The 72,089-nt window shown below is 36.8% G+C and overlaps 4 protein-coding genes across 5 annotated transcripts; 1 reads left to right on the plus strand and 3 right to left on the minus strand.

Annotated features, from left to right (window-relative positions):
• Positions 1–13,900: 13,900 nt before the first annotated feature.
• Positions 13,901–39,300, minus strand: LOC140152323 (uncharacterized). The gene is given in 6 exon segments (XM_072174626.1): positions 13,901–15,958; positions 16,386–17,120; positions 18,181–18,401; positions 21,645–21,868; positions 21,970–24,391; positions 37,448–39,300. Coding segments are annotated over 6 exon segments (5,940 nt in total). The 5' UTR covers positions 38,857–39,300; the 3' UTR covers positions 13,901–15,029.
• LOC140153509 (uncharacterized) lies at positions 26,818–31,135 on the minus strand. Its single transcript, XM_072176278.1, has 2 exons — positions 31,015–31,135; positions 26,818–29,328 (listed from the first exon to the last, which is right to left on the minus strand). Exon 2 carries the CDS (start codon positions 29,325–29,327, stop codon positions 28,083–28,085), a length of 1,245 nt encoding a protein of 414 aa, XP_072032379.1. The 5' UTR covers position 29,328; positions 31,015–31,135; the 3' UTR covers positions 26,818–28,082.
• LOC140153510 (uncharacterized) lies at positions 31,064–36,202 on the minus strand. 2 transcript variants are annotated; one of them, XM_072176279.1, is made up of 2 exons: positions 35,240–36,202; positions 31,064–32,438 (listed from the first exon to the last, which is right to left on the minus strand). In XM_072176279.1, the coding sequence occupies exon 2, from the start codon at positions 32,248–32,250 to the stop codon at positions 31,183–31,185; it is 1,068 nt and encodes a 355-aa protein (XP_072032380.1). In that variant the 5' UTR covers positions 32,251–32,438; positions 35,240–36,202; the 3' UTR covers positions 31,064–31,182. The 2 variants fall into 2 exon arrangements, with proteins under 2 accessions (XP_072032380.1, XP_072032381.1); XM_072176280.1 differs by lacking the exon at positions 35,240–36,202 and adding an exon at positions 33,684–33,694.
• Positions 39,301–59,727: 20,427 nt separating the features above from the next.
• Positions 59,728–68,929, plus strand: LOC140153512 (uncharacterized). The gene is made up of 2 exons (XM_072176282.1): positions 59,728–60,043; positions 65,927–68,929. The coding sequence occupies exons 1-2, from the start codon at positions 59,837–59,839 to the stop codon at positions 66,287–66,289; spliced, it is 570 nt and encodes a 189-aa protein (XP_072032383.1). The 5' UTR covers positions 59,728–59,836; the 3' UTR covers positions 66,290–68,929.
• The last annotated feature ends 3,160 nt before the right edge of the window (positions 68,930–72,089 follow it).

Below are 72,089 nucleotides of genomic sequence, written 5' to 3' on the forward strand. Positions count from 1 at the left end.
ATAGGCCTACATCAAATTAAACTGACACGGTTCAATTTTAACATGGATAATCTAGTTCATAGTTAAGCTATGATAGGGCTAGCGCGTACCCGCACCCCTTTCTTAGATGGTTCTGGTGACATCTTGTTCAATTCATCAAGAAGTTCCTTTTCTGTACAACTACAACTATCGGGTAAGTCCGCATCCCTTTCTCGCTCCCCTTTCTATTACCATGAAGGGACATGAATACGACACTTAGCACCGGAAAAGTTGTAATGGTTGTATAGGTCTGGAGCAAATGAAAGCCTGTGGTATCGGATTTAACGGGGAATTGTAGTTCGGTCATGATGTTCATAAATACGATAGCTCGCACCCCTTTCTCGCACCACTTTCTGTTAACTGCAGTTTCTTCTGTACATTAATTTTCACTAAAGCTACAAAGACACAAATTTAAAGTCGCATCCCTTTTTCGCTCCCCTTTGTATATGAAGTTCGTATCCTTTTTATTATTATATTAACATACAGGAAAATGAAAGACTTTAAGGCCTACATCAAATTAAACTTACAAGGTTAAAATTTTAACATAAAAATTATAGTTCATAGTTAGATGCTTTAGCTATGATAGGGCTAGACGATCCCGCTCCCCTTTCTCGTATTGTTGTAATAGGGCCTAATAACTTTTTCAATTCATTTGTGCCCTTTCTGCACAGCTACAACTATCGCATCGCTCCCCTTTTACAATGAAGGCACCGGAAAAGTTGCCATGGTTGCATACGCCGGGAGCAAATGAAAGGGTGTGGTCTCGAATTTTACCGAATTCTAGTTCGGTCATGATGTTCATAAATACGATAGCTCGCACCCCTTTCTCGCACCACTTTCTGTGAACTGCAGTTTCTTCCGTACATTAATTTTCACTACAGCTACAAAGACACACATTTAAAGTCGCATCCCGTTTTCGCTCCCCTTTGTGTTATTAAGTCCATATCCTTTCTATTAATGGTATTAACATGCTGCAGGGAAATGTAAGGCATATAGGCCTGCATCAAATTAAACTGACACGGTTAAATTTTAACATGGAAAATCTAGTTCATAGTTAAGCTATGGTAGGTCTAGCACGAACCCGCTCCCCTTTCTAATATGGTTCTGGTGACATCTTGTTCAATTCATTGGCCCTTTTTCTGTAGAACTACAGCTATCGGGTAAGTCCGCATCCCTTTCTCGCTCCCCTTTCTATTACAATGAAGGGACATGAATACGACACTTAGCACCGGCAAAATTGCAGTGGTTGCATAGGTCTGGACCAAATGAACGGGTGTGGTTGCGGATTTTCTCGCGGAATTCTAGTTCGGTTATGATCATGATGATGTATATAAATACGATAGCTCGCACCCCTTTCTCGCACCCCTTTCTGTTAACTGTAGTTTCTTCTGTACCTTAAATTTTCAATACACCTACAAAGACACAAATTTAAAGTCGCATTCCTTTCTCGCTCCCTTTGTATGTTATGTCCATATCCTTTCTAAATTTATTATGGTATTAACATACAGGGAAATGTAAGGCACATAGGCCTGCATCAAATTAAACTGACATGGTTAAATTTTAAAATGGAAAATCTAGTTCATAGTTAAGCTATAATAGGTCTAGTACGAACCCGCTCCCCTTTATAATATCGTTCTGGTGACATATTGTTCAATTCATCAAGTTGAGTTCCTTTTCTGTACAGGTATAACTATCGGGTAAGTCCGCATCCCTTTCTCGCTCCCCTTTCTATTACCATGAAGGGACATGAATACGACACTTAGCTTCGACACTTAGTTCGGTCATGATGTTCATAAATACGATAGCTCGCACGCGTTTCTCGCACCACTTTCTGTTAACTGCAGTTTCTTCTGTACATTAATTTTCACTACAGCTACAAAGACACAAATTAAAAGTCGCATCCCTTTCACGCTTCCCTTTGTACATTAAGTCCATGTCCTTTCTATTATGATATTAACATACAGGGAAATGAAAGGTATTTAGGCCTGCATCAAATTAAATTGACACAGTTAAATTTTAACACGGAAAATCTAGTTCATAGTTAAGCTATGATAGGGCTAGCGAACCCGCTCCCCTTTCTTAAATGGTTCTGGTGACATCTTGTTCAATTCATCAAGGAGTCCCTTTTCTGTACAGCTACAACTATCGGGTAAGTCCGCATCCCTTTCCCCCCCCTTTCTATTACCATGGAGGGACATGAATTAATCGACACTTAGCAATCAAAAAAGTTGCCATGGTTGCATAGGGCTGGAGCAAATGAAAGGGTGGAGCAAATGAAAGGGTGTGATTTCGGATTTTACCACCAATTCTAGTTCGATCATGATACGATAGCTCGCACCTTTTCTCGCACCACTTTCTGTTAACTGCAGTTTCTTCTGTACATCAATTTTCACTACAGCTACAAAGACACAAATTTAAATTTAAAGAGTCGCACCCCTTTCTCGCTTCCATCCATTTGTATATATTTATTAAGACAAATCCTTTAACATAGAAATTCTTGTTCATAGTCAGATGCTCTAGCTATGATAGGGCTAGCACGATCCCGCTCCCCTTTCTCGTATTGTTGTAATAATAACTTGTTCAATTCATTGGTACCCATTCTGTTCAGCTACAACTATCGGCTAAGTCCGCATCCCTTTCTCGCTCCCCTTTCTATTACTATGAATACGACACTTAGCAGCGGATAAGTTGCATAGGCCTGCAACAATAAAAGGGTGCGGTCTCGGATTTTTATGCCGAATTTTTAGATCGGTCATGATGTTCATAGACGTGATAGATACGATACTGTTAAGCTCGCACCCCTTTCTCGCACCACTTTCTGTTACTAAGCTGCAGTTTATTCAGTACAAATTATGGATGACTTTTCTTTATAGCTACAAAGACACAAATTTAAAGTCGCATCCCTTTCTCGCTCCCCTTTGTATATTAAGTCTATATCCTTTCTAACATATATGGAAATGAAAGGCGTTATAGGCCTACATAAAATTAAACTGACACGGTTCAATTTTAACATGGATAATCATAGTTAAGCTATGATAGGGCTAGCGCGTACCCGCACCCCTTTCTTAAATGGTTCTGGTGACATCTTGTTCAATTCATCAAGGAGTCCCTTTTCTGTACAGCTACAACTATCGGGTAAGTCCGCATCCCTTTCTCGCTCCCCTTTCTATTACCATGAAGGGACATGAATACGACACTTAGCACCGGAAAAGTTGTAATGGTTGTATAGGTCTGGAGCAAATGAAAGGCTGTGGTCTCGGATTTTACCGCGGAATTCTAGTTCGGTCATGATGTTCATAAATACGATAGCTCGCACCCCTTTCTCGCACCACTTTCTGTTAACTGCAGTTTCTTCTGTACATTAATTTTCACTATACAGCTACAAAGACACAAATTTTAAGTCGCATCCCTTTTTCGCTCCCCTTTGTATATGAAGTTCGTATCCTTTTTATTATTATATTAACATACAGGACTACATCAAATTAAGGCCTACATCAAATTAAACTTACAAGGTTAAAATTTTAACATAGAAATTATAGTTCATAGTTAGATGCTTTAGCTATGATAGGGCTAGCACGATCCCGCTCCCCTTCTCTTATTGTTGTAATAACTTGTTCAATTCATTTGTGCCCTTTCTGCACAGCTATACAACTATCGATCGCTCCCTTTTACAATGAAGGCACCGGAAAAGTTGCCATGGTTGCATAAGCGGAAGCAAATGAAAGGGTGTGGTCTCGAATTTTACCGCATGAATTCTAGTTCGGTCATGATGTTCATAAATACGATAGCTCGCACCCTTTCTCGCACCACTTTCTGTGAACTGCAGTTTCTTCTGTACATTAATTTTCACTACAGCTACAAAGACACAAATTTAAAGTCGCATCCATTTCTCGCTCCCCTTTGTATATTAAGTCCACATGATAGGGCTAGCGCGAACCCGCTCCCCTTTCTTAAATGGTTCTGGTGACATCTTGTTCAATTCATCAAGGAGTCCCTTTTCTGTACAGCTACAACTATCGGGTAAGTCCGCATCCCTTTCTCGCTCCCCTTTCTATTACCATGAAGGGACATGAATACGACACTTAGCACCGGATAGGTCTGGAGCAAATGAAAGGCTGTGGTCTCGGATTTTACCGCGGAATTCTAGTTCGGTCATGATGTTCATAGCTCGCACCCCTTTCTCGCACCACTTTCTGTTAACTGCAGTTTCTTCTGTACATTAATTTTCACTACAGCTATAAAGACACAAATTTAAAGTCGCATCCCTTTTTCGCTCCCCCTTTGCATATGAAGTTTGTATCCTTTTTATTATTATATTAACATACAGGAAAATGAAAGACTTTAAGGCCTACATCAAATTAAACTGACAAGGTTAAAATTTTAACATAGAAATTCAAATTATAGTTCATAGTTAGATGCTTTAGCTATGATAGGGCTAGCACGATCCCGCCCCTTTCTCGTATTGTTGTAATAATAACTTGTTCAATTCATTTCTGCCCTTTCTGCGCAGCTACAACTATCGCATCGCTCCCCGTTTACAATGAAGGCACCGGAAAAGTTGCCATGGTTGCATAAGCCGGGAGCAAATGAAAGGGTGTGGTCTCGAATTTTACCGCTGAATTTTAATTCGGTCATGATGTTCATAAATACGATAGCTTGCACCCCTTCTCGCACCACGAGACTAACCGCCTGAATACATAGTGGACAACGGAGAAGGTCACGGGCACTCTATTTGGTATACACATACACAATGCATACACTGTTGATAACCCGGTGAGATTTCACTTGGTTTTGCCCGCTAGAACAAAATCTTAAGGCCCTTCACAAATAATTGGTTTTGAGTTTACTATTTCCCCCCTCCCAAAATTGAGAATTGCAAAATATTTAATTAGGCCTATTTGATATTTATTTGACATTTTCTCTATTAAATGACATTTTAATTACATTAATTTGCTACTCATATAAATGTGATCATCCTAAATTAACTAAGAAAAAAAAAAAACAAAGAAAACCTCTGCATTATTATCAATGTATAAAATCAACCATAATTGCAATATAATAATAACTTTGATTCGCTTCAAAAAAAAAAAAAAAAGTAATTAATAATTATTTTAAGTTACCTCGTGCCTTTTTTAAAATAGAAAAAATAGAAAAAAACACTATTATTAAAGGTTCATACGCATTTGATATAGGCCTACTGCAGGGCCTATATAGAATAATGAAGTTTCAAGATTCAAGTTCACGGAATTTTATTCACAGTGGATGTATCACGTGTATAGGTACATCTCTGTGGGTAAACAAATCATGCACTGTAGGAATATTCCATCACAGGAAATTTGGGGTCATCTGTTGTGCATGCATAAAACCTTGGACCTAGCTTGCCTGGTTTGATCACAGATATCATATTGCACATACACACACAGTGTATGCATGGTGGTGCACACTGCAGTTTGATCGGTGACACCACATGTTGAAACTTAATCTGTGCGCCCACGTGTTTCATGTCACGTGCAGGGTCCCGGGCAGGGTCCAGGGTCTAGAATTGATTGTTTATACTCTGCATGCTTTACCTGTCAGCAGTCAATTACAGGCATCCATCAAAGTTTCTCAAGAGAGCATTGGCCAAAGCTAACATTAATCACGGCGCCTTCACCTAATGACTTTAAGCCTCAATAACTTGAACCAGAGGCTGCCGGTACGCAGGGCTGGATTTACCTTTTGGGTGGCCCTGGGCTAGGCCATAATTTGGAGGCCCCAACCTCAAATCAATAGCCTTGATTTGGTTTATGTATAAGATTTGGTTTATGTATAAGATTTGGTTTATGTATAATATCGATAGTGGTGTAGGATGCATTAAAATTTAGAGGGGGACATGCTTATTTTATTCTGATTTTACTTAAAACATGCAAAAACAACAACTAATTTAGCCCAAAATGAAGGTGAATTTTATACGCTTTGTGCACACTGGCCCTGAAAGTTGCAAGTAATTGCAACTTTACCCTATTTTGGCCCAAAACATGGTGTTTTTTGGGCTAAAAAAGGGAGATGCACATGGCAATTTTGGGGGCCCCAAATTCGGGCTCAATGGTTAATCTGGCCATGCCGGTATGGGGGACAATCTCTGTAAACAAGATTAAATCCTTCTTTTGTGTTTAAATGGTGGACAATTGAAAGAAATTAGAAAATAATATAGAATATTTGGGGATGCGCATTAATTTACTAATCCTTGCTGGAGCTTTGAGACCAAATTTTAATTAAGTGTGTCCTTTTTCTTTTTTTATTTAGTAGTGATCAAATTTCGACATTCACAGATAATATTTGGCCAAATTAAAAATTCATCTTGCCTTCTTACCAAATGAAATAATTGTATCATGTGACAACTAAGTTTAAGCAAATATTGAATTTCTGATGTCAAGTATTAATATATTTTTATCATATACAGTGTATATTGTTGTAGTGTAATGTTATCATATAATATCAATGATGTTCTACAGCTTACTGTTTGAAACTAATGGCTGCGAATATCTCTCTATATTGTACTACATAAAACAATGCACAAAAGTGTATTTTTACACTATCTGTAATTAACATTTAACAACAGGGAGAATAGTCATAGTTGAGCATGGCTTTTAGGGTTCAAGGCTCTGAGATTTGAAGTCATTTTTTTCAGGCCCCCCTTAGGAGGGTCAAAAATTTTAAGGGCCCCCCTTTTTGCATCAGGTCCCCCCTTACAAATGTTTGTGAACAGTCCCTTAAAAGCCATATTGTAACATTTCTATAAAAATAGATTTCAAATAAAATGTTAGCTTTTACTGTCAGATATATCCCCTTTTAATTTCGAGCCGAACAACTGAGGTAATAAGCAAAGAAATTGGAATTTATTACCAGCTCCAATGTGTGTTACTCTGTTGGTCATGCTATGGTACGGTCCTTTGATGTGTGTATAGTGTACCACAAGCCATTTACGTATTGTGTTATATGAACATCGCAAACGCATTCAACTAATTTTCCATCATAATAATAAACCGTCTTGTTCAGGCAGTTTATTCACTTTTCAGGCAGTTTATTCATTTTGACAAAACTACAGCAGTCTAAAGTCTCGATTTTTGCAGGGTATCTTAGTTTACTAACGTACATTATACATTTATGTAAAAAAACAGAATTAAAAAAAATCCTCTTCAGCAAATGTTACAATATGGCTTTAACTTGAAAAATAGCAAAAAGTAAGGGGATGTGAAATATATATATCAGATTAAAATTCAACTTTGAAATAAGTGACTCTTCTGAAATTTCAAGTCTAGCAAATGAAGATGTGTATATTAATGAACTAATATGGTGCAATGAAATTTTTGTATGAAATTGATAATAATGAACTTACTAAATTATATTATGTATTGTATTATATAATTGTGAATTTATGCAGTATTTTCTCTATTATCATATGTGTATCGTATGTATATTATCTATTGCAGCAGTACGAATTGATCTATTTGGATGCAAGTTTATTCACATTAAATTCATTGTAAATAATTTGAAGATGATTTATATATTTTTGTAAGTTATGAAATGAATGAATGATCGAATGAATACTCTATTGTGATGTATAAGTGGCCTGTCATCTATATCTTTTTATGAATTTATTTTTATCAGATATTATTTTGATTTCGAGATTATAATCAAGATTTTAATGTGTAAATGAATTTGTGACTCCTGTGAAGAAAATCTGAAAGATATGTGTAACCTATATGTGCAAAATGCTTCAAGTTAAAACTAAGGGGGCTATCATTTTCTTTAGAAGGGGGTCCCAAATATACTGGGGGTCATAAATTTTTGGAAAGAATAGGGCAGGGGGTCATAAAATTTTGATGACCAAAATGTAGAGTCACAAGATGACCACAGATAGTGTGTTTATATTTTTTATTCAAAAAGACTGATTTCAATACAATTTTAGCCTGGGGGTAAGGTGTATCAGTGGTGGGGGGTGGTTGCCGAAATGGGGAGGGTCGCAATTTTATTGATGCCAACTTTATGTAAATTTGGGATCCCTCTTCCAAAAAAATGATAGCCCTCTAATTAGAGAATAAACGATAGAATTTTTATTTTGCCTATCCTCTACCGTGTGCTAGACGACAGGCAGGTCCAATATTTTGAGTAGTGGATGCGGCGCAGGCGTATCCACTACGATAAAAAATATTGGACCTGCCTGTCGCCTATCATAGGTAGAGGATAGGCAAAATAAAAATTCCTATCGCTTATTCTCATTCTTAGTCAGTTAAATATTATTTTAATAACTGTAAACAATTTTTTTTAAAGCAAAAACTAAGTTACCGTCATAAAACTCCCCTGATTATAAAATGAACGAAACTTGTTTACAACTTCACGTATTCTGTTATGCGTGCTGCTAAGCGCGTTCGCGTATTCCGCACTAGTCTCACGCATCCAGCGCGATACAAACGCCGCTCTCTACACGCGTGTTCCGCATTATCAAGGCGCATGATGGCGTGGGGTCGTCTACGGCCTGATAGACGGCACCAGAAATCATGCGATTGTCCAATCAGAAATGTGTCTACGAACTAGACCACTCCCACTGACTAAGAATATTCATTAAAATATCTTCATGAAATATTTGTAATAGAGCAACAGCACAATAACTGGGTAGCATAAAATAATGAGACCTGCATGGTATGAGTGTCTATGGGTGTTAACAGGGCAAACTTATACAGAGGTGGCACTGGGGTAAGTTGGCAAGGGTTGGGAGATTAATCTGGGGTACAGGGAGGGAAACCCCCTTTGGAGTCAGGGGCAGAGCAATTGACATTTTAATATGATATTTATTGTACAGGGAAGTTCTTAAATAACATAAAATAGGGTTAATGTTTGCCAGAAAACTAATTTTTAACAACGAAAATGAACAATACTGTCAAAATACTTGATTTTCGCCCTTGCTCAAAAGCATAGGGAGGGTGAATGCCCTGTGGTGTCCCATGAGGTTAAAGATTCGTTAGGATAAGTCATTGAGGTTAAAGGTCATTTAGGGTCATTGATCCAGTTTCCTTACAAGTGACTGCTCTGCAAAGTTCAGAGCACTGTCTGTACGTATCTTGCTCATAATGCTATGTACTGGCTTTATGATAATACATATATTTTGTGAGAAATTTGTCACAATTTATAGAGATTCAGGGAGATGGGCAGTATTAGTATCATGAAACCTGTAAAATCATAAAAACAACTGGCTTGTGAAATTGTTTATCTTCAATTTGATACTTTTAATCAAATAATTTGGAGTGATCATTTCTCTTTTTACAATTGAATAAAATCAATACATTAAAAAAAATACAAATTAAAACATTATGCTATGAAACTTCTCCTATATATTGGATCAGCTTGAAATCCACACCCCCTGTGTCGAAAATTAAGGTCATGTCTTCCATAGAGGGTGTATGGATTTCAACTGGAAGCTTTAGAGCCCAATCTGTATACCTGCAACCTGATTTTATTGCAGCTAGCATATAGTTCTTCATTCATCTAATACCAGCTGCATATAGTTTTAATGAATTGTGAAAACCTGTTATTCAAGTTGTAGGTTTTTCATGATATTTTATATATTTCAAAATAAGAAACATACAGGGTGTCCCCCAAAAAGGAGGCCCCTCATTGCGCTTTCTTTTTCTCATATTTCTGAAAAGTTGATCGAATACATTTTGGTATGTAAAGAAACCTTGAGTCGTTATCTTTAATAAACCAAAACAATTATATCAATCGGCTCACAACTTTTTTTTGGGACACCCTGTACTTTGATTTTTACATATACCTGAACTAAAATAAGAAATTGAATAGAATTTGTTAAATTTCATCTATTGTGTAAATTTCTTCGGAAATAATGTCTTTACAATGTATAATTTTAGCTGATCCATTTGTCCACATATTGCATTGGGATATTCGCTTGATATCCAGACATGACTTCAATTTCACATGCACACAGGGAGTGTGAATTTCAAATGGGGTTACCTGAATGTGCGATAGACTCCATTTGAAATTCACACCCCCTGTGTGGGATATTAAGGTCATGTCTTCCGTAGGGGGTGTATGTAGCTGCAGGGCCGTAGCAAGGTTGAAAAATGTGGGGCGGCCATCACAAATGTGGGGCGGCCAAATTACAAATATATGCCTAAATTTAAATAGAGATATAAAAGAAAACATAACAAATTTCTCAAAAAGTGGGGCGGCCATGGCAACCCCGGCCGCCCTGCTTGCTACGGCCCTGTGTAGCTGTATGTATATCAACTGGAATAGCCCAATTTTTGGTTGTTCTATAAGTGCCTACTCAAACCAGGGAAGTGCAATTGCACTTCCCTGCTCAAACTTAGGTTCAGATTTTCCATTTGAAAATTAAACCCTTAATGGGTTTAACAAATTTAACATAATTATTAACTAGAAATAAAAATTCTAGTAGAATTACAATAGCAATGCCATTCCAGAGGGCAGTGGATTTCAGATAGAATAGCCTATATTTCCACTGAAACTGATGACATAATTTAAAGGCCCATTCAGTGATCCCAGCGCAGTGTAAAAAATTGAAATTGTTTATAAATTGCTTAAAGGAGGATTTTGTGATCCTTTCATGACATTTTTCAGCATATATCCACGAAAAAAGCTTACTCCCAAAATTTTAGTTGATTCCGATTTTGTGTTTGTGAGATATGCATGATTATGTTTATTTACTGCTCCATAGGCCACTGTTGTACTGTTGTAATTTGAAATTCAAATTTGACGATATTTTTGCTAAAAGAATTAATCTGCAAAAATTTTTTGGTACATAAAACATATGTAGCCAGAGGTTTTCAGTGGTATAAAAATATCAACTTTTTTGTTGAGAAAAGTAGGGGGGGTGATGCAGTGGATAACAAAATGCCCTTTTAAAAGTGAACGATAAGTCATTCAAATTGTCATTTAGTATTTTTGAAATGAAAATTGGGCAAAAAAACAAAGAAAACAATTTATATACTGTCGGTACAGTGGAAACTCATTAACACAAAGTTGTGCGGAATTCAAATTTTACTTCTTGTTATCAGGAGTTAGAACACCAGTTCTAATAACATGTGAAATATATGTTTGGGAATGTAAAACATACTTGTTATCAGGAACTTAATGTTAAGAGGGTTTGTGTTGCCACTGTATATACATGTATATTACAGATTCATGTAACAGTAAACGCCTTATTTTGTCTTAAATACTAAAAGTAAAGAGCTTTCAGCTGAACCACTCACATCTATGACAATGACAAAGGTACCAAAATCTGAATTTGGATGATTGTTAAGATCGTCCGGATGAGCTAATCACTGAATGGGCACAGGGTAACATGGGGCTCCCGACCCCGGCAACCTCATTGCTTGAAAGTCGGACTAATCAACTTCATAATTCATGGTTGCGACACCAATTGTCTTAAATTGTTCATTTTTGATCATGTGGTTTTTTTACAGCAATCAAGTCTTTCAAATCTATGCACTATACACTTACACATTTATATTACGTATGTTTAAAAATTTAGTTTAATCATGATCCTTTTCTAATTTCTATGATGATTATTTACATCTTGATATTTTTAATAAAAACACACAAAAAAAACCCACAAAAATCCATCTCCCACAAACTTAAAAAGATGTTACCTGATTGTTTATTTGCTGTGCAATAATTATGAGCCGGGGGAGAGAGTAAAATTGGGAAGGGCAAAGATTTTTGGCAGCTCGGGGGTGAGCAATTTTTAGGCGTAAATAACACGCTGTAAAAGGCTTTAGGAAAACATTACAGAAATGTTTAAATATGCAAAATTTCCTGCTCGATATACTCACATCATACGCTTGCATCAACCATTTAAAATTTGTAAATTGTGAACCAAAATATTTGGCATGTGCAAGGGGGGGATATTTTTTTGGCAGGCTGAGAAGGGGGCGCAAGCAATTTTTAGCAGACCTAGAGGGGGGGTTATTTTTTGAAAATTTTACCCCCGAAGCTCATAATTATTGTACAGCCCCTAAGATTATTGATTAGTCAGCTTTTTTGTACCTTTAGTTTTAGCCCATTTCAGGCTTTTAGGGTTTCATATCTTGAAACCTTTTCTCCCACCCATCACAAATCCAAAATAAAATCTGCACTGTCCCTTTGGTTTACAACTTATTGCTAGCCACCCATCTGGCCGTCATTTTAAAATTAATGCCTTTGACAGATGCTATATGATAAATTGTATGTTTTGAGAAGCTAATTGCCCTTTTTAGTAGACCCAATTTGTAGGACAAGGCCATTTCAGCACATATTTGAACTACAACTGTCTGGTAAATGTTTTAAAGGTCAGATTAGAACAGGCAATTTTATTCAAATGACGGGCAACCCTCACTTTAGCTAAGACCCTGCTTATTGCACCTTGAATTTGTATCTAAACGCATCCTAAATACTTATCCTAAACACCATGTTTTTTAGCTTATATTTATATCATGTTTAGATATCAAACATCAACCTGTATATAATCTAAACACAAGCTAAACAGTGGTGTTTAGATCATATACAGGTTGATGTTTCATATATATACACATGTCGTCTAGCTAAACAGTAGAGCTGTAACACTTTTTAAACACGTTAGTCATTTAAGATGCGTTAAGATACAAATTGAAAGTGTGGTAACTTGTAAACCAAAGAGAGGGTGTTGATTGTATTTTAGATTTGTGATGTGTGGAGAATATGTTTCAAAATATGAAGCCTTTTATTGACAAAGATATGAAGAGCTCTGTTGCAAAAGCCCTTACGTCCACCTCTTGAGTTCTTGGCATGACATTATAGTGTGGGTAAAAATGCACATTTTGGTGGTGGTTTGACATTTATACCACCTTCCCCTCCGGAGATATTGCATATTTCCCGTTTGGGAAATCTTAGGGAATTTCCGGAAATCTGAACTTAAAATGAATATAAAATTGTAGGAAAATAATATTTTGATGTATAATAGTAGCCTTGAATGTTCTTTAACTATTAAAACCAAAAGAAACTGTTTTAGGGTCATGTTTGTAAAAAATTATTTTAATTAACAAAAGCTGTAGCTTTGGAAATTCTCAAAAATGTCATTTTGCCGGATTTAATTAAAAATTCATAATTAAAATATATAGTAAATGAAATATTTAAATTTTTCTTTTTGATTTTGAAAGCATTGGTCAAGTTACATAAAGTATAGTGCAAACAAATGGGCTCAAATTTGATTGCAAAGGTGGTTTCTAGAAAAGGGGTAAATTTATTTTGTTGCAAATTAAGCCCTTGCATCCACAAAAGGCAAGATATAAAACAGATAAATAAATAGGAGGGCTTGAAAATTGTACCAAACCTATTCTTTTAGTTTCTAGAAGTTCATTGACACTTTATCCAAACCCAAATTGAATCAAATCAAACAAGTAATACTTGCACAATTAAAAAAGCTGATTTTCTCAAAATGTCAAAAAGTGGATGTAAGGGCTTTTGCAACAAAGCTCTTTATATATGTGACCATCCATCTCAAACTGCTCGTAAAGTCGGCAAATTGTATTTCGAGTTACAGTCCAAAATGTGCATAAAGCTTGTATTCAAAATGTACCTAATAATTGTCCTACAAGTTTCTCATTTCAGTCCAGTCAAATACCAATCTTTAATCCTATTGTTGAAGAGGATAATAAGCTTTAGTGTTTGTTTGCTTTGGCTAAATCCTGTTCAAGTGGTGGGTTAACCAACAATTAACAATGAGAGGACATTCCTGAACCTTGTTTGACTTGGGGATGATTTGAAGTGACGGCCAATTATGACCATTTGATATTTAATACCACCTTATAGAAAAAGAGATATATTGAAGTACCAAAATAATGTACCTTTTTACTGAAGGAGCAAAGTTTAACAAGCCATAACTCCGCTTCTGGATATCGTTTGAAGTCAAATGATATATCATTGTAAAGCATATGATATATATTTTCTAAACACGGAAGAAAACAAAATTGACCAGGGGCCGACTTTACGAGTGTTTCGACGTGGATGGTCACATATGTATAGATAATGAAAACAATTTGGCTAAATGCTGAATGTGTAAAAAGTGTTACAGATAGGGATTTACAGTGTGCTGTCCTTGTTTGACAACCCCACCCCATGCACACACTAATTAACAATGTGGAAATAGATCTATAATTACATCCTGGTACTTTTTCATCTCTAATTAATACATAATTGTCAGTTCTATTTTTTTAACATGGTGTATTATAAAAGGGGCAGTGCAATAATTATGAGCCCTAGAGGAAAGTAAAATGGGGGGAGCAATTTAAAATGCTTTAAAAAGGTGTGGGGAGACGGCACGGAACGTTTAAATATTTTTGGCACACAGTTTGGAAATTTTACTAGGGGAGGGGAGCTTATAATTATTGCACGTCAGTCCCTGAATGTGTAGTATTGTATATACATTCGTATTTTCATTTGTGCCACTCTTGTCAGCAAAGAAATCATGATATTAACTTGATAATATATTATAACCAATTTAAGTTCAATGAACCATGTATATGTAATTCCAAATGTATCAATACATACCTCAATATGTACATGTGTATCATGAGAATTGAATAAACATACCATGATATTAGTTGCATTATATTTGTGGTTATTCCTTGTGGTTTCTTGTGAAGTATGTTTCCTGGGTATGTTCCATAATGGTCAAGAGTTTAGCAGATTGCCAAAGAGTGAACACATCAGAGATGAAAATGTTGTAATTAAAAATTAATTCAAAATTGCTTGGTCGTCCTATCCACACAAACATTGGCTGTGACATGTGTAAACAATTACAGACATGCCGAAAGTCGGGTTTGAAAAATTGTTAAAATATCGTACATTGACAAAGTCATAAAATTTGGCAAAAAAAGAACACAAAGATGTCCCTTTTGTATGAATCCTTTCATGTTTGTAAGGTTTTTCTTTGGTATGAATCCTTTCATGCCTAGTCTTACTACTTGAGTCGGAGGAACTCATGTTGCAATGTTTACATTGGTACGGTTTCTCTTTGGTATGAATGCTTTCATGTATGGTCTTCTGACCTGGTATTGTGAAACTGTTGTTGCCTCTTTGGTATGAATCCTTTCATGTATGGTCTTCTGACCTGGTGTTGTGAAACTCTTGTTGCAATGTTTACATTGGTAAGGTTTCTCTTTGGTATGAATCCTTTCATGTTTGGTCTTGTCACTTGATGTTCTGAAATTCTTGTTACAACATTTACATTGATAAGGTTTCTCTTTGGTATGAATCCTTTCATGTTTGGTCTTGTCACCTGACGTTCTGAAATTCTTGTTACAACATTTACATTGATAAGGTTTCTCTTTGGTATGAATCCTTTCATGTGTAGTCTTACTACTTAGCTGGGAGAAACTCTTGTTGCAATATTTACATTGGTAAGGTTTCTCTTTGGTATGAATCCTTTCATGTTTGGTCTTGTCACCTGACGTTCTGAAATTCTTGTTACAACATTTACATTGATAAGGTTTCTCTTTGGTATGAATCCTTTCATGTGTAGTCTTATGACTTAGCCGGGAGAAACTCTTGTTGCAATATTTACATTGGTAAGGTTTCTCTTTGGTATGAATCCTTTCATGTGTGGTCTTATTACCTAGCTGGGAGAAACTCTTGTTGCAATGTTTACATTGGTATGGTTTCTTTTTGGTATGTATCCATTCATGTCTGGTCTTGTCACTTGATGTTCTGAAATTCTTATTACAATATTTACATTGGTAAGGTTTCTCTTTGGTATGAATCCTTTCATGTGTAGTCTTATTACCTAGCCGGGAGAAACTCTTGTTGCAATATTTACATTGGTAAGGTTCCTCTTTGGTATGAGTCCTTTCATGTCTGGTCTTACTACTTGAGTCAGAGAAACTCTTGTTACAATGTTTACATTGGAATGTTTACTCTTGTTGCAATGTTTATATTGGTCAGATTTATATTTTGTATGTATCCTTTCATGTGTTCATGTCTTATTACATAGCTAGAGGAAACTCTTATTGCAAAGTTTACATTGGTAAGATTTCTCTTTGGTGTGAATCCATTCATGCCTAGACATATTACCCGAGTCAGAGAAACTCTTATGGACATTGATAAGGTTTCTCTTCGGTGTGAAACCTTTCATGGCTAGTCTTGTTCCCTAGCTGTAAGAAACTCTTGTTGCAATGTTTACATTAATAAGACTTTTCTTTCGTGTGAATCCGTTCATGTTTAGTCTTATTACTTGGGTCAGAGAAACTCTTGTTGCAATGTTCACATTGGTAAGGTTTCTCTTTGGTATGAATCCTTTCATGTCTAGTCTTGTCACTTGATGCTGAGAAACCCTTGTTACAATGTTAACATTGGAATGGTTTTTTCTTTGGAATGAATCCGTTCATGTGTAGTCCTATTACTTGAGTCAGAGAAACTCTTGTTGCAATGTTTACATTGGTATGGTTTCTCTTTGGTATGAATCCTTTCATGTCTGATCTTGTCACTTGATGCTGAGAAACCCTTGTTACAATGTTTACATTGGAATGGTTTTTCTTTGGAATGAATCCGTTCATGTGTAGTCTTCTGACTTAAGTAAGAGAAACTCTTGTTGCAATGTTTACATTGGTATGGTTTCTCTTTGGTGTGTAACCTTTCATGTACAGTCTTTGCACCTGTCTCAGAGAAATTCTTGCTGCAATATTTACATTGGTAAGGTTTCTCTTTGGTATGAGTCCTTTCATGTATAGTCTTATTACCTATCCGGGAGAAACTCTTGTTGCAATGTTTACATTGGTAAGGCTTCTCTTTGGTATGAATCCTCTCATGTATGGTCTTGTCACTTGATGTTCTGAAATTCTTATTACAATATTTACATTGGTAAGGTTTCTCTTTGGTATGAATCCTTTCATGTCTGGTCTTGTTACTTAGCTGGGAGAACCTCTTGTTGCAGTGCATACATTGGTAAGGTTTCTCTTTGGTATGAGTCCTTTCATGTGTGGTCTTGTTACATAGCTGGGAGAAACTCTTGTTGCAATGTTTACATTGGCAAGGGATCTCTTTGGTATGATTCATTTCATGTATGGTCTTCTGACCTGATGTTGTGAAATTTTTGTTGCAATGTTTACATTGGTAAGGTTTCTCTTTGGTATGAATCCTTTCATGTATGTTCTTAGTGACCTGTTGTTGTAGAAACTCTTGTTGCAATGTTTACATTGGTAAGATTTCTCTTTGGTATGAATCCTTTTGAGTGTGGTCTTGTCATCTGATGTTGCAAAACTCTTGCAGCAATATGAACATTGGTAAAGCTTCTCTTTATTATGAATCCTTTCATGTCTAATCTTGTCACTTGATGCTGAGAAACCCTTGTTACAATGTTTACATTGGAATGGTTTTTCTTTGGAATGAATCCGTTCATGTGTGGTCTTATTACCTAGCTGGGAGAAACTCTTGTTGCAATGTTTACATTGGTATGGTTTCTTTTTGGTATGTATCCATTCATGTCTGGTCTTGTCACTTGATGTTCTGAAATTCTTATTACAATATTTACATTGGTAAGGTTTCTCTTTGGTATGAATCTTTCATGTGTAGTCTTATTACCTAGCCGGGAGAAACTCTTGTTGCAATATTTACATTGGTAAGGTTCCTCTTTGGTATGAGTCCTTTCATGTCTGGTCTTACTACTTGAGTCAGAGAAACTCTTGTTACAATGTTTACATTGGAATGGTTTTTCTTTGGTATGTATCCATTCATGTCTGGTCTTGTCACTTGATGTTCTGAAATTCTTATTACAATTTTTACATTGGTAAGGTTTCTCTTTGGTATGAGTCATTTCATGTCTGGTCTTGTTACATAGCTGGGAGAAACTCTTGTTGCAATATTTACATTGGTAAGGTTCCTCTTTGGTATGAGTCCTTTCATGTCTGGTCTTGTTACATAGCTGGGAGAAACTCTTGTTACAATGCATACATTGGTAAGGTTTCTCTTTGGTATGAGTCCTTTCATGTACGGTCTTGCTACATAGCTGGGAGAAACTCTTGTTGCAATGTTTACATTGGTAGGGTTTCTCTTTGGTATGAACTCTGTCATGTTGAGTCTTTTGACTTCCATATCTCTTTGGATAATATTGACCTTGCAAAGACATCTTGTTCTTACTTTCTTTCCACATAATGTATTTGCAATAAGCTTTCTGATATTTTAGAATGTTTGCTGTTGCTTGTTTAAAGGACCCATTCCTGTATGGATGAATCCAGTTTTCATGGTGCCTTAGATGTTGCAAATATCGACTGGCATCATAATAGAATCTTTGTGTGCAATACTTGCATATATGAAATGGTAGACGGTCGACTAGCTTGGCTGATATATTCCTCATCATTCTGTAATAACAAAAGTAGTGAAAGAGATATACTGTTATAGGCAGCAATGTATCTTAATAGTATACCAGCCCATCAAGGAAAAACAAGTTTATCCCTACTGCTCAACCCCGGGGGGACCACTCAAATATGACAGTGTATGCATGCGTGACCAAATTTTTTCAAACACCCCTAAACGAGGTTTTACCCTACCAGCAAATTTAGCCCCTTAAGATAATTGAATATATAATTTACCCCCTAGTGAGTTTCTGGCTAGTAAAAAATGCCCTTTTTGGACTAGTAATTTACCAAAAATTTGAAAAGGTACCCTAAACAAGTTGTTCAGATTCAGAAAACTACCCTTATTCTTGAAAATCAGTGTTTTTTAGACCCTTAATGCGTCCCGCGCGTAACTTGCCTTGCCTTAAAAAAACACCCCCTTTTACTTGTTTTTTTGGTCACTCATGCGTACAGACCATTTATGTGAGTGCACAGAAGATAATAATTTTTAAAAATTTTCGGCACCCTACCTCCTCTGATTATTATTATCTCCAGGGACCGAGAAATTTCAGGCCTGTTCTTGAACGACTATTTATTTGAACATGTGCAATTTCAACCGTATGAGGGCAGTAATCCAGGTCTGGAATTTCTCGGTCCCTGGAGAGCAATAATCAGAGGAGGTAGGGTGCTGAAAACACTGCCGAAATTTTTTTAAAATTATTATCTTCTTCTGTGCCAAAGATGAAAACAATCCATAGATCTTTAATTTGCATTTAAAACAGGGCTGTCAACTTTTTGGAATTGCTTGGCGTGAGACAGAGGCGTGCCGGATTTTGCCGACTCAATGTTCATTTTGTACCATGATTACTTGAGCCACGGTGCTCGAGAATGTGGAAAGCGGGGGGTAGGAGCAACAAATTATTCATGACGATGCGTGAGATTTTACTAATTTTCCAGCTTTTTATGAGATTTACTACCTAGGCGTGAGATTATACTACCTTAGCGTGAGACCGTGAGAAAGTGACCCAATGCGTGAGACTCACGGCCAATGCGTGAGAGTTGACAGCCCTGTTTAAAACCACCTTAAAGGAGGATTTCGTGATCCTAGCATCCTCTTTTTATGACATTTTTCAGTAGATATCCACGAAAAAAGCTTATTTCCAAAATTTCAGTTGATTCCGATTTTGCGTTTGTGAGTTATGCATGATTATGTGTATTACACTGCTCCATAGACAATGTGTTGTAATTTCGTTCTGGTACACCAGAGCGAAATTCAAATTTGGCGATATTTTTGCTAAGCAAATTAATCTGCAAGAAATATTTGGTACATAAACATTATGTAGCCAGAGGTATCCGGTGGTGTAAAATCTCAACTTTTTTTTGGGAAAAGTGGGGGATGAGGCTGTGGATCACGAAATGCCCTTTAACTTGAAACCAACAATTAAATCGGTCGCAACACATATGGCGTAGAGTGATTTTCTAAATTTTCCATTTCACATAGTGGCATATAGGTTTAGAGCTAGCTATTATCCTATAAAAGTTAGTCCTTGTTAACTATTAAGGATACAATTAAAGCTATTTAATAGGTTAAACCTTAAACTTCAATTACAAATGGAATTGGGGCACTGAGACATAACCATGGAGGAGTGTCGACTCTGTTACTAGTAGCATATCTTTCAAAAAAGTTTTGATCGGAAACATATTTTGTCCTTCACATACGCCACTATGTTATGACAGAAAATACACTTTTTCATTGTTTTTACTGACGGGACATTTCAAATCCCATATTTGAAGGCCATTACCATAGTATACATTTATAATGTTACTGATGAGTTTAAATTTTGTTCTGGAATTGCAGTAAAGATATCAAAGCTGATATTAAACCACTTGTCTAATAGTATCTTTTGTGCATGTACACTGGGATCAGCAATATTCATAAGATCAGCAATTTCCTGCAAAATTAGGATACACCAATCTGTTCCAATTCCCCAAACTTCAATTTGTCATCAAAATGTTTAAAATTAGGCAGGAGTGCATTGTTAGTCTACTTTGCAGGAAACAATAACTTTGAAGCATTGAATGAACTTCAAATTCATGCAAATGTACCATTTCTGTGGAGTTAGCCCAGTTATTTTAATAACTGTGGTGATTTTTTTAAGAATAAATAAATTATCACATCAAAATGAAATTTGTGTTTGCTAACAGCATATGACCACTGCTATATATATTATAAAATATATACATAAGAAAAACAAGACAGGTTTTTTTCTTTTTTTTCACAAATTCATAGTTAAACAACTATGAAATTTCTCATTTTAAAGAGCATGTGCATTTTAGTGATAACATAATAACAATTAATTAGCAAAATAATTATGGTATTCTTGTCCAGTTATTTCTTTGTCCAAACATTCCCGAATCCCGATTCTCAGTGTTGACCGTGGTCCAAGCTTCATTACATAATGAATCATTTGTTTGCTTAAACACTGATAACTTTTCTCTTTATTATATTATGAATCCTTTCATTCATGTATGGTCTTAAAAATATGATTTAAAAAAGCTCATGTTGCAATGTTTACATTGGTAAGGTTTCTCTTTGGTATGAATCCTTTCATGCAAATTAAGCATACTGCTATCCGTCATGCATCGCATATTTTTGCACATATGCACACGCTTGACGTCATGAACGATATAATGCAAGGACTATAAACTATTGCTTAACAAGGACAAAACATTGCTACTGGAGTCACTCAAATTCATGCTGCAATGTTGGCACGCATTAAGCCTTTTCCTTGGTATGAATCCTCTCAGGTCTGGTCTTAATGTGAAACTCTTTAGGCAATGTTTAAATAGGTAGGGGTTCTTTTTTCTCTCTGGTACAAATCCTTTCATGTCTGGTCATGTCTCTTGATGTTGAGAAACACTTGTTGCAGTACATACATTCCTCTTCATGAATCTTTTCATGTCTAGTCGTGGTCCCTAGCTGTGAGAAACTCTTGTTGCAATGTATATATTGGTCAGATTTATATTTTGTATGTATCCTTTCATGTGTTCATGTCTTATTACATAGATAGAGGAAACTCTTATTGCAAAGTTTACATTGGTAAGATTTCTCTTTGGTGTGAATCCATTCATGCCTAGACATATTACCCGAGTCAGAGAAACTCTTATGGACATTGATAAGGTTTCTCTTCGGTGTGAAACCTTTCATGGCTAGTCTTGTTCCCTAGCTGTAAGAAACTCTTGTTGCAATGTTTACATTAATAAGACTTTTCTTTCGTGTGAATCCGTTCATGTTTAGTCTTATTACTTGGGTCAGAGAAACTCTTGTTGAAATGTTCACATTGGTAAGGTTTCTCTTTGGTGTGAATCCTTTCATGTCTAGTCTTGTCACTTGATGCTGAGAAACCCTTGTTACAATGTTAACATTGGAATGGTTTTTCTTTGGAATGAATCCGTTCATGTGTAGTCCTATTACTTGAGTCAGAGAAACTCTTGTTGCAATGTTTACATTGGTATGGTTTCTCTTTGGTATGAATCCTTTCATGTCTGATCTTGTCACTTGATGCTGAGAAACCCTTGTTACAATGTTTACATTGGAATGGTTTTCTTTGGAATGAATCCGTTCATGTGTAGTCTTCTGACTGAAGTAAGAGAAACTCTTGTTGCAATGTTTACATTGGTATGGTTTCTCTTTGGTGTGTATCCTTTCATGTACAGTCTTTGCACCTGTCTCAGAGAAATTCTTGCTGCAATATTTACATTGGTAAGGTTTCTCTTTGGTATGAGTCCTTTCATGTATAGTCTTATTACCTATCCGGGAGAAACTCTTGTTGCAATGTTTACATTGGTAAGGCTTCTCTTTGGTATGAATCCTTTCATGTATGGTCTTGTCACTTGATGTTCTGAAATTCTTATTACAATATTTACATTGGTAAGGTTTCTCTTTGGTATGAATCCTTTCATGTCTGGTCTTGTTACTTAGCTGGGAGAACCTCTTGTTGCAGTGCATACATTGGTAAGGTTTCTCTTTGGTATGAGTCCTTTCATGTGTGGTCTTGTTACATAGCTGGGAGAAACTCTTGTTGCAATGTTTACATTGGTAAGGGATCTCTTTGGTATGATTCATTTCATGTATGGTCTTCTGACCTGATGTTGTGAAATTTTTGTTGCAATGTTTACATTGGTAAGGTTTCTCTTTGGTATGAATCCTTTCATGTATGTTCTTAGTATCTAGCCGGGAGAAACTCTTGTTGCAATGTTTACATTGGTAAGATTTCTCTTTGGTATGAATCCTTTTGAGTGTGGTCTTGTCATCTGATGTTGCAAAACTCTTGCAGCAATATGAACATTGGTAAAGCTTCTCTTTATTATGAATCCTTTCATGTCTAATCTTGTCACTTGATGCTGAGAAACCCTTGTTACAATGTTTACATTGGAATGGTTTTTCTTTGGAATGAATCCGTTCATGTGTAGTCTTCTGACTTAAGTAAGAGAAACTCTTGTTGCAATGTTTACATTGGTATGGTTTCTCTTTGGTGTGTATCCTTTCATGTACAGTCTTTGCACCGGTCTCAGAGAAATTCTTGCTGCAATATTTACATTGGTAAGGTTTCTCTTTGGTATGAGTCCTTTCATGTATAGTCTTATTACCTATCCGGGAGAAACTCTTGTTGCAATGTTTACATTGGTAAGGCTTCTCTTTGGTATGAATCCTTTCATGTATGGTCTTGTCACTTGATGTTCTGAAATTCTTATTACAATATTTACATTGGTAAGGTTTCTCTTTGGTATGAATCCTTTCATGTCTGGTCTTGTTACTTAGCTGGGAGAACCTCTTGTTGCAGTGCATACATTGGTAAGGTTTCTCTTTGGTATGAGTCCTTTCATGTGTGGTCTTGTTACATAGCTGGGAGAAACTCTTGTTGCAATGTTTACATTGGTAAGGGATCTCTTTGGTATGATTCATTTCATGTATGGTCTTCTGACCTGATGTTGTGAAATTTTTGTTGCAATGTTTACATTGGTAAGGTTTCTCTTTGGTATGAATCCTTTCATGTATGTTCTTAGTATCTAGCCGGGAGAAACTCTTGTTGCAATGTTTACATTGGTAAGATTTCTCTTTGGTATGAATCCTTTTGAGTGTGGTCTTGTCATCTGATGTTGCAAAACTCTTGCAGCAATATGAACATTGGTAAAGCTTCTCTTTATTATGAATCCTTTCATGTCTAATCTTGTCACTTGATGCTGAGAAACCCTTGTTACAATGTTTACATTGGAATGGTTTTTCTTTGGAATGAATCCGTTCATGTGTAGTCCTATTACTTGAGTCAGAGAAACTCTTGTTGCAATGTTCACATTGGTATGGTTTCTCTTTGGTATGGATCCTTTCATGTCTGATCTTGTCACTTGATGCTAAGAAACCCTTGTTACAATGTTTACATTGGAATGGTTTTTCTTTGGAATGAATCCGTTCATGTGTAGTCTTCTGACTTAAGTAAGAGAAACTCTTGTTGCAATGTTTACATTGGTATGGTTTCTCTTTGGTATGAATCCTTTCATGCCTGGTCTTGTCATTTGATGATCTGAAACTCTTGTTGCAATGTTTACATTGGTAAGGTTTCTCTTTGGTATGAGTCCTTTCATGTACGGTCTTGCTACATAGCTGGGAGAAACTCTTGTTGCAATGTTTACATTGGTAGGGTTTCTCTTTGGTATGAACTCTGTCATGCTGAGTATTTTGACTTCCAAATCTCTTTGGATAATATTGACATTGCAAAGACATCTGGTTCTTACTTTCATTCCACACAATGTATTTGCAATAAGCTTTCTGATATTTTAGAATGTTTGCTGTTGCTTGTTTGAAGGAGCCATTCCTGTATGGATGAATCCAGTTTTCATGGTGCCTTAGATGTTGCAAATATCGACTGGCATCATAATAGAATCTTTGTGTGCAATACTTGCATATATGAAATGGTAGGCAGTCTACTAGCTTGGCTGATATATTCCTCATCATTCTGTAATAACAAAAGTAGTGAAAGAGATATATGGGCAATTCCAAGCGTTATGGAATGATGCAAACTGCCTTTGTACGAATTTCTTTTTTTTTGATGCAGCAGCCAAATATGTATTAACAGCACAAGGTGAATAGCATAATGTTAAAGTATTTTTGGTTAGTGAATGATTAAGGTAGGAGAAACTTTTCCAAACCACCCTAATTTCCTAATTTGCATATGCAAAGTTTGCGTTGCGGAATGATGCGCACGGGACCAGTATTTTTTGCACTAAAACATTTTTGACAAACTCTGTGAGTTTAGTAATCTGAGATATTAAATTTGCCACTTAATCTAAAGCTTAGGATGTAAACTGACAATTGTCAGAATGGATTAAAAAAAAAATTGGGCATCGTCTCTTTATGCCAAATTTTCCGACACTAGGTCACGTTGCGGAATGATGCAAGGAGTGTTGCGGAATGATGCTGTGTGTAAAATCCCATAGAAAAGGAAAAGCACTCCATGTTTGAAAATAAAAATAAATAGATCAATAAATTTGAGTAAATTGTGTTTTATATACTTGGCTACTTATGTTAGCTGACAAATATCAATATTTATCCAAAAATATTTATCACTGATTTTTTTTAATCAGATAACTTGTGTTGCATGGTCACATTTTTAAACTAAAATTATGTCAACATTTTGCTAGTCTAAAATTCTTGGAAGTGAAATTTAGCACTGGGTGTTAGCCATAGGATGTAACATAACAACTATCACATCATCTATCAAGAAATAATCATCAATCTTATGTTTTTGATGCAGGGGTTTTGTGAGTTATGTCACTTACAATGGTTCAGGCAATTGAAACATCAATTACTGAAAATAATTCTGTGCAATGCATTTCAGAATTCTATGTGAATATTTTTTTTTCAACGGGCATTAATTATGCATCATTCATAGCGTTGATGCAACATAATTAATTGCGTTACACGCAAAATTAGACTTTTTGAAAATTATTTTTGGGCCATTGGATAGGGATGAATAAATTTGCTTTGCATTCTAGTTTCAATGAAAATCAACCTTATTTTAAAATTGCAGTGGTAATAAATGATACTTTTGCGTTCTTGGAATGATGCTTTTAATCGTAAAATTGGTACTCAAACAATGCTGACGAAGCTACACGTTAAAAAATTTGAAAATTTCTGGTGTTTATATTTGAGCTGCTTATAAACTTTATATTCACATGCATAATTTGTTTCCAAAATTTTACAGTACAGAGCAGTTGCTGTGTTTTTAGTTTTGCTGCTTTTACCAGTCAAGAATATGCAAATTTATGCAAATTAGGATGTTTTTCTAACAATGGACACCATTTCCTCCTAAAAAAAGTACGTTTTCAGAAAATATAGCTTTTTAGCTACAATATGAGACCAAAATCACATATTTGACTTGATTTTTAAATTTTGACAATTTGGGCGAGGTTGCTTGGAATTGACCATATACTGTTATATGGCAGCAATGTATCTTAATAGTATACCAGCCCATCAAGGAAAAACAAGTTTATCCCTACTGCTCAACCCGGGGACCACTCAAATATGACAGTGTATGCATGCGTGACCAAATTTTTTCAAACACCCCTAAACGAGTTTTACCCTACCAGCAAATTTAGCCCCTTAAGATAATTGAATATATAATTTACCCCCTAGTGAGTTTGTGGCTAGTAAAAATGCCCTTTTTGGACTAGTAATTTACCAAAAATTTGAAAAGGTTCCCTAAACAAGTTGTTCAGATTTAGAAAACTACCCTTATTCTTGAAAATCAGTGTTTTTTAGACCCTTAACTTGCCTTGCCTTAAGAAAACACCCCTTTTACTTGTTTTTTTGGTCACGCATGCGTACAGACCATATATATGAGTTATATGATTATTATCTTCTTCTGTGCCAAAGATGAAAACGATCCATAGATCTTTAATTTGCATTTAAAACCACCTTAACTTGAAACCAACAATTCGTCGGTCGCAACACATATGGCGTAGAGTGATTTTCAAAATTTTCCATTTCACATAGTGGCGTATAGGTTTAGAGCTAGCTATTATCCTATAAAAGTTAGTCCTTGTTAACTATTAAAGATACAATTTAAAGCTATTTAAACCTTAAACTTCAATTACAAATGGAATCGGGGCACTGAGAGATAACCATGGAGGAGTGTCGACTCTGTTACTAGTAGCATATCTTTCAAAAAAGTTTTGATCGGAAACATATTTTGTCCTTCACGTACGCCACTATGTTATGACAGAAAATACGCTTTTTCATTTTTTTTTTTACTGACGGGACATTTCAAATCCCATATTTGAAGGCCATTACCATAGTATACATTTATAATGTTACTGATGAGTTTAAATTTTGTTCTGGAATTGCAGTAAAGATATCAAAGCTGATATTAAACCACTTGTCTAATAGTATCTTTTGTGCATGTACACTGGGATCAGCAATACTCATAAGATCAGCAATTTCCTGCAAAATTAGGATACACCAATCTGTTCCAATTCCCCAAACTTCAATTTGTCATCAAAATGTTTAAAATTATGCAGGAGTGCATTGTTAGTCTACTTTGCAGGAAACAATAACTTTGAAGCATTGAATGAACTTCAAATTCATGCAAATGTACCATTTCTGTGGAGTTAGCCCAGTTATTTTAATAACTGTGGTGATTTTTTAAGAATAAATAAATTATCACATCAAAATGAAATTTGTGTTTGCTAACAGCATGACCACTGCTATATATTATAAAAATATATACATAAGAAAAACAAGACAGGTTTTTTTCTTTGTTGAAACAAATTAATGGTTAAGCAACTATGAAATTTCTCATTTGAAAGAGCATGTGCATTTTAGTGATAACATAATAACAATTAATTAGCAAAATAATTATGGTATTCTTGTCCAGTTATTTCTTTGTCCAAACATTCCCGAATCCCGATTCTCAGTGTTGACCGTGGTCCAAGCTTCATTACATAATGAATCATTTGTTTGCTTACACTGATAAGTTTTCTCTTTATTATATTATGAATCCTTTCATTCATGTATGGTCTTATAAATATGATTTAAAAAGCTCATGTTGCAATGTTTACATTGGTAAGGTAAGGTTTCTCTTTGGTATGAATCCTTTCATGCAAATTAAGCATACTGCTATCCGTCATGCATCGCATATTTTGCACATATACTACGCTTGACGTTGTGAGCGTATAATGCAAGGACTATAAACTATTGCTTAACAAGGACAAAACATTGCTACTGGAGTCACTCAAATTCATGCTGCAATGTTGGCACGTACTAAGCCTTTTCCTTGGTATGAATCCTCTCAGGTCTGGTCTTAATGTGAAACTCTTTAGGCAATGTTTAAATTGGTAGGGGTTCTTTTTCTCTCTGGTACAAATCCTTTCATGTCTGGTCATGTCTCTTGATGTTGAGAAACACTTGTTGCAGTACATACATTCCTCTTCATGAATCTTTTCATGTCTAGTCGTGGTCCCTAGCTGTGAGAAACTCTTGTTGCAATGTTTATATTGGTCAGATTTATATTTTTATGTATCCTTTCATGTGTTCATGTCTTATTACATAGCTAGAGGAAACTCTTATTGCAAAGTTTACATTGGTAAGATTTCTCTTTGATGTGAATCCATTCATGCCTAGACATATTACCTGAGTCAGAGAAACTCTTATGGACATTGGTAAGGTTTCTCTTCGGTGTGAAACCTTTCATGGCTAGTCTTGTTCCCTAGCTGTAAGAAACTCTTGTTGCAATGTTTACATTCAAAAGACTTTTCTTTCGTGTGAATCCGTTCATGTTTAGTCTTATTACTTGGGTCAGAGAAACTCTTGTTGCAATGTTCACATTGGTAAGGTTTCTCTTTGGTATGAATCCTTTCATGTCTAGTCTTGTCACTTGATGTTTTGAAACTCTTCTTGCAATGTTTACATTGGTAGGGTTTCTCTTTGGTATGAATTCTTTCATGTTTAGTCTTACTACTTGAGTCAGAGAAACTCTTGTTGCAATGTTTACATTGGTAAGGTTTCTCTTTAGTATGAATCCTTTCATGTCTGGCCTTGTGACTTGATGTTGTGAAACTGTTGTTGCAATGTTTACAATGGTAAAATTTCCCTTTGGTATGAATCCTTTCATGTCTGGTCTTACTACCTGATGTTGTGAAACTGTCGTTGCAATGTTTCCAGTGGAATGGTTTCTCTTTGGTATGAATTCTTTCATGTTTAGTCTTGTCACTTGAGTCGGAGAAACTCTTGTTACAATGTTTACATTGGTATGGTTTCTCTTTGGTATGAATCCTTTCATGTCTAGTCTTATTACCAAGCCAGGAGAAACTCTTGTTGCAATGTTTACATTGGTAAGGTTTCTCTTTGGTATGAATCCTTTCATGTATAGTCTTATTACCTAGCTGATAGAAACTCTTGTTACAATGTTTACATTGGTAGGGTTTCTCTTCGGTATGAATCATTTCATGTGTGGTCTTGTTACATAGCTGGGAGAAACACTTGTTGCAGTGTTTACATTGGTAAGGTTTCTCTTTGGTATGAATCCTTTCATGTGCAGTCTTGTTACATAGCTGGGAGAAACTCTTCTTGCAATGTTTACATTGGTAGGGTTTCTCTTTGGTATTAACTCTGTCATGTTGAGTTCCATATCTCTTTGGATAATATTGACATTGCAAAGACATCTGGTTCTTACTTTCTTTCCACACAATGTATTTGCAATAAGCTTTCTGATATTTTAGAATGTTTGCTGTTGCTTGTTTGAAGGAGCCATTCCTGTATGGATGAATCCAGTTTTCATGGTGCCTTAGATGTTGCAAATATCGACTTGCATCATAATAGAATCTTTGTGTGCAATACTTGCATATATGAAATGGTAGGCGGTCGACTAGCTTGGCTGATATATTCCTCATCATTCTGTAATAACAAAAGTAGTGAAAGAGATATATACTGTTATATGGCAGCAATGTATCTTAATAGTATACCAGCCCATCAAGGAAAAACAAGTTTATCCCTACTGCTCAACATGTTTAGGCAAAATGGAATGTTTCTTGCAGTGGTGTGACTGCATGTCGTCAGCCTGCTACGATAAATTGTAGTAATTTGTTGCAATTTTGAGGAAGTACAAAATATGGTTGAAGCATGCATTTAAACATATTTACTCGCCATTCTTTGCACAAGAATAAATGAGAAAAATTGGAGGGAATAATCAGAAATAATTAGGGTGATTATATAATGCATGCATGCTTGAACCATATTTTGTACTTTGTTCTCAACGTTACAAACTAGAATTATGTGGTTCATACATGTGGCCCCACACAAATGTGTATACATAAAAAAGGTTTGTAAATACAAATATCCAATCTGCTCATTAATATTCATAAATTTGCAAATAACATGACACAAAATTATACAGCATATCAGGCCACCATATCCAATCACCAAACAAAGTTTGATATAAAATTGGACGGATTGAGCATGATACAATGTACCTGAATTTATCAAATGAGCTAGAGTTTACAAATATCACACAAGACAAAGTCGAGCGTAATATTTGGTCAAAATTTGCTTTAAAACGTGATTTCTGCTCAAAAATGTGATTTTGATCAAAATGTGATTTTTGGTCAAAAATGTGACCATCCATCTCAAACCACTCGTAAAGTCCGCAAATTGTATTTCGAGTTACAGTGCAAAATGTGCATTTAAAGGTTGTATTCATATTTACCTAATATTTGTCCTACATGTTTCTCATTTTAGTGTCAGTCAAATGCCAATCTTTAATCCTATTGTTGAAGAGGATAATAAGGGACCGTTCATAAATACTTTGGTTGGGGGCTGGGCAAAACGTGGGGGGGACACAAAAAGTTTTGAGTTGCACAAAAGGGGGGGGCACCAAAAAGTTTTGGTTACTAAAGGAGGGGGGTCAATTAAGTTTCAAACAAGAAAATACCAAAAGAACAAGAGCATACAGAATATTTGCATCCTACGCGCGCATATTGTACCAATAATACCCTTTTTTTACCTTGCTATGGCCAAAAAATAGTATAAAATACATTTTTTGGCGTGCTACGCGCGCTCAGCACCAGTATCCCATTAAAGATTTTTTTTTTTTTTTTATACTTTAAATGTATTGTACAGTCTCTATAAGAAAAGGGTATATGTATGTATACCAATGATAATAACGGGTCAAAATGATGCAAGTCATGCAACCAGCAATTTTTTCGTCTTTGCCCTGAAATTTATATTTTGCCCACCTGACCAAGAAAGCTGGCTAAGCCCCTGATAAACAAGTCTTTAGTATTAAAATCTTGAGTATGGGCCCCGATGTTGCTCTCAATTTGCAGGGGGGGGCATGTGCTCCACTCTTAGGGGGGGAGGGGTGCCAAATTGACCAATTCAGCATTGATTCCGCACCTTTCTAAGCGATGGAAGTCAAAATTTTTGCAATTCAAGCGCAATTCAGCACAGGATCATTTGAAAGATCAATTTAAAACCGATATTCAACTTCATTTTAACCAAAATTAATTTGTGGTAGGCCCTATTTGTGCAAATTATCACGCGCTCCGCGCGCCATAATTATTTCAAGAATTGGGCGACACCTACCCTTAGCACCCTGGTTTCTCTTTGGTATGAATCCTTTCATGCCTGGTCTTCTGATCTGATGTTATGAAACTCTTGTTGCAATGTTTACATTGGTAAGGTTTCTCTTTGGTATGAATCCTTTCATGCCTGGTCTTCTGACTTGATGATCTGAAACTCTTGTCGCAATGTTTACATATGCAAAGGTTTCTCTTTGGTTTGAATCCTTTCATGTGTGGTCTTATGACTTGATGTTATGAAACTCTTGTTGCAATGATTACATTGGTGAGGTTTCTCTTTGGTATGAATCCTTTCATGTTTACTCTTACTACTCGAGTCAGAGAAACTCTTGTTGCAATGTTTACATTGGTAAGGTTTCTCTTTGGTATGAATCCTTTCATGCCTGGTCTTCTGACTTGATGATCTGAAACTCTTGTCGCAATGTTTACATATGAAAGGTTTCTCTTTGGTATGAATCCTTTCATGTGTGGTCTTATGACTTGATGTTATGAAACTCTTGTTGCAATGATTACATTGGTAGGGTTTCTCTTTGGTATGAACCCTTTCATGTTTAGTCTTACTACTCGAGTCACAGAAACTCTTGTTGCAATGTTTACATTGGTAAGGCTTTTCTTTGGTATGAATCCTTTCATGTATAATCTTGTGATCTGATCTTGTGAAACTCTTATTGCAATGTTTACATTGGTAGGGTTTCTCTTTGGTATGAATCCTTTCATGTCTAGTCTTATTACCTAGCTGGTAGAAACTCTTGTTACAATATTTACATTGGTAAGGTTTCTCTTTGGTATGAATCCTTTCATGTATAATCTTACTACCTGATGTTGTGAAACTCTTGTTGCAATGTTTACATTGGTAAATCTTCTCTTTAGTATGAATCCTTTCATGTTTAGTCTTATTACTTGAGCTGGAGAAACACTTGTTACAATGTTTACATTGGTAAGGTTTCCCATTGGTATGAATCCTTTCATGTGTGGTCTTATTACTTGAGCTGGAGAAACACTTGTTACAATGTTTACATTGGTAAGGTTTCCCTTTGGTATGATTCCTTTCATGTGTGGCCCTGGATGTACTTCGATGTTGTGAAACTCTTCTTGCAATGTTTACATTGGTAGGGTTTCTCAATGATATGCACTCTGTTATGTTGAGTCTTTTGACTTGCATATCTCTTTGGATAATATTGACATTGCAAAGGCATTTTGTTCTTGATTTCTTTCCATACATTGTATTTGCAATATGCATTCTGATAGTTTCGAATGTTTGCTACTGCTAGTTGGAAGGAGCTATTCCTGTATGGATGAATCCAGTTTTCATGGTGCCTTAAATGTTGCAAATATCGACTAGTATCATAATATAATCGTTGTGTGCAATACCTGCATGTATGAAATGGTAGGCGGTCGACTAACTTGGCTGATAAATTCCTCATGATTCTGTAATTTAACAAAAGCAGGAAAATTTACATTAAGCGTTTCTGTACTATTTTCTTAAAGCCTTTTAGACCGTTGTGTAAAAGGTACCCAATATTAATGATTGTGGTCCAAAAATTGCTTTCCTTCCCTCTTTACGGCTTGCCAAAAATAGTTTGGCCCCCCTTTTATTTTGCCAAAACTAAGGGGTCCCTAATTAGTGCACAGCCAAATAGTGGTACGAGCAGTAGATGGCTTGCATGTATTGGATCACAATACGTACAGTTTAGCTGGCACATAGCGTTCCATACAACAAAGCAATTGATACAGTGTGTAAGCAGTGCTCTGTATACTATATCACTATGTTTTGTAGAATTACAAATTAACTTCTGGTTCAAATTTACCACTCAAATTGCAACACACTATACTAAAGGCAGTGAACATTCTTTCTCACATTCATAAATGTTGCACACAAATTATATCATGACAAACAGAGCTTACAATGATAAGAAGGGGCTGTACAATAATTATGAGCCCTGGGGGAGGGTAAAATTTGGGGGCAAGCAATTTTTGGCAACCCGAGAGGGGGGGGCAAGCAATTTTTGGCACGCATTCATGGGGCGCCTTTTTAATAAAACGCTCTAAAAAGGCTTAGGAAAACAGTACGGAAACGCATAAATATGCAAATTTTCCTGCTTGCTGGGCTCGCAACATACATGTACACCATTTAAGGTTTGCAATTGGGGATCCCAAAAATTGTTGGCGAGCCGTTTGAAATTTTACCCCGGGGGGGCTCATAATTATTGCACAGCCCCTAATAGAGCGGCTGTACTAAGCTGATCAGCGCTATCATAAAAAAATGTCAACAAAACACAAACTATAGCTGGGACAAATAAAGGCTGGGATTTTTCAGGTAATTTTTGCTTGCTTGGGTATACCGGTAATTTATTTACAGGTAGGTACCCAGCATACACCTTGGTATCATCACCGATCGAGTCAAAGTGGAGTGTGAAATTCTTTGTATTAATAATTTTTTTAAATGGTCTTCTAACAGTTGTTTGTGTATAGCAATGATATTTATTGAAAATATATACAGTCGGCAAAATATTTAATATAAACAAGTTAAACAATGTTCAGCTTTGTTTGACACTGAACTTGTAATCTGGATATTTGTGGCTAGAGACCAAAGTTTATTAACACATTAGTGTCAATGAACTTTCTATGCAAACTTTTTAGGTGAACTAGGACAGGGCAAGGCTTGATACTAACTCGAGAAGTCTAGCTTCCAATTGCGATAGAGATTCGATGCTAGAGGCCTTTGTTATCGAAATCTAGTAGAAATTGGTGAAGCATGACACCAAAACCACACCATGTAAAGCAATGGAAATTCGGTCAGACGAAAACACGGATGAAGGGTGATTGCATCAAACATGTTGATAAAATTGCACTTCAACTTAAAGCCATATTATAACATTGCTGAGGAAGACGCCCTCACTGAATTTTTAAAATTCCTTTTTTACACGATTAAATTGTACTTTATTAAACCAATATACCCTGCAAAAATCAAGACTCTAGGTGCTGTAGTTTTGTCAAAATCCGAGATTTTGAATAAAACGCCGGATTCGGCGCTTTATTATTACGATGGAATTATTCGTCGAACGCATACACGATGTTCATAACACACAGTACGCATTACGGCGTGCAGGACGGTGATATACACAACAAAGGGTCGTACCACAACATGACCGAAGGAGTGGTACGTATGGGCGCGACATGTGCGCTGGTAGTAAATTCCAATTTTCTTTGCTTTGCCGTAGTTGTTTGGCTCAAAAATAAAAGGGGATATATCTGACAGTAAAAGCTAACATTTTATGGCAAAGAAATGCTAATCTATTTTGTTTGAAAATGTTGGGTTTAATTTTGCTTGGACTGTTCAAAATACATGTAGGCAACCTAGTACAATAGGGTGCATCAAACTATGTTTTTTAAATTTATTTGAAATAGAGTGCAAGCGGTGAAGCATAACACCATTATTGCAGATTATGAAAGAGGTGGTATAAACATATGTCAGGTTGAGATGTTTTTTAATGGATGTCTTTGATCACAAAATTAGTATTGCTTGCTGGAAAAACATGCTACTTTACTATATGTCAACAAGTTTGGTATGGGTATGAACAATTGCAATTGTAGATCAACACTGTATGCAAGAATGTTATTGACACCTTTCCTGTTTTTTATAACAACATGTTTAAAGTCTGGTTCAATACTAAATGTACTTCAAATAAACCTGACATATCTGATTACTACAATCAAATCATTTGGAACAATGATGCTGTAACTATAAGAAAACACTTTTCTATAGAGACTGGATTGATACTGGCTTTATTTTTATAAAAGATCTTTTTGATGATGGTTCAATCTACTCACTTGAGTATTTTAGGCACCACATTCAGTGCACTGGCAACATTCTATTTCAGTACTTTGCAATGCTCTGCCGAATGATTGGAAGAATGCACCAATTCTAGACCAAATTAGGACTGAATCAATTGTCTTTGATGCAGTCCCTATAGAGAAGCCTGTTCTTCGAAGATGTTTAGACATGCCATGCTTAAAGCCTTAATGTACGATCTTTTTAAATTTTTAGATTTTTCCTTTTTTCTTCCAAAATGATAATATTATTGATCGGTGATTGTGTTTGAGCTGCAGAGTCGATTAATGGAAATGTAGGCAAAACATGCAAATGAGCTCATTCATATTCATAAATATGCAAATAATGTGACACAAAACTATACAGCACATGAGGCCACCATGCCCTATCACCGTACCAAGTTTGAAGTTGACCAGCCATTGCGTTGAAGCTGCACAGTGGATTAATGAATTTGCTTCCGCCCGGACAGCCAAACAAAGAAACAAAAATACAAAGAAAGAAACAAAGTTCAACACAACCATTTGGGTGATAACATAATATAGCCCCACATATATTGTGGGGGCCAACAAAAAAAATTACTTATTTGCACAATTTTGTCAAAATAAGACAAGGAATAACATGTAAATTTTGTGTTGTTTTTGAAGATTTTAGACTACTTTTGCCCCTTTGCCAATAAAGCAGTTGAAACAATATAGTTGGTTACATAACTGATTTTATTTTATGTTTTCATGAATTTAGATATGTTATACTTACAATAAGAAACAATAACATTTCTGAACACCTTTTGTCACACTTTGGTTTGGTGCCATTATTTCTGATGATACCCATATATGAATATTCATTTTATTCCATTATTATAGAGACCCATCACCCACTTCATTTTTTATTTACTTTTACCCCGTATTTTCCCTCATTCCTTAGAACCTCCCTCTATCGAGAGCAGGGTGTTAGTCACAAACTGCCCCTCTAATAATCTAATTTGTTAGCCATGATCCAGAAACTGCCAGTCAAAAATTGTTAGGGTCCAATATCGATATGTGCCATGATCGATATCATTATATTTTCGGTATATGACAAACCACTATTGCTCAAAAAAAAAGAAAGCAATTTAATTCATCTTTATACAAGCAACTATATAAAATCCCTTTGCAAGTTTCAGCACATAAAGTAATGAAAAACTAATTAACCTTTCTCCTGCTGCATGCTCCACCTTGACCTTGGTGACTCCAGAACCCTGGCAATCCAATTGATTGAATATCAAGGTGTTTTAAATGTTATATTATTTTCATAGACCTTTAATATATTCAAATTAAATTTTCTGCCCGTCTTCTGGACGTGTTGATGTTTTTTCCACCCGTCTACTTTTTAATTTTTTTCAGAGGAAAAAAACATTTATTCAAGTTAAATTTTAAACAGAGGTAAACATTAATCATACACATGATACGCAATGATATTACATGATCCACATAATAATGAAGTATAATTGCATACACACAGAGAGGCTCTCTGCTGGCGCTATGTAAGTACAGAACCTCACATCACAAGGTTCTGCCACTACACATCGCCATGCAAAACCTCTCCGCGTGTATGAGGGTCTAAATCTTATTCTCTACAGAGTGAATTGAAAATGCCCCATCTTTTATAAAATATACCAATATTATTATTACATATGTAAATATATTTTTCTAATTTATAATGATTTTGCAGTTCTTTCTTGAAAATGTGGATCGAAGGGTTATTTTCTTTCATTTTCATTTTATATATATGGAATCTGCATAAAATTATAATCAAATCCAAAACAATATAACTAGGACCAACGCCAAAAAGAAGATTATCTTTTTTCCAAGAGAGGTTTATATTAACTTTGTTTTCGATCCACCTTTTCACATCATCCCAAAATTTCTTAACCACATGACAATCGCAAAATATGAATCATAGTTTCATTCTCCTCCAGACAGAAGGTACACAGACTGGAATCTTTTATCCCTATTTTAAATAAAAATGCGTTTGTACCAAGGATTCTGTGAATTATTCTGAATTGAAACCACCTGAGTTTAGTACTTATTGTACATTTGAAGGGTGTATTAAAAATAACATTCCATCTTGAAGGATCAACTGTAGCTTCAAGCTTTTCTTCCCATTTTGTACATATTTACTTAACAATTGGTTTTCAAACCAGAATATTATATATTCTTCTGGAACCCTTTCTATCTTTAAAGAGGACATCAAAGTGAAATGGAATAGTAGGGTAAACAAGAGTATCACCAGGGACTACTACGTCTACTTTTGACTTTGGCTGTCCAAAAGACAGGTGGATGGCACCCTGGCTATTACCCCATACCTCACCAATTGTGGAATGTGTATGGGGGGTGCATTTCTTAGCTCCAACTCCCTGTGTTGTTTAATGGTTTATGGAATGATATATGGAGCGATAGTGGTCAGCAACAACCTGTTAAGTGTGCTGAGGCTTGTGGATAAACGTCTAGGCATTATGGCTGTGCGTAGCATACTATAAATCACTGCATTTATTTGGTATGAATCCTTTCTCATCATGTGTGTATGGTCTTGTTACACAGCTGTGAGAAACACTTGTTGCAATGTTTACACTAGAAATTTCTTGTTGGTATGAATCCTTTCATGTGTGGTCTTGTCCTTTGATGTTGAGAAACTCTTATTGCAATGTTTACATTGGTAAGGCTTCTCTTTAGTATTAATTTCACGTCTGACTTGAGTCACAGAAACTTGTTTACAATAAATCCTTTCATGTCTAGTCTTACTACCTGATGTTGAGAAACTCTTGTTACAATGTTTACATTGGTATGGTTTCTCTTTGGCATGAATCCTTTCATGTTTTGTCTTGTTACTTGATGTTGTGAAACTCTTGTGGCAGTGCATACATTGGTAAGGTTTCTCTTTGGTATGAATCCTTTCATGTGTAGTCTTCTCACTTGACGATGAGAATCTAGTGTTGCAGTGCATACATTGGAAAGGTTTCTCTTTGGTATGAATCCTTTCATGTCTAGTCCTGCCTCCTTGTTGCGAGAAACTCTTGTTGCAATGTTTACATTGGTAAGGTTTCTCTTTGGTATGAATCCTTTCATGGTTAGTCTTGTCACCTGATGTTCTGAAACTCTTGTTACAATGTTTACATTGGTAGGGTTTCTCTTTGGTATGAATCCTTTCATGTACAATCTTGTCACTTGATCTTGTGAAACTCTTGTTACAATATTTACATTGGAAGGGTTTCTCTTTAGTGTGAATCCTTTCATGTGTGGTCTTACTACTTGAGTCAGAGAAACTCTTGTTGCAATGTTTACATCGGAAAGGCTTTTCTTTGGTATGAATCCTTTCATGTATAATTTTGTGACCTGATGTTGTGAAACTTTTGTTGCAATGTTTACATTGGTAAGGTTTCTCTTTGGTATGAATCCTTTCATGTGTGGTCTTACTACCTAGCTGGTAGAAACTCTTGCAACAATGTCTACATTGGTAAGGTTTCTCTTTGGTATGAATCCTTTCATGTGTGGTCTTATTACTTGAGCTGGAGAAACACTTGTTACAATGTTTACATTGGTAAGGTTTCCCTTTGGTATGATTCCTTTCATGTGTGGCCTTGTACTTTGATGTTGTGAAACTCTTCTTGCAATGTTTACATTGGTAGGGTTTCTTAATGATATGTACTCTGTCATGTTGACTCTTTTGACTTGCATATATAAATCTCTTTGGATAATATTGACATTGCAAAGGCATTTTGTTCTTGATATTTATCCGCGTATTGTATTTGCAATATGCATTCTGATAGTTTAGAATGTTTGCTACGGCTTGTTGGAAGGAGCCATTCCTGTATGGATGTATCCAGTTTTCATGGTGCCTTAAATGTTGCAAATATCGACTGGTATCATAATAGAATTTTTGTGTGCAATACTTGCATGTATGAAATGGTAGACGGTCAACTAACTCGGCTGATAAATTCCTCATGATTCTGTAATTTAACAAAAGCAGGAAAATTTGCATTAAGCAAACATACTGTTTTTCTAAGCCTCATCACCCGATAATGAGGGCCGATTGTTCCATGAAATGCGACAGGCGAGACTGCTACGCAATTACCGCATATTTGCTTCAATTCTGCCTATATTTTTATTTTTTTCCATGCATCCTCCCTCAGCTCAGACACTCTCCCTCCGCATATGGATACATGTAAAGAAGTGCCCACTACTAGCTTCTGTTTTGGACCAGACGCAGATCAAGGGGGCTACAGCCGGAAAGAGAAAAGGGAGAAGAGAAAAAAATTAAATTGCACGTAATTGAGTAGCCCAAGCCTACTTATCAGATATTTTAAGCATTGCTTGAAGGTGGGTCCTCAGACTCCTCGGTCCAAAAGCCCAGTGAAAATACCGTGGGTCCAAAATTTATCTAGGTCCCAGCCGGTTTGTATTCCTCCCTCACTAAACATTTTAAGCTTTATTCATATAACATGGATAATTTTACAAATTTTTCAAGCACTTGTTGGGGGGGGGGGCTGATGCAAAAAGGGGCCCTTAAAATTGTTGATGACCCCCTCCTAAAGGAGAGAGGGGGCCAGAAAAAAATGACCACAAATTGAGTTTGAGGGAAAATTGAGTTTATATGCTTTTCTATGGGGTTGACCCATAATTTTCATGTCAAAAAGGGGGCTCTGACATTTTTGAGGTCTGAAAAGGGGGGGGCCCGAAAAATTTTCGCGATGAAATTTTTTTGCATCAGGCCCCCCTAACAAGTGTTTGTGAACGGTCCCTTACAACACGGATTACAACACAGAAAATGGATTTTAGAAAACGGTTAACTTCGGACTGTGGCCATAATGGTCCACCAAATGGCTTCAATTAGGTCTTCATTTTGCAAAATTTTCTCACTTCTGAATCCCCCTCAGACACCCCCTGCGTAGGCCTATGCATAAAGAAGTTCACCTTTTTGCTTCTGGTTTGGGCACTCCATAATTTATGTTTAAAGCAATAATTTACACAATAATAGTGAAAACTTGTCAATGAATGGCTTCAATTGGGCCGTCATTTCACAAATTTTCGGCTTTTTCAAAGAATAAAAATTGTACACAATAGTTCCAAAATTGTCCAGCAAATGGCTTCAATTCGGTCTTCATTTTGCAAAAGTTTCTCATTACTATGGGGGCACATCCCCACTCGGACAACTCCAACGATTCTCTTTTTGTGCCTCCCCTTTTCAAAAATCCTGGATCCGCGATAAAAGTATACATTTTCTTGCAGCAAATGAACCATGGAATCAAAAAATGCACTTACAAATGGCACAGGGTACACCCCTGTACAGGGACAGTCATTTGGAATTTGCAGGAGAGCATTTTCTTCTGGAGCCTTCAAGGAGAGCTGCTTAGAGCATTTACAATAGAATGTATATAAGGAGAAAATGGTTATTTAAGGAGAGCTTAAAATCATTCTCCTATATATCAGATTTAAGGGGAGCAGTAGAGAGCGACTGCTCTCACTCTCCTCAAAAGGCAATCCCTGTCTGTACACTAAGGAGTTATGAAACTGAAAATACAAAATATTTTAGGAAAAAATGTAAAATTTGACAAATAAAAAAAAAGTTCGCTTCTTGACTTGACCGCCACGGCAAAGCGGTGGAGCGATTGATATATCAGCTTGCCGCTGGTCACTGCTAGCATTTCTGGTACGACTGGGCAGTGAAGTACATCTTCAGAGCGGCAGAGCGGTAGGAAAGTATGAAACCAGCATTACCCTAACCATTCCCTAAACCCTAACCCTAATGCGTGGACGGTGAAAAATGATGCATTACTTGCTTTTTCTATGACTATGTACAGCATCATGTGATTTCAATGCATTGTATATGTTCATCATCATGATCATGCATGCATGTCATATGCTTCCATGAATTACAATATAAGGTCAGTCCATGTCAAGTCAACCAGGGGTCCCCAGGTGACCCTCTCAGATTTTGATAAATTCCATCAGAATAATCTTTTGTGGCCACAATGAACCCATACAAAAAAATTGGCCTCATAGGCCATGTCGTTTTTAAGAAATAGCCATTTGAAGTTTAGCCCTGACCCCACACCCCCCACCATCTACATGTAACTATGGGCGTGATCACATCAGGCACTTTTGATGTAGGGACGTGAGTCGACCCTACATCGAAACCACTTCCCAGTGTAGTGTGAACACAAAGTAAGTGGATTCGACCCTACATCAACAATGTGGATCGAAACTACCTGGTTGAGGTAGTTTCGACCCTAGGAGGTGGGTTAAATTTCGTAATGTGAACACGATAATGTGGAGTCGATCCACATATACCGGAAGTGGCTGTGGTCGTACGGGCCGAAATGGTGCACGTCAATGGAACAAAACGAACTGAAGACGTTACCAATCAATCGATATTGGGGTCCAGCATTCGAGTCATCCGCACCCAAACTCAATTACCGCGCCTGCGCGCGCGATCAACTTTGCACCACGATAGGCGTCCTGCGCGGAATTGCCAGCTCGCAGTACGCGTGTAGTTCTTCACGGTGTAAAAAGTAAACAAAATTGTGAAACAAAATAAAGATTGAAATTTAAATAGCATCGCTGTTTTTCCGTATAATTTATATCTTTTGTATTTTATGGCATCAAAACAAACTGGAACAAAGGTAACTAGTATACAGTTCCCGTTTAAACAATTATTTTATGGAAGCTAAAGTGAAATATGACAAAACAGAGGAGAAAATACGCTGTATTTGGTATTTTTACACCGTGGACACGTGAGAAACGCACATGTTGTTTGTTTACATCTCAGACCCCAATATCGATAGGTGACATCATCAGAAAAAGGTCTATAAATCGCTTCTGAGGTGATGGCTTTACGAAATTTGGTATCTATGCTGCGTGGTACTACATGTGAGTCGTTCTACATGTAACATCCGGGTATGTGGATTCGCTCCACTTACGTCATAACCCACTTTCGATGTAGATTAGCTTGCTAGTGTGAACGCGAACTCAATGTGGATTCGATGTGGATCGACACCACTTCACTACCTAGGTACGAACCCACATTGTGTAATGTGAACACGCCCTATGATGGATTTGATCACCAAAGCTGAATTTTTGTTTCTAGGTAGGTCTTATTCAATATGATTCATGACAGTAAATTTCAACTCATGTTTCAACTGTCGACACGGTCAACCATTGGTCAGAAAGAGGGGGGTCTCCAGCAACCCAACTTCCTCCATTAATGGCTTGATTTGCTCAAACTTGCTTGTGGGTTACTCCATATGAAATCAAGGAGGCGCCCCCACCTGACCCCCTCAGATTTGCTTTATATTTTAGTCATATGTTGTACCTGTAAAAATATTAAAAACCTGCAAATTTGAGGTCTGTAGCTCTTACGGATTTTCTGTGGCAGCCATTTAAAGTTGGAGTAGTGGGGTCTAAATTTGGACCCAAAAGTTGCCCTTTAAATAAATTTCATCTTTGGGAGTCTGTGCCTTCTTTATAAAAAGAAAGAGAGGTCTGAAACTTTGCATACACACTAACTGCATGCCCAATTTGTCAAAAAATAAAAAATAAAAAATTCTGTAATTACGTGTTGTGTCACGGGGTCATTAAATATGCAAGAAAAAATGTAATGTTTTGTAAACTGGCAAGTTTAGCCCCCTAAATTCACATTTGTTGTCAGATTAATTATTTTTGTTGTCACCGATGCTATATATAGGATAAATACAATGCATACCAAAAAAATTGGGGTCACAACTCATTTACATTTCGAACAGCGCCCTCACGAAGATGAAATTTATTGCAAATTCAACATTTTCAGGGGGCCCAAAGTCGATGTGGTCCACCTTCACAATTTATAAAACATCACTTTTATATAACTACTAGTCTTAAATTACAACTTTTCTAAGTCCCAGTAATTGTATAGGTTGACTTCATATAAAATGACAAGCCCAAAGTTGACCATTTTCTTATGATTGCATGTAGTGCAAATGTGCCAAATTCGGAAGGCTTGAAAGTCAAATTGGCCACAATATTAAAAATAAATGATTAGATGAGTAGTTATTGGCCCTATTGACTTTTATTTCCATTTCGTTTTCAATATATACAGATTTTCTATGCTAGCCATTTAAAGTTGGAGTAGGGGGATCTAAATTTGGACCCAAAAGTTGCCATTTGAATAAATTTCATCTTTGGGAGCCTGTACCTTATTAATAAAATAAGCATGATAAGAGAGAGGTCTGAAACCTTGTATACACACTAATTGCATGCCCAATTTGTCAACAAGTAAAAAAAAAAATGTCTATTGTGTCACGGGCCCGGACACGGGGTCATTAAATATGGAAAAAATGTAATGTTTTGTAAACGGGCAAGTTTAGCCCCCCTAAATTCACATTTTTTGTCAGATTAATTGTTTTTTGTTGTCACTGATGCGAAATATAGGACAAATACAATGCATATCCAAGACATTGAGGTGACCATTTATTTACATTTCCAACAGCGCCCTCGCGAAGATGAAAATTAATGCAAATTCACCATTTTCAGGGGGCCCAAAGTCGATGTGGTCAACCTTCAAAATTGATAAAACATCACTTTTATATGACTACTAGTCTTACATTGCAACTTTGCTCAATCCCATTAATTTTATAGCTATATAGATTGACTTCATATAAAACGACAAGCCCAAAGTTTACCATTTTCTTATGATTGCATGTACTGCAAATGTGCCGAATTCGGAAGGTTTAAAGGTCAAAATGGCCACAATATTGAAAATAAATGACTAGATGCATAGTTATTGGCCCTATTTACTTTTATTTCTATTTTATTTTCTATATTGGGGCCAATTTGACTTTCAAGCCTTCCGATTCGCACATTTGCACTACATGCAATCATAAGAAAATGGTCAACTTTGGGCTTGTCATTTTATATGAAGTCAACCTATACAATTACTGGGACTTAGCAAAGTTGTAATTTAAGACTAGTAGTTATATAAAAGTGATGTTTTATAAACTTTGAAGGTGGACCACATCGACTTTGGGCCCCCTGAAAATGTTGAATTTGCAATAAATTTCATCTTCGTGAGGGCGCTGTTCGAAATGTAAATGAGTTGTGACCCCAATTTTTTGGTATGCATTGTATTTATCCTATATATAGCATCGGTGACAACAAAAAATAATTAATCTGACAACAAATGTGAATTTAGGGGGGCTAAACTTGCCAGTTTACAAAACATTACATTTTTTCTTGCATATTTAATGACCCCGTGACACAACGCGCAAATTACAGAATTTTTTATTTTTTATTTTTGACAAATTGGGCATGCAGTTAGTGTGTATGCAAAGTTTCAGACCTCTCTTTCTTTTTATAAAGAAGGCACAGACTCCCAAAGATGAAATTTATTTAAAGGGCAACTTTTGGGTCCAAATTTAGACCCCACTACTCCAACTTTAAATGGCTGCCACAGAAAATCCGTAAGAGCTACAGACCTCAAATTTGCAGGTTTTTAATATTTTTACAGGTACAACATTTGACTAAAATATAAACCAAATCTGAGGGGGTCAGGTGGGGCGCCTCCTTGATTTCATATGGAGTAACCCTTGTGGGCTCAGATATGTACCCATAGACAATGTAATGTATCTATGACATTTGAGTCATATGATCACATATTTTTGGCGGAAATTTTTTTTCCTTGTCTACTTTTATTCAATTCTGACCGATTTACAGCAAGATATCTGCATGGGTCCAGGCGAATATTCTTAACGATTTGAAACTTTTGATGGGATAATCTATTTACAGTACTAAGGGGTGATTGAACATTGTAATCATGCATATTGATCAGTGATACCACCCTTTTTTCTTTGTTCCTTATCATTGATGCATTGTAAATGCTTTGTAGATCAATACATTGTATGCACTTTTACTAATTCACAATAACTCAAAAGATGTCACAGTTGGGTGCATTATACAAATGATACGAAAAGTTACAATGTACTATGTGTCTGGAGTGTATTGTGGATTATACTCTCACCAATAACATCAGAATTTTCATAGGGCGGCTTAGGGCATACAATTATTGTATTTATTTTAGAATTGGGCCAAGCCACAAGCATACACAGAAGAAGATTCAAATAATGCGCAAAATTGTTGTAATTGTTGTAATTGGCTGAGGGACAGCTGGGATCACTGAGTTAATAGACGAAGAATAAATATGCCAATACGTGCATACCTCACTAAATGCTTTGGAAACACAAAAAACCAGTTTAATAGGTGTCAGCAAATGTTAACACTTTTATTTCATGACTTTTTTTGAAAGTGGATATTTTTTCAAATAAATAACAAAAACAGGGTATACATCTAAAGTTAAAGCCATAATGTATGATCTTATAATATGAAATTGGTTAATTTTTTTCAAACCTGATTTTTTTTTTTTTATTGCATATTGTAATGTTCATACATACACGCTATATAACAGCGTGCGTGATTGGTCGAGAGCCGGGCATAAACAGCGTTTATGCCCGGTGTCCCAGATGTGAGATCGCCGGGTAAGGAAAATGCAAGGAAAATCATGGTTTTTAATCATTTTACTCGTAATTTTTTGTTATTATTTTGATGAAATAAGAATCACAAAATGTTCTGGTATGTATGAACGGGGTTCATTCATATATTTTCATGACTAAACGGTTGTTTATGCCCTCGGCCTCAATTAATTTAGCATTGATAATGAGAAACACTGTCTGCATTTTATGAACTGAATTATAATGAATGTTTTTTGTGAGGAGTATTAATTTACTACTCATTCATACACTATCCAAAATCACCATATCTACAAATCTGTATAATGAGACCTTCCAAAATAGTGGTACCTTCCTTCTCCCGGCTTATTTTTAAAGTGTTGAGAAAAACCTTCTAATTTCAATACAATTTCAGGTAAACACTCTTCTTCTTCCTATACGTGCATACCTCACTAAATGCTTTGGAAACACAAAAAACCAGTTTAATAGGTGTCAGCAAATGTTAACACTTTTATTTCATGACTTTTTTTGAAAGTGGATATTTTTTCAAATAAATAACTAAAACAGGGTATACATCTAAAGTTAAAGCCATAATGTATGATCTTATAATATGAAATTGGTTAATTTTTTTCAAACCTGATTTTTTTTTTTGCATATTGTAATGTTCATACATACACGCTATATAACAGCGTGCGTGATTGGTCGAGAGCCGGGCATAAACAGCGTTTATGCCCGGTGTCCCAGATGTGAGATCGCCGGGTAGGGAAAATGCAAGGAAAATCATGGTTTTTAATAATTTTACTCGTAATTTTTTGTTATTATTTTGATGAAATAAGAATCACAAAATGTTCTGGTATGTATGTATTTTGTTTATGCCCTCGGGGCTCAAGCGGCCCCTCGGGCATACACAACCGTTAGTCATGAAAATATATGAATGAACCCCTAATTACATGTCCCAACTTGCACCTAAATGGAATAGTCCAAATTTGTTGTCTTTGTAGGTCAACAGAGCAAAGTTCGACATATTATCATATAATTTAAAAATTATGATAATATGTCCTCCCATAGAACTGTGTGTTAAATGGCCAAAATAACCAGTGGGGTTTCTTTCACTTAACCTTGTTTATTTCAACCTAAAACGATACCCTAAACAGGTAACACACACCTGTTTTCACTCCCTAATCAAATTTCATACCCTCGGACTAAATTTCATATCCGCGTATTAGCAATTGCAATTTTGCTACCCTTTTTTCCAATTTTTCATTTTTTGACACCCTAAACAGGATACGTGCGTATCATGCCTACATTTTTGTGTACCCATGAAAAACTACCCTTTTTACGCGTTTTTATTATCGCGGATGGTGCACAGGCCACAATGGGAGCGACCAAGGTCTTAGCCAGCCATGCGTCCACCCGTCTTTAAGACGGGTTAATCTAATTGTAGACGGGTGGATTAAATGGATTTTACAGATGTGATAGCTCTAAAACAGATGATTTTAAGGTTATATAAACTTTAGACTAATTCAGAGTGACATGTAAAGGCCAAATCAGGACATATTTGACCCCAGTGACCCTTCCATGTGTATAGACAAGTTGTTTTATATTTGAGGGTCAAATTTTGGTATCTGCTTGGATGGGTGGTTTCTGATTTCTGGCTAAGACTCTGGGAGCCACCCCCGGGCCCATCAGTTACTAATATTATTTCAGCATTGTATTTTGAATAAAGAATAACAAAATCAAAATTTTATGGAAATCGTACATTTCGGTAAAAATAGATTACATGTAGTATTTATTTTCCATAAAATGTTAGCTTTTACTGTCAGATATATGTCCCCTTTTAATTTTGAGCCGAACAAGTGACGTAAAGCATAGAAAATTGGAATTTACTACTAGCGCCCATGCATGTTACTCCCTCGGTTGTAATACGGTACGATCCTCAGGTGCGAACGTGTCTGCTGACAAACGAGGACACACACAAGATTTTTCACCCTAAACTGTGGACCTACTTCCAACCGAGGACTGTCCTCGGTCTCAAACTGCTGCAAAAGACGTCAAATGCATGCTAGATGCTTTAAACGCTATTTGCCTGAAACCGAGGACCACACGTGTAAAAACTAATGATGGCTAAAATTCTGTTTCGTATTATACACACAAAAAATCCGCCATTTTAGTCCACGGTTAGGCAATGAAAACATCATACACAGTATTACACACGTCCTCGGTTAGATAGCAAAACACAATGTCCACGTTTGGAGGCAAACATAGACAGGGGTGTGTGTGTATGTGTATCCCGCACACCGTGTATGTACTGTGCATATCGTGTACTAATATTTCCATCGTAATAATAAAACGCCGGTTCCATTGTTTTAGTCGGATTTTGACAAAACTACAGCACCTAAAGTATAGTCTTGATTTTTGCAGAGTATTTTTATTGACTACAGTACATTACAATCGTGTAAAAACCAGTGCAAATATAACCAGTTTTCATTGGTATTTTTTTTGAAAATCACAATAATAATTCAAGTGAGGGTCAGAAAATGTGAATTCAAGTGAGGGCGGGTGACGGAAAACTCAAAATTGACTTTCCTTGGCCTTATAATACGGTATGGCTTTAATTCAATTTGGACAGACATTGTCCATGTTGTCCGAGTGAGACAATTTCTCAAGCAAGGTGCCGGTTAGACTTGCTCGCCAGTCCTACTATACATACCGTACCTAAGGAAGGACTAGCTCACGCCATTTTGTCTGTTTATGGAAAATACACACTTACATGTAACGGTTTTTCATTTGTAACCAAATTTTAGGATCGAATGCATTTTAGTGTCCAAAAGCCAAAATTATCGTCAAAGTTCTGCGAATTCTCCACCCTTGCGAAGAGTGCAGAATTGGAATGGGGAATAAAAATATCCGATTTTTGCGATCAAAAACACAAAATTACATCCAGGGTCTTAGCTAGAAATTGAGGGTTGCCCGTCATTTGAATAAAATTGCCTGTCCTAATATGACCTTTATATCATTTACCAGACGTCTATAGCCCACATGCCCATTGGGGGTTCAAAGAGTTTAAAATATGTGCTGATATGGCCTTATTCTACAAATTGGGTCTACTAAGAAGGTCAATTAGCTTTTCAAAACATACAATTTATAATATAGCACCTGTCAAAGGCATTAATTTTGCCCGTCCCAGGAGCAAACTCCTTGTCTAAAATGACGGCCAGAGGGGTGGCTAGCTAAGACCTAGTCTTGCCAGCAAGACTTCAGTCTTTATCATAAACATAATGACGTAGACCTGAAGGCTATGGTTATGCACAAATCAATTGTAGTCCCGGCTCCCCATGGGCCTGGCAATAGCGGGGTCCGAGCCGGGACTTGGCCGGGATGTAACAGCTCAATGTGTCCCCGCAGTGCGGGGACGTAGTGGGGGAGTGGACGGGGATGTAAATGTAATGCCTCTCAAACAGGCCGGATCTACCCGGAGTGTACCGGGACGTAATAGAAGAGTACTCACAACTGTGCCGGGTCGTATGCGGGGGAAACACTCGTGGGGACTTTGAACATGGTGCCCGGGGCTAGGGGCGGGGACTTGGCCGGGGATGTACCCCGGAATGTACACAGAAATAGTGCCCTGCCCTGCGGGGACTAAGCCGGGACTGTTACTGTAACATGTTTGTAACAGTTTCCAAAATTACATCCCTGGGTAGGTCCCTGCTATCCCCGGCCCCCGGGGGGGCCGGGACTACAATTGATTTGTGCATTACAGTTACTGGAACTAGCTAATAGGTATGCCAGGTGAATTTAAATTTGCCATCAAACTGCATCATTTTATATCAAATTAAAGCCCTTGAGTAAAGAAAGCCAAAACTGAAAACATTTTTGTCATAGCACTTTCCGTGGCAAAGTTATATCTTTTCAAAGATCGACTTTCATCAAAAAGATTCTGCTAACAAAATTCCCCAAAACAGCATTACGGGTGTGTTTCTAGATCTTAGTCTCATGATGATAGCAGCTTTTTTTAATGGAACTGCTATCAAAATCCCTCTAAAATTCCATGTGTGAGTGTCTCATCACCATAAAAATCATATATTTGGGTCAAGTGAAGTATAGAAAACATATTTATGTAGGTTTCCTTGACTGACCTGTTCTTGAAAAAAAATTGAAATTTCTATGTAAATATGTATTGTGTTTGGTCCCCGGTCTAGGCGAATTTCGCTGACTAGCAAATATGTTAACTAAGGTTTGCCTGGCATATAGCTAAGACCCTGATTACAACTTTGGACGTCCTATTGGCAAAAGACGTTATTGCCAAACAATATAGAATAGAACATTTGATGTCAGCTTGTCAAAATATTGAAGAAATGTGCTCTCTAAACTTACATGGCGAGTAGGCAAAATAATTCTCATGTGAGAAGGACCCGGCTGAGTACACATCCCTTGACGCCTTCAAGCTAGCGCTGAGGGATCGTCTCCTGGTGTAGCTCCACATGGGTGTTTCCATAACCTGACCACCTTTTCTGACTACCTTTTCTGACCAGCTTTTGCAGTGAGCCCTGTGATATTTGATTCTTACACTATAGTCCACAATGGTCTTATCCCAATGACATTAACTAAACAATTAAGGGGGAATAATACCCCGATTTTCATCAGTACCCCTCTTCTTTTTTTTCTTATTTATTTATTAAGTACATATATGTTTATCACCTCATGTCCTGAACTTATAAAATATATCTGCATATAAAGTGATTTTCAACCATTTTAGTAAGTCATTTTAGCCCTATATATTTTTTGTTTACTGTAACCTAGTAACTCAGATCTGTGTTTCATAACAAACCATAATTTATTCTTTTCAACATGTTCAAGTAGGGTACATGAATAGAATACATTAAATCCTTTGTTATACTCTCTATAGAAAATCTAGTGGTGCATGCAAAATACCTACCATGATATAACACTGAATAAATTAAATAAACACTTATACAATGGATGCATAGTCATTAGTTGTTAGGAGAAGAAAAGGCTATTAGGTCACCGTATGCATGGAAATAGTAGATAGTAGATACTATTTCCATGCCGTATGTCAGGTTATAGGACAATTGGTTCAGGTCAAATTTAAGCATCAATTTTGAATACACATGTGAGAGTCTGTGATAATGAGGCATAATTTTGATATTCTGTCTTTAACTGGATATATATCGAGAAGTGCATGGTGGATATACTAATATACCTTGGGATGTAAATGGTGAGTACAATTTAGAATGCCTAGTTGAGATGGATTTCACAAATAAATATAAAATAGTTACCAAAATCACAAAAGTTAAGCTTACGGAAAACTACCCAACATGGTTGTATAGGTGACAAGAAATACAATTTTTTCATCATTGCTGTAGTATGGTTGTTGTAACCTGTTACCTATGGCTTAATTAAGTTTCAGTGCAATAATGTCGCAAGTTAAAAATACAAAATATAGCTCAACATTGAAAATAGAAGCATTTTAACCAGTTCCTTTTTGATAGTTGTGGAGTACCAAGTTCATGAAGTCATAAAAGAAATCAGGAACCACTTATTCCTATTTTACATATCAACTTTATTTCCCTAATGTGTTAGCAACACATATCCAAAATTTTAACGAAATCCGTTGATAGTAAGCTTTCCAAAATGAAGTGAATCTAAATCATCAGTGATGTACCTCCTTTTGGCTTCTATCTGTAAAAGCATGTAAGCTACATTGATACCGATGCCACCAATAAAACGAGCAGATTTGCCCCTTCATTTTGCATACCACTTTGTCCAATTTTTTTTGTAATTTCTTCACAAAATGCAAAAAATGCAAAAAAAAAATTAATGGGTGTACATGTAGTACCCCTTAAGTGCAAAATTTGACCTCAAGTTGCAGAGTATGCGTTTTTGTACCCCAATTTTCAAAGGTCATTCAATGAATGTACAAATGTATTGGAGTTAAAGGACTGTGCACTAATAGATGAGAATATTTTGGATCCTAGTGTTTTACACCATAATCATAGACAGTCATGCTGGGTGATAATTTGCAAGTTTTTCTCAGGGACTTGTTAATAGATAAACAACATGTTTAAGGGTACATGGTTGTTATTTCTTTCTCACTTTAGATTATTTATTTGTACCTTTTGCTTGTCGAGTATCCTTTGATTTTGTTTTGTTTGATACAGTTTTGTTTGTATGTCTTGGATGCACCATCGGATCGAGTGCCACTGATGTAATTAAGCAATTTCCAAAAAAAAATTGAAACTTAAAGACTACAACACTTTCATGGTAAATGAAATTATTAAAAAACAAATAAAATAAAATTTTGCACACACATCCAATTTTCCTGACTTCATTCGAACGAGTGCTCCCTAGTGTTACCCTCAGCACTTCCCTGTTCAGACTTTGTCTGTCTGATGGACAATTAAGGGTACATACGATGTATTGTTGGTCGAAGCAGCAGAAAACAAAGTAGTTCACAGCACCTTGCAAATGGTAGTGAGCTTTAGCAAAAATTGCAATGCTCAATAAGCCTAATCGGCATTGGAAGTTTGCAATGCATTGTGGGACACATTTTGCAGTTTTTGGACACTTTGTCCTTTGACCTATCGGGAAAATTCAGATAAATTGGGGTTTTGAGCGTACAAAATATAATTTAAAACGTGTTACTAATGTACAATAAAAACAAACCCAAAAATTTGATTATTGTACATAAATTATTTTATTATTTATAATGATAACATTATTACAATAATAAATTAATGATTACAGCAATTTTCCAGATATGTCAGAGGTCAAAGATTACAGCAATTTTCCAGATATGTCAGAGGTCAAAGTGTCCCAAAAAACCTGAAAGTTATGGCGACTGGGCTTATTCATAGCGAGCGTGTAGAATAATTCAAATATCACAGATATACTTTTGTAGGTCCTGTGGTTCTTGAGTTATGTTGTAGAGAGGGCTGAAACAACAACACTTTTGTAAAACGTACATAACTCATTAACAATAAATTAAGCAAGTTTTCCAAAGTATATGATTTGTATAATGAACTTCTGCAAAACATAAAGTGTTATTTTTCAATAATATATTGATTCAGATAATGAAATTCTGCTTTGACCAACAATACCTCGTATACCCTTAAACCCATATTCACATTCATGCTGCACCCTTAATATATCAGGGCATGTTTGACAAATATCATGAATATGACCTTGTGAAGTTGGTAATTGTGTTTACTTTATTGATTATTGACCCAGCACCTGAAATGATAACTGTCTCCTCTCTAAACTGAGAAGTTAACTGCCCTGTGAAAAACCATGGAAGTATGTGGAAAAACAAAACAAATTTCACTTGATAATTTCAATTTTATGTCACTTAACATCCAGAATGGTACAACATTATTGTGCAAACTGCAAAGTGTAAAGATAATAACAATGAAGCAAACATCAAAATAATGTCAAATAAGATTGTCAAAAAAGATGGCCAGAAAAGGTGGTCAGAAAAGGTAGTCAGAACAGGTGGTCAGGTTATGGAAATTCCCGCTCCACATCCAGCTTTTTAATCAGCACTGTATATATATTTTTGCACCTGTCTTCATCTTCATGTATAATTGTATCTTATCTGACCAGCAACATGGATTTCGGAAACGGCGTTCATGTGATACACAGCTGCTAATCACACATCATGATCTCAGCAGTGCCTTGGACCAGAGAAAGAGCGTGGATGTCATCATACTCGACTTCACAAAGGCATTTGACACCGTGCCTCATCTCCGCCTCCTCTCCAAACTCAAGTACTACGGCATAAACAATCAGCTGCTGTCCTGGATATCATCCTTTCTTCAAGACCGATCCCAGAGAGTAGTGCTAGAAGGTACATGTAGAACTTCATCTGCAGTTTCCGTCGACTCTGGAGTTCCACAAGGAACGGTCCTTGTGGCACAAGGCACAGATATGTTGAAGGAGACAGCCTACCTCAGCCTTGTTAGACCCCACGTTGAGTACGGCTCCGTGATCTGGGATCCTCACCAGAAGAACAACAAGGCGAAAGTGGAGAAGATCCAGAGAAGTGCTGCTCGCTTTGTCAAGTCAAACTATGAACGCACCAAGGGGACGGTAACAACTCTCTTGAAAGACCTTGGGTGGCAGTCGCTGGAGGACCGCAGAAGATCTGCACGTCTGACCCTGTTGTATAAGATCATCAACGATGAGGTGGACATCCCCAGTGACCGTTACCTAACGCCAGTTACCCGACCTTCTCGCCGCTGCAACTCCAGAAGTTTTATCCAACACCAGACCAGACTCCAAAGTCACAAGTATTCTTTCTTCCCACGAACAATACCCCAGTGGAATAACCTCAAAGAAAACATAATCCAAGCTCCAAGTAACCAAGCATTCAAAGCACACCTACAGGCTCAGTAACCACGCTTAATCCCCGCACAAGCTTGGCTGTCATACCCAGACGTTCTGGGTCCTGCCAATACCAGAGTTGAAGTTGAAGTTGAAGTTGAATAATTGTTCCTACCCATGCACACACGCAGTGCGTTTTCCTCAGCCATCTGAGGCAGGAAGGAACGCATGGGAAACTGAAAGTGCATAATAACATCAGAACATGTATAACACAGACTATAGTGCCGGTGTCTTGGTCTTACCTTGTAAGTTGTAGTCTAAATTCTATGGATGTAATTTGAACGGTACACTAAACCTGTCAATCTGGTTTAAGAACTGAAAACCTTCAGGACTATAATGATGTTTATTTATAAGCTTGTATGTGTAAAAATGAGCTGAGAGTTGTAACATTTATCCGGACATTTCCAACCGTTCAATGTATCTATGAATAATTAAGCAGGTGACGTACTTACTTGGTAAGTACGTCACCTGTTTTGTGAAATATATGTACACGGATCATTTGAAAATGCATAATTTGAAACGTCATACAAATCACAGCATGTTTTTGGGAAACTAGGCCTATATAAAATAAATGTATAAACAAACATGTTTACAATTGTTGACTGAGTTTGTAGGAGTAAGGGGGCCGTACAATAATTATGAGCAGTGGCGTACCGTGGCCGCTCCTGCCCCGGGGGGCTGAAGAAAATGTAATTTTGCGCCCCTCCCCAACAGCCCGAAAAGGTTGACCCAATTTTTTTTTTGGTGAAAAAGTGAAGAGCAAAAAAAAAAAAAGAAAAGGATTTTAGGCGCTAGCGCCCTATAAATCAACACATTTTTATGTGTACCATTTTTTCACAATTTTTCATACTTTGTCAAATTTTTCCGCCCCTTTTTCTTTACTAAGGGACCGTTCATAAATACTTTGGTGGGGGGGGCTGGGCACTTGAAATTTTTGAGTCAAACTTTTTGACCCCCTCCAGAGAACCTAAAACTTTTTGACCCCTTCTTTATACATACAAAACTTTTTTGACCCCCCCCATTTCCAAGAGGATAAAATACAGTCTGGGTAGGGGGCTACTCCATTTGTGCAAACTCTTACAATCATAGTTACAATTATAGGCCTACATGTTTGTTCATACATTTTTTTTTAAATAGGCCTGTTTCCAAAAAACATGAGTTGAAGGTGTTTTTCACATGCTGTGACTTGTATGAAGTTTAATTTCAATTTATGCATTCTAATTTTTTGAAAATACATGTTTCATTCGTATAACCAATAATCAAATCAATAAATAAAAGTAACACAAAAAAGGGAAATTGACAGTGGCATAGCTAGGGCTTGTGGCACCCAGGGCCAGGGGCGTAGCCAGCTTTCTTGGTCAGGGGGGGCAAAATAAAATTTTGGGGGCACAGACGAAAACCATTGCAGTTGCATCATACAATACAAAAGGGCCTTATTGGGATGATGTGCGCGCGTAGCGCAAAAAAATGGTATTTTACACTATTTTTGCCCATTATCCGGCTTAAAAAGGGCTTTATTGTTACAAAAATTTTGTATTTTACACTATTATTTTGGCCCTGAATTTTGCTAGAAAAGGGCTCCAATTGCCCTTTTTTTTTCCTTTGCCCTCCTGATTTTCTCTTTCATTTTTTTTTGTCAGAGGGCACTTTTTCTTTCATTTTTTGTCAGGGGGGCACTCTGCCCCCCCCTGCCCCCCCGCTGGCTACGCTACTGCCCAGGGATAAAGATAGATGTCGTTCGACGCATTCCTTATACCCTTTTCTTATAGCGACTGAAGAATACATGTAAAGTCTTTCAGATTCCAAAACGGCTTTAATGAGATACCGGTAATGTATTTGACACTATTTTTGGTCATAATCGGGGTAAAAAAGTGGTTTATTGGTACATATGCGCGCTTTGTATGCTCTTATTCTTTTGGTATTTTCTTGTTTAAACTTTTTTGACCCCCCCCCTCCTTTAGTAACCAAAACTTTTTGGTACCCCCCTTTGTGCAACTCAAAACTTTTTGTGTCCCCCCCACACTTTGCCCAGTCCCCAACACCAAAGTATTTATGAACGGTCCCTAATTCTTTTTTTGCCACCCCCTTCGTTTTTGCCGGCACCCCTGTTTTTGTCACCCCTTCTTCTGCCGCCCTTCGTTTTGGCCGCCCCTGCTTTTTACCCCGGGGCTTATGTTGCGCCAAAAGCCCCCCCAAAAAAATATGCGCATGATGAGCCCTGGGTAGGGTAAAATTGGGGGGGGGGGCAAGAAATTTTTGGCGATTTTTGGCACACCTTCATGGGGGCTGCCTTTTTAATAAAATGCTCTAAAAAGGCTTAGGAAAATAGTACGTAAAACCCTTAAATATGCAAATTTTCCTGCTCGCTCCGCTCGCAACATACATCTAGACCATTTCGGTTTGCAAATTGGGATCTAAAAAAATTAGCATGTTCAAGAGGGAGGCAAAGATTTTTTGGCGGGCCGATGGGGGGGGCAAGCGATTTTGACGGGCCGAGAGGGGGGCGGGCAAGCGATTTTTGGCGAGCCATTTAGAAATTTTACCCCCCGGTGGGGCTCATAATTATTGCACAGCCCCTAAGTTGTTAACCTCTTGGAAATGGGGGTGGGGTCAAAAAGTTTTGTATGTCTAAAGGGGGGGGGGGGGCAAAAGTTTCAAGTTCTCTGGAGGGGGGTCAAAGAGGTTTTGACTCAGAAAATTTCCAAGTGCCCAGTCCCCCACCAAAGAATTTCTGAACACTGTTGCATCAGATTCTTGGAATTGTCAGAATTTCTGACAATTCCAAGAATCTGATGCAACAGGGATCAAAAGGGTCAACTTCAAGTAGGCCCCTAGGCCTAGGCCTAAAACAAAAAACATGAATTAAGTTCATTAATCTTCATATGATTTAAGTCAATTGATTAAAGAGGCCACTAGAATCACTCCAAAGTCTAAAACCCTTATTGATCATATTTATACATCTAATGCTAGTAAGGTGACTCATTCTGGAGTAGTTCATAATGGTATTTAGTGACCATTCACTTATCTATGGTATAAGAGGCAAAGATAAAAATGTCAGTCAAGGTCATAAATTTGTCAAATCTAGGTCATATAAAAACTTTGACATGTATTCTTTTGTAAATCAGCTCAGTAGTGTTTCCTGGGCCTCAGTATATGAAGCTGCTGATGCTGACTTAGCTTTAGATGAATTTGAGTATATTTTTCTGAATGTTGCAAATAACCATGCACCTCTGAAGCAGAGAAGAGTTAGACCAAATTTAAGCCCATGGTTAACACCCGAAATTAGTGAATTGATGAATAAGCGTGACATGGCTAAATTAAAAGCTGTAAAGTCCAATAATTATATGGACTGGGCCAATTTTCGTTGTCTAAAAATAAAGTTACCAGTGCAATTAGGAAAAGTAAGCGTACATATCTTACAGATTCTCTTGCTGCTTGTAAAGGTAATACAAAGAAAACATGGAAACAACTGCGTTATATTGTTCCTTCTAGGAAATCATCTTCTAAAATAAATTGTATTCGAAATGAAGATCGGGATATAACAGAACCAAAGCTCATTTCAAATGAATTAAACAAGTTCTTCACATGTGTTGGATCTAATCTTGCTGCCAAACTTGGACCTGTTGATATTCATGATGCTTGTAGAAATATTGATAATAATGTTAATGATTCTTCCAATGATCTCTCCTTTGATATAATTCCAGTGACTGTTGAATATGTTATTGAACAATTATGTAATCTTCCTACCAACAAAGCCACTGGTTTTGATGAGATCCCTGCAAGACTTTTAAAGGCAGGAGCGTATGTAATTGCACCTATTTTGACTCACATAATAAATTATTCTATCATGACGTGCAAATTTCCAACAAATTGGAAAAAAGCAAAAGTCACACCTATCTACAAGAGTGGCCAGCATTCTGATCCAAACAATTACAGGCCTATCTCTATTTTACCAGTTGTATCGAAAATTATTGAAAGGGCTATTTTTGATCAACTCTATAGTTATTTAGACTCTAACAATTTGATCTCTCCTTACCAATCTGGTTTTCGCCCTTCACATTCTACTTCAACTTCGCTTGCCTTAATAACTGAAGATTGGTTTGACAATATAAATGATGGTAATGTTATTGGTGTATCAATGATTGATTTAAAAAAGGCATTTGATACTGTAAACCATGCCATTTTGATCAAAAAATTGCAGTGTTATGGAATCAGCAAATACAGTATTGATTGGTTCAGTAGTTATCTTTCAAACAGAACCCAAGCTACATCTGTTAATGGTTCTCTTTCTGATTTTGATCTTATTAGTTACGGAGTGCCTCAAGGTTCAATACTTGGACCTCTCCTTTTTATTGTTTTCATTAATGATTTACCAAACTGTCTTAAATTGACTAAGATCAGCATGTATGCTGATGATACCATTATTTACTGTGCTGGCAAAAACCCAGCTGATATTGTACATAACCTTAATAATGACCTTTCTTCAATGAAACAGTGGCTTGACAATAATAAGCTAAGTTTGAATGTAAATAAGACTAAATTTATTATGCTTGGAACACCACAAAGATTGGCTAAAATTAATGATGATGTTTTGAATGTTCATATTAATGGTGATATTATTGAAAGAGTTTTCTCTTGCACCCACTTGGGTGTAATAATTGATAGTAATTTAAATTGGCATGATCATATTGATTATTTGTTGAAGAAGTCTGCCAGGAGTATTTCTATGATTAGGAGGGCTAAGTCATTAGTTCCCATGAGTGCTCTCAAGCTTATATACAACTCTATTGTTGCACCACATTTCAATTATTGTGATATAGGCTAATTTGGGGTAATTGTACCAAAACAGATTCAATTAAGTTGCAACGAATGCAAGCAAGAGCTGCTAGATATATTTGCAATGTTCCTTGGGACACATCAGGGTCTGAAGTTCTTAATCAACTCAGCTGGTTGACACTTGCTGAAATAAGAAACATCCATTTGGCAGAGTTCATGTTCAGGGTTACAAACAACATAAGGCCTACTTCCTGATAATATTTGCATGTTATTTGAGAAAAAGGAATATAATTATAATCTCAGGCGTAATCCAAATAATGTTGATGTTCCTTTTCCTTCAAATAACTTTAAGAAACGCAGTCTTTCGTACAGGGGTCAGGGTCGGATCCAGGAATTTTTGATAAAGGGGGCGCCTTTTGGTCGACGACGAAAAATATGTGTTAAAGGGGGTTACCCCCTCGAAAACTCAACGGTTTTGGCCCATTGTTTGCTGTTCATGGCCGAATTTGTTCCTTTTTTTAAATTTCTTACAATTTTTGTATTTTTAAGTTACCGGCGCCCTTTGCTAGTCAAAAATAGAGGGGGCGCGCGCCGGCTGCGCCCCCCCCTGAATCCGCCCCTGGGGGTGCTCATCTATGGAACGATCTCTCAGCTGAAGCACAGTTGTGCGATAGATCTGCTGCGTTCAGGAGATTGCTTTACTGTAATTATGAATTGAACTTTGCCTAAATGTTTGCTTTTGGTTACCGTATTATTTTGTCAATTGTACTTGCTTTGTATGTTTAATTTATATTTTATCACTTTGTCATATATAGGCCCTAGTTTTTATACTTGTTTTGTATTTCCATTTACTTTTAATATCCTTGATTAATGATGTAATGAAACATGTATATTTATGTAGCAACACGGCCCCAGGGAAGACCAGCTCAAGGGCTGATCTGGGCTTTTCCGTGTATAAATAAAATTGAAATGAAATGAATATGAATGAAAAAGTCAACAAAAGAAAATGAATGAGTCAGAAAAACAATAGGGATCAAAACCGTCAAGTAAAACATGAAAATGGATGAAAAATTGTAATTTTATTTGTATCTGAAATTCTGAAGTCAATCCGCATACTTTCTTGTTTTCTAGCCTTTTCTCTGCACAAACTTCAAGTTCCCCGCGCTCGATCGTTGACCAACCAGTCACGTGGTCATGACGTCATCACGACCCCCGGTACAAACACGAGGCAGCATGGCCGACATGTTGCGAACACGTTGTTTCTGACATCGACGTTTTCTTTCTCAAAATCCCACCGCTCAAACACACAAAATGGTCACAAAAAGATGCGCATGGGGTGTTTGTAAAAGTGATAGTCGGTATAAAGATCGTGACCATATGAAAGGCGTGTGGTTTGTACCATTTCCGAAGCCGAAAAGTCAACGAGAAAAATGCCTGCGATGGGTGAAAGCATGTGGTCGACCTCACGACCAATTGAATGTAGACAGAATACGAGAACACCATTTTGTTTGCTCAAAGGTAAAACCTTAATTTGATTTTTGCGTGTTTTGCATAATTTAATCCTTGTAAACTGCATTTTTTTTTTTAAATTTTGGTCTAACATGGGCTTTCTCTTTCTAGATCTCTTTTGGAGGTCGGTGTATCAGTTTGTATTTAAAGGTACGACGTATGACCGTTCCAGGATTTGAAAATGACCCCTATTTCACGGGGAATCGAGGACATTTGCAGCAATTTTACCCCCTATTTTGCTTGTGAAACCAAGGAAAATTTGCCCCAAATACCTCCCCTATTTTTATCATTTTGAGGACGCATTTTCATTTCACCCCCTTATCAAGAGGAATCGAGGACATTTTTTTTTTTTTTTTTCCCCTATTTTTACCATGAAGGACGCTTTTGAATTTTTACCCCTATTTCACGGGGAAATGAGGACAATAACGAAAACTGTAGCGGTAAAACACGGACGAAAGTCCTAGAAATATACCCTATTTTTCATTTCAAGGACAATTTTGCTCCAAAAAAACACCCCTAATTTGGACAATCGCGAACAATTTTGTCCTCGAAAATTCCGCGGACATTTCTTGAAAAGTACCCCTAATTGGAACCATCATGCGTACACATTGTCAGTGAAGAATGAACCCACCGGGTGAGGTTTTTGGACATGTGATAAATTGACTGGACATGTATTCTACTGCTCCATCTGCAACTCACCAACTACAAGAGGCTTTGAGTTTTTAAAAATTGAGGAGTGTGATAAATAGCACGTCTCAAACTTGTGAGGAGTGCTATTTTGTGAATGAGGAGTGTGATTAGTACTGATTACATACTGGGATTACATGTACACTTATAATCAGGCGGCGGATGACATGATCGAGCCGGCAACTTGTGAAACCGCCCGGCCGTATGGCATTTTCCAATATAGTCGGTTAGTTTTGTGGGGTTCATTATCAAACCCCAACGGTTTTAGCTTGTATTTATATTATTTATCAACATAGGCCTATTTGTTTGTGATATTTCAAGCGTTTTAAAATTTCAAAATAATCCCTGAAATTTACTGAATTTAGAGAATGCAATGCGGCCACCACCTGCTTATAATGTGATGTGATGTTAGGTTAAGGGTTGCTCGAGAACTCTAGCTTCGAATTTGCACACGATAGTTACGCATTCGATGCTAGAGTACTTTACTATGGTTTTTCGGTCGGACAGCGGTGCAATTTTTTACACGGAGGTTATTTATTCTGTTAATGTTGAAATTTAAATGAAAGTTATTTCGATGAGTCAACTGTATCTTTTGAGCAAGATTTGCGTATTTTGGACAGTCTAAAATTTTGCTGAAGTGTAATTTTAGCAACATTTTTGATGCAATTGCCTGTAGTGATCGGCTGTGTTTACTTCTGACCTAAGTTCCATTGCTTTACACTGTGTCATGCTTCAGCGAATCCGACTAGATTTTGAATGCAAAGGTCTCTAGCCTAGAATGTGAAGCTATCGGTGAGCAAATTCTTGGCTAGAGTTCTCGAGCAAGTTAAGGGGGTACTACACCCCTGGCCAATTTTGTGCATATTTTTGCATTTTCCTCCAAAATTATAGAGCATTGATGACAAGTAAGATATGTATATTATAAGCTATTATAGGGGCAAGGACTACAACTACTGCACTGGATATTTTATTTCATCACAGACAACAGTTGTGGAGTTACAGTCAAAAATGAGGGAAACCAATAATTTGATCAATAAATCAATAACTACTTGCCTTGAGTTGCCAAATTTTCAGTGCAGTAGTTGTAGTCCTTGCCCCTATAATATACATATCTTACTTGTCACCAATGCGCTATAATTTTTGAGAAAAATGCAAAAATAGGCACACAATTGGCCAAGGGTGTAGTACCCCCTTAAGGGTAGACGAGGTATTGTTGGACAAAGCAACCTAAAAATTGATTTTCATTATCTTGATCTATACCTGATCTCATGTGTATTGTGTATTGGTACTAGACTGCCTAACTAGCCTGTATCTCGTTTCGGCCAAAGAACGTCTGTAATACATACCTGTTTTTAATGACTTTGCAACAATGTTTCTATTGTCAGCAATAACAGCTTGCATTCACACTTTTGAGTTTATATGGTGAATTTTCGTACACATCATAAATAAGTGAAATCAGAATATCCTGAAAGGAATTTAGGTAAAGAATTCAACGACACTGACCTCGCAGCAGCTAATGTTTTCATGTAAACATGGCGTCATTAAACATTTTAGCCTACGTTTACGTATCCTACTACCGGATCGTTGAAACAACAAAACCTCAATCCCGGCCTCATTCACGAATTCACTCACCTTCCTACACCACCAGTTGAAATAAAACTCAAACATCCCGTGTTATTCCTCAAAACTACATGCACCTTCATTAATAAAAAAATTGAAATCCTAGTAGAAATCCGTTGTCGAAAATTGTTTGATATAAAACGTCACCAAAAGTAATTTTTCTGAAGAGTAGATACCGCGTGTCAAAATGGCGGCCGCAGTCGCATCCCCCCAGCTTTGTACGTGTACCCAGGTCACGGTATGTCTACGTGACGAACAGTCAAGGTCAGAGAACAGCGCAACCTGTCTGCTGTAATATAATGGCTCCGCCCAATGAACGGCGCTGTCAATCATCCTTATTGCCTTTGTCGAACAGACTTTTACGCAGGTAAGAGCTCACGCTGTCCTCACTTTTAGGATCGACGAGCGTCAGGCCGACACACAGCTGGTTGTGTAGGAGACTATCATCGTGATGCCCACGTTGCAACCATTGGATTACGGAAGAAATATTCATACCAGGACTGAAGCAAATGTGGTCATTTCTATGTTTGTACCGGGCATGTACCGGCCATTTTTCAACACGGAGCTAGCGGAAAATACTGCAAATTCGTCCAAGGTAAGCAAAGGGTTGGGGATCGCATTTTTAACTTTGACTAAACTGTTTCGAGTTAAGGCACGCTAAAAGTAGACCATTTCGGGGCTGTATTTGGTGTACATGTGACGTTTTGAACAGAGTAAAAACGACCACTTATTCGCTATTGCTGAAGTATACCCGCCGAATCATGTACCAATACACAAGGTATTGGTACATGAGATCAGGTATATGGTCAATTCCAAGCAACCTCGCCCAAATTGTCAAAATTTAAAAATCAAGTCAAGTATGTGATTTTGGTCTCATATTGTAGCTAAAAAGCTATATTTTCTGAAAACGTACTTTTTTAGGAGGAAATGGTGTCCATTGTTAGAAAAACATCCTAATTTGCATAAATTTGCATATTCTTGACTGGTAAAAACAGCAAAACTAAAAACACAGCAACTGCTCTGTACTGTAAAATTTTGGAAACAAATTATGCATGTGAATATAAAGTTTATAAGTAGCTCAAAATATAAACACCAGAAATTTTCAAATTTTATAACGTGTAGCCGTCAGCATTGTTTGAGTACCAATTTTACGATTAAAAGCATCATTCCAAGCATAAAAGTATCATTTATTACCACTGCAATTTTAAAATAAGGTTGATTTTCATTGAAACTAGAATGCAAAGCAAATTTATTCATCCCTATCCAATGACCCAAAAATAATTTTCAAAAGTCTAATTTGCGCGGTAACGACCAATTAAAGTTGCATCATTCCGCAAGCGCTATGGAATGATGCATAATTCATAATGTGCCCGCTTTGAAAAAAAAAATATTCACAATTTTGGGTTAGAACTTTCTGAAATGCATTGCACAGAATTATCTTTACAGTAATTGATGTTTCAGCATTGCCTGAACCATTGTAAGTGACATAACTCCACAAAACCCCTGCATCATTCCATAACGCCATAAGGATTCATGGATTGCAAGGATTTTTTCTTTCAATTTACGATAAAATAAAAACAGTGATGATTATTTCTTGATAGATGGTGATAGTTGTTATGTTACATCCTATGGCTAACACCCAGTGCTAAATTTCACTTCCAAGAATTTAAGACTAGCAAAATATTGACATAATTTTAGTTTCAAAATGTGACCATGCAACACAAGTTATCTGATTTAAAAAAAATCGGTGATAAATATTTTTGGATAAATATTGATATTTGTCAGCTAACATAAGTAGCCAAGTATATAAAACACAATTTACTCAAATTTATTGATCTATTTATTTTTATTTTCAAACATGGACTGCTTTTCATTTTCTATGGGATTTTACACACAGCATCATTCCATAGCGCTCCTTGCATCATTCCATAACGTGACCTAGTGTCGGAAAATTTGGCATAAAGAGACGATGCCCAATTTTTTTTTAAATCGATACTGACAATTGTCAGTTTACATCCTAATCTTTAGATTAAGTGGCAAATTTAATATCTCAGATTACTAAACTCACAGAGTTTGTCAAAATGTTTTAGTGCAAAAATAATGGTCCTGTGTGCATCATTCCATAACACGAACTTTGCATATGCAAATTAGGAAATTAGGATGGTTTAGAAAAGTTTCTTCTACCTTAATCATTCACTAACCAAAAATACTTTAACATTATGCTATTCACCTTGTGCTGTTAATACATATTTGGCTGCTGCATCAAAAAGAAATTCGTACAAAGGCAGTTTGCATCATTCCGCAACGCTTGGAATTGCCCATATATTGGTACATGATTCGCAAGTATATACATGTTTATATACCTCATATATAGATTCCTCTCATCTGATTGGTTAAAAGTGGAGTCATTAAAATAGCTGTGCCCCCTTTTTCTATCAAGATGACGTCATACAACAACTGTGCCCCGGGCACAGTTGATTCTATGCCGGAAAATAATTGGATATTCGCAACCCGAATACACAGATCGCTCGTATACATTGCGCACCCACTATACGGCGGCGTTGATTACGAGTGTTGAGACTATCGCGGTCACAGTTCGCAATGAATTTGACCTCTCCTTGCTTGACGACGATCTTTCACCGGCCGCCGTAGTGAGTGCAGTGATTGTTTACAAAATGTTACATGTCAAGGATTTATACCTGCCAAATGTCACTTTTTAGACATATTACTACGACCTGGAGACTTCGGCAGTGTGTGATGTTAGCACAGAAACGGTAGGGTTGTTTTAGATTATGACATCGGTAGATATCGGTCCAAATTCTGCACCCTTGCTCTTGCATGCACTGTCGAATTGTCATGCTGTGTGCATTTAAGCCTAAAGGCCTATGCAGTTAAAAGCTTGTAGGCCTTGTCAGTCAGGAAATCTTTTAACCAATCAAATGAGAAGAATCTATATTATTCGGTATATAAAACAAATATTGACTGCTTAATTCGGGGCACAGTTTAAAATTATAGGCCCTCGGTGATGTCAAAACCATGACTATGCCCTCAGCTTCGCTTCGGGCATAGTCATGGTTTTGACATCACCTCGGGGCCTATAATTTTAACTGTGCCCCTCATAGCAGTCAATATTTGTATAATCAGCAATAGCGAATAAATGGTCGTTTTTTACTCTGTTGAAAACGTCACATGTACACCAAATACAGCCCCCAAAATGGTCTATATACTTTTTGTGTTGTCTTACCGGCGAACATGTAAGTAGTAGATGGAAATGCGATCCTCTAAACATAACTTACCATTTCCTCAAGTTATTTTTCTCCCACACTAGAGAATGCCATTCGTGATTGACGCCATGTCAGTGCATGTTGACAAATGGCCGTAGTAACACTAGGTTGCCAGTTCAACAAACAGAAAAACTTATCAAAGGTCACATCTCATTATACAGTACTGAGTGCTACATGCGACGTACTACAGCGCTAACCTCCTCCTGTTAAAAGGTGTTGCCACAAGCACAGTTTCACGCTAAGAATGTATACATGGTGTATTTGATAAATAACAATATTTTCTTATGCTTTAACTTTATAGCATTTCCCAGGTGGCAACGGACCCAGCACTGAAAATCCCGATCCCAACCAAGCAGAACCAACCAATGCCAAGAAAGCCAGGTACCCACATAAGAGACGCTCCGATTCACCGCCACCTACAGACGCAACTCCACAACCCAAAATGAGTCGGGAATGTGCTGCCGAGGCCCTCTTAGCTCTGAAGGTGGCCGCTACATCGAGTCTGGCTTATCAAGCGGAAACGACGAGCCATTTAGGCAAAGTTAGCAAGACTGTAACAGGGTCAATAAAGGTGCATTTACGGCAACCAGTCGTGATCCAGAGAGATAAGACTCTAATGGTGAATGGGCCTATGAATGCAATTGCAGATGTGAAGGCGGTATAGGATTGGTGCTGGCTATCGATTTGCTGTGGTGATGTAATCAGTGTCAATCCAAAGGGGAAGTTGGTGCTTGTCTGGCAACTGTGACTATGTGATACCATTATCTATGGAAAGGGTTTGGATTTCAAACACTACTGCATGTCCTCTCAATTCATTAGGGCTATTCCAGAAATTAATTACACCCCCTTAAGTAGATGTTATTCCCAACAATTTTAGCCTGTGTTCAACCACAGGAATTCACATTGATAAACATCATCAATTAGTAGTGGGAATTCTCAAAATTTGTTGTGTTCATTTCATTTCCCAAAAATCTTTGTGACATTTTACCTTTTTTTTTCTGGGAAATAACAATTTGTCCCAATCACAATTTTCCCCAATCTGGGAATTTCCTTTTTTTTTGCCAATGAATTTCTGGTTTGGGAATTCCTGCATTTTTAAAGTAAAAAATTACATGTGTTCAGGGGGGTGCAATTACTTTCTGGAATATCCCAATAAAGGTCTGGTTATAGGCAGATGTGAAGTTGGATTTGACTAATATTTTTTTGTTCCTTTTCATGGTACCATATTATACCTAATTAGTGCCTCTGTAAAACATCGTAATGGATATCTACAATGTACACCACCTTTCAGTACACTTTCAGCATGAGTTGACTGAAGAAATCAAATTTTAAAGCAAGTTACAATGACTGACATTTGTTATTAAGTTTACATTCCTTTGAATCGCTGTCTAGTGTTTTGTACAGAAACTTGACTTTCATTTGGGAATAACCAGCATGCAGCACCCCCTCTTATAATAACCAACTTGTACTGACATTTCCGAGGCTCTAATTAGGTCTAATACAGCTTATAATTCAATTCGCCGTAGAAGTGATCAATGTTATAATCACATTAACTATTAAACTATGTAGCAATAGATTATGAATAAATTTTTTGAATATACCGCCCAGCACTACAAACAGGTTGCACTCATCACCTGTGTACACGTATGTCTGCAATCATAGATTGAATACATACCGCTATTTTCAAAAATACACAGGTTTCTTTGACATCTGTGGTTCAATGCATAGGTACTCTGTGAACGTTGTAGTGAAGGGCTATATATTCAAAAATTGTATTCATCTATTGCTATGGTAGTTAATTACATATCACTTCTACGGCGAATTGATGTCTAAAAAAGCTATGTGGAACAAAAGAAGTTCCAATTTATAATCATTGTATTTTTTATATTTATTAATTAATGAAGTCTAGTTGATCATCTTGTGTATAATATCCAAGTAGATCCATGCCACATTCTCCCCATTTTTGTTTCATTAAATGGCTTATAATGCGTTTACAATACAACTCAATGCAATGTAATTTTACTACAAGCAGTTATATAGTCCACCAGCATGAATTCACGAGCTATGGCCAAGCGGACTATACATTGCTTTGCCTGAAGTTTGGTAGTGACGTACCATAAATATCCGCATAATGGCGCTATATGGGTTCCCATGACATAACTGGAATTTTAGACACCAACTAAAAGTGCCCTCCCATAAAAATCAGCAAATAAGGGCACGTACCCTTAATTCTTGTTGGGATATTTAGAGGAGGGAGCTCTCTATTTGCATACGAAATTTACCCCAAGGCAAAGGAGCCCAGGTGCGCCATTATGCGAACGTTTACGGTATGTGCATATTCTGCTGGTTACAGTATCAAACCATGTGGGTAATGTTAATCATGCAGAGATTAGGCACACATACAAGGGCGGTTTGTTGGCACGCTTACAGCGTAACCATGACTATCCTTAAGAGCAATAGGTGCAAATGTGGGAAGCATCTTCCACGTTCTGGCAAGCAGCACAGGATGCAGGTAATTGGGATTGTCTTTAAGCAGGGATTGCCTTTTGAGGAGCGAGAGCAATTGCTCTCCTTAAATCGGATATAAGAGAGTGTTTTGAGCTCTCCTTAGTGAACCATTCTGTCCTTATATTATTTCCTTATATTACATTACTTAGTAAATGCTCCAAACAGCTCTCCTTGAAGCTCTCCTTGATGGTCCCAGAAGAGCTATTTAATGCTCTCCTGAAAATTTCAAATGGCAGTTCCTGCTTTAAGTTAGGAATTTCATTTCATATTATTGAAATGTTGCCTTTTGGAAAAGCCAAAAATGCTGAATTAAAGTAAAATTAAGTTTCCATTTAGTAAGCTGAATGATAGGGATCTACTTGGATGTTTTAAAAAAACAAGTATTGTTTTGTTGTTTGTCCAGTGGAAAGATTATGTTCATTCAGTAAAATATGCCATGTTCCATTCACTTGGCTTTTGCCTCATTGATTTGAACGTTGCATCTTTTACCTCTTGAAATATTCTTACCATTGCTTGAATAAGCATTCTTCACTTTTTCTTTTGTATAAATATTGCATGTGCCATACAATTTAAATACAAATATGAACACAAATTTTGAAAATATTATTGAAAAAAATTACTAAACAATTATTTAAATATAATACACAGAAGTTACTATTTGTTTATTATGGTTGACAACACAGGATGTGCTGTTCAAATAGAGGCAAGTATGGGACAATTCAATATTTATCCCAGGCGGAAAAATTTTGCAATATTAAAGCTAAACTGGTGAAATATTGTACAAAAGTTAAATAAATTAGCGAGCGAAAAATTTAGCACTTTTAGGTTGAAATGGCCAAATATGGGGTTAATTTGATTGGAAACCCATATACAGGCGTCAACATTGGGGGGGGGGGATGATTGTATGGATCACCCCCCTGGCAAAATATTGGGGGATAAATCCCCCCATCCCCCCGGATCTACGCCTATGGGGAGTTTTAAGGGGGATCCAAATGTTTCCGGTGTCTTGAGGGGGGAATCTGAATTTTTTACTTGAACCATGAAAGGGAATGTTAATAAATTATAAATGGAGAAAAATAGGAAAGCAAGGGGGAATCCGAAAATTTTGAGTGGATGTGAGGGGAGAATGTGAATTTTTGTTGTTGATTTTTGTTAAAACTCTCACCTGCCCCCTGGCAAAAATATTGAATGGGTTGTTTACTGCAAAAGATCCAGGGGCTACAGCTCAAAAACGTCAACATTGAGAAGTAATTGGATATTGTTTTTTCGATGCTCTGTAATATCATAAAAATAGAAAAGTAAATGATCTCATTCCATTTATAGAAGAACAGCACACACAGATAAACAGATGTTATGATAATATTGTGATAACTATGTATAAATATTTCCATTTTGCTTGACAAAACCAAGTGAATTTGTACTCACTATAATATTTTGTCCTTCACATCGGAGGACTTCATCAGGTATGTCTGATATGACTGAAAATCTAAAATCTAGAGAAGAGCGGGAAGCCATGGAAATCAGGAGAAGAGGGAGCAAGATCATCTTAGAAGAGGGGACAAATTTCCTAAGTCACATCTATGATCCTCTTTTAAAGACTGGAAAAGAGACTAAGAAGTACCGGAGACGAGTTTCCCGGGAAAGTGGATCAGATGAACATCCCAGTCATACCTGATAAGTCCTCTGATGTGAAGGACGAAATATTGTAGTGAGTACAAATTTACTTGGTTTTGTCAAGCGAAATGGATATTTATTTTAATCAACAAATCTAATGAATCTATTCAACATAACTCTGTATGTTTCAGAGTTGCTGACTTGTTCACAAATTGATTTTTGTTAAATATATAATATTCCAAATAGCTTTTAATAATATAATATCAAACCAGTTTCTAAATACATTGGGTCTTTTTATCTTTTCAGTTTCCGTAAGTCTATTGTTCAGATACGAAAACGCAAGGGATTCAGTAAGTTTACTGTAATCTGACTTCATTGTTAACTTTGAAGTACCAATCAGCTTATTTCAATAGGCGTGGATGCCTGTGTCAATAAAGGCTGGAGAGACAAGGTTATGGATCACCGGTGTCATGGGTGTTAAGGTTACACGAAGAAACGTATAAAAAACGTATAAAAGACGTATAAAGCTGTTCTCTAAAACAGAGTTTTCTCAGTAATTAAATATCGCAGCAAGTGAAATGTTGGTGCATTGCATGTAGCTTAACCTTTTTCTTGTGTGTTGAAAATCCTTCTTTTAAAGCCGTTTTACGCACCATGTTCACAAAATCAAAAACGCGTTCCATGACGTTTTTTTCAAATGTGCGCTCCGTATAAAATCACGCCGAGTGATTGTTTTCTTTTTTTTTGTATTGTACTACAAATGGATTAAAGAAATAATGTTGCCATGGGGAAGAACCAAATACAGTACCGATTAAATTTTAAAAGCCCGCTTTTGGGGAACATTTTCGAGAATCTTGCCTGGGCAAAAACTGTTTTGTGAAATTATCGATATCTTGATTACGGGACGTTAATTTAGACATCTGAATACCTACATTATTTCTCAACATTCTGCCAATTGCTATCCCATTTGATTTTCACTGCAAATTGAAGCTAGTATTGCAAAAAACGAGGGTTTTCCTCCATCAGTTCGTTCAAAATTTCAGCGCCGACATGCGTGTTTATTCTAAGAGCCAAGTGCGGACGCGATTGTAATCTCGTATTGCATGATCAAATTATAGTCATATTACCGCTTCGAGAACAGGCAATTGCGTAAGTTGATATATGGCCGAGTGGTTAGAGCGGTGGACTGCGAATCTGTTGTGAACTACTTTTGTGGGTTCGAGTCCCCGTGTGGCTGAATTTTCTTTTTTTTTCTCTCTTTTCTCATTTTTACTTCCTTTCTTTCCTCTTTTCTTTCTCCTTTTATTTTTTCATTTCTTTTTTTTTTCATTTGTTTCTTTCTTTCTTTCTTTCTTTCTTTCTTGTTATTTTCTTTCTCTCTCTTTCTCTCTCTTTGTTCTTTCTCTTTTTCACTATTTCTTTATTCTTTCTTGCTCTTTTCTTTTTAGTTTTATTTGATTGATTCGCTGACTGCAGTGAATCGTGATTTTTCACTTTAATTCAGAAATTTGTAGACCTGCCAAGTCTACAGGTCTTGTTGAATATTCTTCCCAAATTCGATTTGCAAATAATTGCCTTTTGATATTGTTGTTGATGTTATTGTTGTACCCTATATTACATTGTAATCGGGGGAATAGCAGCATTGATTTATTTCATCAAAGATATCAAGGCTATAAATTCAAAATCAACACATTTTCCAGGGCGTAGCTTGACAAAAGTGCCCCCAATCAATTTTAAAATTTATAAAATCCTTATGAAAATTGCGAAAACGCGCTTGTGCCCCACCCCACCCCGGCATCCGACCCGGCATGCCGCCCCTCATGACACCCCCGACTCACGAGCTCCGGGCACGAGCTAAGCCAAGTTTCATGTCTTGACCGTGGATCGATATTCTATTGTAAGTAGGCCTCACGTCCCGCACGCTTGTTCATTTTCTGCATGGCTGTTTCTGTTATGAACTTACGCCCTCTGAAATCAAGCACATGAAAAACTCTCGGCTAACCTTAACACCGGTATTTTTTATGGTCTAGCGCCCTCTAGTCTTTGACACTGTTATTGATTCACATTATTACAAAATGCCAATCCGAATGAAAAGGTCCACTTTTTTCTGTAAAAACGTTGAAAATAAGCCCTTAAATCACAAAAGGTCCGCTTATGAGCATGTCGCACCCCAATGCACATGTGCAGGGCCGCAGTGTCGCCCTTCCCTCGTCTATCACCCTATTTTGCTTCCTCCTCCCCCCCCTCCCCTCCGAATGATCAGTCTCCACACTCTCTCCCCGGTCCCTTCTCTTTCCTCTCGAGATCTTCTCTTTCTAGTCTTTCCGTTTCTCCCTCTCCTC

The sequence above is a fragment of the Amphiura filiformis genome, chromosome 5 (assembly GCF_039555335.1).
Source record: "Amphiura filiformis chromosome 5, Afil_fr2py, whole genome shotgun sequence".
Classification (NCBI taxonomy): Eukaryota; Metazoa; Echinodermata; class Ophiuroidea; order Amphilepidida; family Amphiuridae; genus Amphiura; species Amphiura filiformis.

Excerpts from the sequence above, each read along its gene's own strand:
- LOC140153509 (XM_072176278.1), bottom strand. The coding sequence starts at position 29,327 with ATGATGAGGAATATATCAGCCAAGCTAGTCGACCGCCTACCATTTCAT.
- LOC140153510 (XM_072176279.1), bottom strand. The coding sequence starts at position 32,250 with ATGCATATTGCAAATACAATGTATGGAAAGAAATCAAGAACAAAATGC.
- LOC140153512 (XM_072176282.1), top strand. The coding sequence starts at position 59,837 with ATGGTCACAAAAAGATGCGCATGGGGTGTTTGTAAAAGTGATAGTCGG. Across the intron at positions 60,044-65,926 it reads ACCATTTTGTTTGCTCAAAG|CATTTCCCAGGTGGCAACGG; the intron begins GTAAAACCTTAA and ends TTAACTTTATAG.